Source organism: Martes martes (genome assembly GCF_963455335.1).
Source record: "Martes martes genome assembly, chromosome: 9".
Taxonomy (NCBI): Eukaryota; Metazoa; Chordata; class Mammalia; order Carnivora; family Mustelidae; genus Martes; species Martes martes.
The window spans coordinates 111,649,085-111,721,173 of NC_137896.1; the positions used below are offsets into that span (position 1 = coordinate 111,649,085).

At 37.5% G+C, this 72,089-nt stretch overlaps 1 pseudogene across 1 annotated transcript; it reads right to left on the bottom strand.

Annotated features, from left to right (window-relative positions):
- Window positions 1-31,314: 31,314 nt before the first annotated feature.
- LOC308349142 (ATP synthase F(0) complex subunit C2, mitochondrial-like) lies at window positions 31,315-31,726 on the bottom strand (annotated as a pseudogene). Its single transcript has one exon. The product of its transcript is annotated as an ATP synthase F(0) complex subunit C2, mitochondrial-like (transcript).
- Between the last annotated feature and the right edge of the window lie 40,363 nt (window positions 31,727-72,089).

Genomic DNA, 72,089 nt, shown 5'->3' on the forward strand with positions numbered 1-72,089 from the left:
TTGTCTGTGTGTGACTAACTCTGATACGGAGTATGTCATTCTCACAGGCAGTCAACTAAATTTTGATCCAGAAAACTTGACACACTTCCTGAGTGAGAGAGTGACATTATTTTTGATACTCACCTTTCACATATAACTTACTCTGTTTGGTATTTTTACAAAGTGGTGTTTCAGGGGAGGGAAAAAAAAAAAAAGCAGTCTTTATGTAGCCTGAATAACGTCAGACTTTTCACATTAGTATGCAGGCTCTGGGTTAGGGAACAAGGTTGCCAGCCAACTTGAAGATGTGTTTAGAATACATGCAGTGGTAAGAGCCCTGTCTGTGATTCACGGCAGTTACAATTTTTGCTTTTATTAAGCTAGAGCAATTGAAGAGGAAAGATGCCTGGCTTTTTCTTCAGGGAGGAGTGGGTGAGGGGATGCCTAATATCTTAACCCCAAACCAAAATACTGAGTATATGCAAATTTGCCCTTTTAAAATATGAACCAGAATTGTTCATCTCCACACAAAGAGAAGAGAAAAGGACTCCCAAGGTCATGTTTCCTGAATGCTTTATTGTACAATGACAATTCAATGACCTTTTTGAAATACAGGTGTATTAAGATCAACCTGATTTCTTTAGTCACTGGTAATGTTATGGTGACACATACAAATCAATGAAATAAAAAGAAAAAAAATTAGATACCAGTTCAGCTACTTAAAATAAACTATCCTCTCCATTTTAGTAAACTTCACATAAATGTCTGAATAATAGGGTTTTCCTTCAATCGTTCCTTAGAAGTTAATGATTAAAATCTGATTATCTTCTGAAAATAAAATCATAAGATGAGGAAAACAGAAGTTTTCATGTCTACTTTAGAAAGTTAGTAATTTGGGAGGCACTCTAAGGATAAAGGGAAAAGGAATATGATATATAGAAATGTGAATAAATATTGCTGTGAATATTTTGAGAAAATTGGAAATAAATAAAATATGTATAATAGACTAAGACTACTTAAGTTTCATGCTTAGATACGGTTGAACTATAATTCTGAGAAAATGTCAAAAATATTTTTTTAATTACCTTAATAAAGCTTTCAGAAACAAGAGTATTTATGCTACAAACATAGCCTTTAAATATTAAAATCTAGCATTTACATATCGTGAGGTTTCAGGAGTGTTTCCCTTTTGAGAGGGTATCTGGGAATCCCTTTGCTTCAGAAATCACTCAAAACTCAAGAGTCTGTAGCAAGGAGAGAGCAACTCCTGAAAATGTGTGATATCAGAATTTTTTCCTTGATTATAAGAACAAAAATAACCACTTTGGAACATTTATGTATAGATATAGTTAAATATATTTCCTTCAACTAAAGATCGCCACTATTAATAGTTTGATTTTACCTTTTAAGATCTTAGAACACAGTTAAAATATAGAAAATATTAACGTATTTTTATCTAAATGTAAACAATAGGTATTTCTTTATAAATGAAGGTTGTAATACAAAGAGATCTCAAATTGTATTTTCTGTAAAGAACTCAAGAACAAAAACTCCCTCTCCATTTTGGTTTAGACTCAAGTAGTATCTTTGATCCTGGTCAGCTTATGCTTAGAGGAAACCATTACCATGTCTAAATTTTGTTTAATACGTAGAAATGAAAGATTTGAGGAAACTAAGAAAGAAAGGGGGATAAATCCAAAAGTATGGCATATTAATATAAATCCTTGTAGTAAAGGGGATATTTTGGTCTATAGTTCAGCTCTCAGAAACAGTTTAAAAACTATTCAACACAATAAAATAAAAATAAATCTCACACTGTGCTTATAAATGGAAGGCCATTTCAGTGGATGCATCTGCCATGGACTGTGACAGAAAATTTCTCAAATATAACTTAATTGAATCCTCAACCCATGTAAATAAAAATATCATTCCTGATACTAACACTGCCCCTCAATAACTAAGAAGAAGAAGAAGAAGAGGAGCAACCATTTTCGTACCTGCCTTTCAACGACTATATCAGGTACTTAACTATGTGTTTAAAATGTATTATCTAATTTAAATTTTAATCTCAAAACAGTATCATGGACATACTCCTATTTTATAGAGCACTGATTCTTTGAAAGATTAAATAATTTGTCTAAGGCCAAACAACCATTAGATGTAATTGTCAGAATTCAAACTTGGTCTGTCTGGTATCAACACCTGTACTTTTTCCTTCAAAGCATCATAGTGCATAAGTATCCTGAAATGTCAGTAGAGTAGGCAGGCTTTCGATGTGCTATGAGACTTCTGCCAGGAAAATAAAGATCAATATACCTCCCTGAAATCCCACTCTCCTAGCACAATCTCTTTTGTTGTTTCTTGGCATAGAAACCTCTAATTTTAATACAATTACTTTAGAACATGAAAAATCTTTTTTTCAAGATTTTATTTATTCATTTGACAGACAGCACAAGCAGGGGGAGAGGCAGAGGGAGAAGCAGACTCCACAATGGGCAGGGAGCCCAATGTGGGTCTCGATCCCAGGACTAGGATCATGACCTGAGCTGAAGGCAGGCGCTTAACTGACTGAGCCACCCAGGTGCCCCTAGAACATGAAAAATCTGAACAAGCAACACTTAAGGTTGTAGAGGAGCAGAGGATTGCAGCTAGCAACAGGACAAAACCCAGTCCCCCTGAAATGACACCAGCAAAAGGCATTAATAGTGCATATGAGATCGAAGAACATTTAGATACCACTATGCACCTCTTGGAATAGTCAAAATCCAGAACTCTGGCAACACCAAATGCTGGCAAGGATGTAGAGCAACAGGGTCTCTCGTTTGCTGCTGGTGGGAGTACAGAACGGTACAGCCACTTCAGAAAGGCAGTCTGGTGGTTTCTTACAGAAAACCAAAGGTACTCTTAACCATCTCATCTAGGAGCCTCACTCCTTGCTTATTCATCCAGAGGAGCTGGAAACACATCCACCCAAAAACCTGCACATGGATGTTTATAGCAGATTGATTCACAACTCCTTCAGTAAATGAATGGATAAACCATGGCATATCCAGATATTGAATATTATTCAGTTCTAAAAAGAAATGAGCTCTCAAGCCATAAAAAGACATGAAGGAAATTTAAACATGTATTCCTAAATGGAGGAAGCCAGTATGAAAAGGCTGCATACCATATGATTCCAACCATATAACATTCTTGTAAAGGTGAAAGTATGAAGACAGTGAAAAGATCAGGGTGGCCATAAGTTGGCATGGTGGAGGGTTGAAAAAAAAGGCATGTGGGTGCCAGAAAAGAGGAAGATGTCAGAAATGCACTCGTCCACTCTGTCTTGGCTTGGTCATATGGATGGTATGTACAGATAGATGAAGGAACATACAGACCATAAGCATTATTTAGCTATTCAAAATTTGCCCAGTACATAAAACATTTATTTTGACTTGAGAATTTTCCAAGAGGCCATTTGCATGACTCTCATTTATTGGTTAATCATTCAGTCACATCTTTCCTGTTTGCCTGAGTGAGCACAGTCTGCAGCACAGGGACTGATATGCCATCTGAAAACAGAGCCAGTAATAAGAAACCACTGCGTGAGATTCTTTTATAGCGCTGTTCATGCTACAGAGGCACCAGCAGAGGTTGATTTTTTTTTTTAATTTCTAAGTTAACATCTTTCTTTTCTTGCCATCACATTTTTGTCAGTCTTGCCTTACAATTCTCTGTATCTGCCAACATTTGGCTGCATGAAATTTATTGTTTTCCCTGTTACTTATTTTGTTGTCGACTTTCTTGATATTTCCAGGCCAAAAATGTTATTTTTCCCTCAAAAAAAAATTATACTAATGGGTTTCTCCTCTGTTGATTCTAAAGGTAGGTGCTGTACATGTACCCTCAAACTTACAGAACTGGATACATCAGTGATTTTGAAAGTTAGTCTCACATAAAAGCTTCCACACATTTCTTTTTCTCTGAGTAGAGTTGAGCATGTATATGTAGAACATGAAAAATCTGTCTGTCCATCTATCTGTGATGGTTAATTTTATGTGTCAACTTGACTGGACTAAGGAATGCCCACATAGCTCATAAAGCATTGTTCCTGGGTGTGTCTGTGAGAGTATTTCTAGAAGAGATAAGCACCAGTGGCTTTCCGGTCCTCAGGACTTCAGATTTGGGCTGAATTATATTCCTGGCTTTCTTTGTTCTCCAGCTTTCAGCAGAGCATAGGTCTTCTCTGCTTTCATAAGCACATGAGCCAGTGCCTGTGATAAATCTCTTCATATATCATATATATATATATATATATAAATAAATAAAATCTCCTATTGGTTCTGTTTCTCTGGAGAACTCTAACACACTGTCTACCTATTTATATCCACAAGTGTATTATTTCATATACATGTAAATATATGTATATATAGTATATATATGTCATAATAACTATGTTGGAAATTAAAAAGAAAAGTTCAGTGAGAGTTTGTATACAAAGCCCAAATAAGATATTAGGTAGTTATTTTTAATGAAGCACATAGTATAAAATAGTATGTCTATTTTAGTATAAAATAGTGTATCTATTCTAGAAAAGACAAATGAAGTTTGAAGGAAAGAAAGAAACAACATCAAAAATATTATTTGAAGCATAGAAGATTTGTTGTTATTGCTACTTTGGGTTGTTTCAAGCTCAATCTCCATTAAAATAGCCTAGGTGTATAGATTAGGGTTCTCCAAAAGGGAGATGATTATATAAGTAAACATAAATATAACTATAAATAATCGAAGGGGAGAGATTTATGCTAAGGAATTGGCTCATGTAGTCACAGAGGCAGAGCAGTCCCATGGTCTGTGTGTAGCAAGCGAGACGCTTGGTGGAGTGAATGGTGTGATTTCAGTTGTCTTCCAAAGTCTTGATAACCAGGAGACCCAGTGGTGTAAAGTTCAGTCTGAGTGCAGAAGAAGGTCAGTGTCCCAGCTCAAGAAGCTAAGCAGGAGGTGTTCCCTCTCAATCATCCTTTTTGTTCTTTTCAGGTCTTCACTTGATTGTGAAGTCCAACAGCATTTAGGAAGGCAATGTGCTCTGCCCAGTTTATTCAGATATTGATCTCATCCAAAAATACCTTCACTGAGACACACTGAGAATAAATAATGTTTGATCAAATATCTGGGCACTCCATGGCCCAGTCAAGTTGACACATAAAGTTAGCTATTATAGTGGGCAAAGTTTTTCCGGAGTTAACGAAATTTTATGAAGAAAGGAAATAATCTAAACTATATTGTCTTGATAGCGTGACAGTCACTATTAAATATATTTTAATTCATTCTTGTCAAACAAATCAATGGCTAATTTTTTATCCCTCAAAAACATTTATTGTGTACTTACTACATTCTTGGTATTTATGCGTGTGTTAGAGGGATAATGGTAGGAGAAAAATAAATATGGTGTAGCTCTAACTTTCAGGGAGTTCAAAACCTAATGTAACTGGGAAAACGTGGTTCCTGAAGCCACCTGTGTCAAAGTTCCTGAGTCCTGGTTAAAATACAGATTTCTGGCCATCAGTATAGAAAGTGGGAAGTGTGCATGGAAAAGGAATTTGAACAATTTGGTTTTAGGAATCCCTGGTGTGAGTAAAGAAATCATATAGACAAATAACTACCATATCACATGTTAGTTATGTGCTGTAGTGACCCAGAAGAACAGGTGACTGACTGTTTAAAACAAGCAGAAGATACCCCAAATTAGGATGTACCCTGTATGTGGGAAAAAAAAAAAAGACAGCTAATATCTGTTGTACTGATGAACTCACTATGATTAAATCTCTCTCAAAGACTAAATGTCCCCCATATTATGCAGATTATGTGTTCAGAAGAGTCAAGCCTTACTGTATACTCAGATTAAGACAAATTCAATCCCATTTTTTTCTAGTACTCATATACTCTCATTTTTTTAAATTAAATCTCTAAACCATTTGGACTTGAACTTTATCTTGGTATATGGTGTGAGGGACGAACATTTTTCTTTCAGTACTATTTGATATTTTGAAATACTGATAACCTTCTAATGTTCAAACTAGGAGATTAGTTGAACCAATTCTTACACATAGACACAATAAAGCATGCTGAAGCCATAAAAATAATGAAGTTCTCACCTGGGTGGCTCAGTGGGTTAAAGCCTCTGCCTTCGGCTCGGGTCATGATCCCAGGGTCCTGGGATCGAGCCCCACATCTGGCTCTCTGCTCAGCAGGGAGCCTGCTTCCTCCTCTCTCTCTGCCTGCCTCTCTGCCTACTTGTGATCTCTGTCAAATAAATAAATAAAATCTTTAAAAAAAAATAAGGATGTTCTCTATGAACTGATATGAAGTGGTATTTTAAAGATACAAAGTAAAAAAAAAAGCAAACTTCAGAAAAATATATGTATATATGCATATTTATTTATATACACATACATCTACATACATACATATACATATAATGACTGGAGTAAAACGCAGAGAATGGTTCACCTTAGAGGTAAAATACATCAAGCATTTATTTTACTGTTGAAGTAACTGAGACTCAGAGATAGTGGACTGACTCCAAGGACACAGATCAAGTCAGAAGCAATACCTTCTACAACCCAACATAGACAGGCTCGGAATGAACTGGGAGAATGCTAGCATGAATCCTCCTGGAGTAAGTATTAACTAGGATCTTTATTATGCTAATTTTCTAGGTGAAGGTGCTCTGCCATACAATGCCTGGTGGCGGCTGCCTTACCAAGAGAGTGACTTACCCCATGAGTTACCTCATCACATCATGCTTCAGAGAATAGATCAGGTTAGTGACTCTCAAAAAGGTAAGTGGGAATGATGACTACGGGCCACTTCTCCTCCAAACCATGAAGAACCGAATCCTCAAGACAAGCGACGTTCCTCTCCAGCAGGTCATTTATTATTCTGTACACTGTGTCCACTTATGAGATTTTGCTTCTTATTTGAATTCAGAGATAAAATTGGAAATTACAGAACTGTGGGAGTTGCTGAACACAGCTTTCAATTTAAAAGGAAGGTATATTGATTACTCCCTTGGATGCACATAGAAAATTATTCAGAATACATCATAAGTTTTTAAAAAACCCTCAACAATACTCAACATAATGCAATTCACAAAACAAAGGTAGACCTTGTCTCATTTTTCACTGTGTAGTAAAGGAGGACAAATAGATGAAGCCTCACAAAAGATTAAGAGATAATATTAATTCACTCAACTGTGGATGTGATTATAGTAATTTTTCAGAATTTTTCATCCCAACATGTCTGCGGTGTCTTTCCTACTGACACTATATTTCCAAATCCAAAACTAATTTCCCATTAAGTAAAAACACAAAGTCGATGTATTGATTTTAAGGCATCCAGGTGGATAAAACTCATTTAATATATGGAGCGTGAAGTTAGGTCAGTAACACATTGTGTTTTTGTGCATGTGCACACATTTTGTGTGTGTGTGTGTGTGTGTGTGTGCATGCGCGTGTGTGTGTGTGTAAGAGAGAGTGAGAGACAGAGGGACATACTTCCTGTGTTCTTTCCTCTTCTACCCTCACGATATCCCACATAGGGAAGAATGAGGGCCTAAGTATAATTAGGGAAGTATTTGTGTCTCCATTACTCCACATATTTCTATGAATACATAGTTCATTAGTGGGATTCCAGCTTCTACTCTGTCCAACCAGGTTTATAGACCTCAGTTCTCCAGTCTGTGGAGCTGAGCCTTTTTCACCATTTCTTCCTCTGGATTCAGGGTAGGTCACATGGTTTCAGCCATTCCTGCCCTACTTCTGCCCTTCAGAAGACAGGATCTTGCAACTCATTACTTGTTAAAAAAAAAAATATGTAGTTATCTTGCCATCACCTCAAGATTTAAGAATCCTGTAAGTGAACCTACCTGAGTGTTCTGATCTCCAAGTGAGAACATATAGTATAAGTAGAAGGAGTCCTTGCTTTTTAAGCATGGTAGTGCAGGACTCTAAAATGACCATGCAGGCTGAAACTGTAGGAACTGATCTCAATAATCAATGAGCAAAATTTAAAATGTCTTGTGACCTTTATAGATACTTTTCTCCAAACATCAAAACTCATACTTTGGTTATAAATGTACGGGAATTTTAAAAAATAGTAAAATTCATATTTATTTAGTACATTGTATTTTTAAAAATTAGTAACATTGAGAACTGAATATCTCATCTCTTTTTTTTTTTTTTAAGAGTTATTTGTTACAGAGTGAGGGGAAGGGGCAAAGCGAGATGGAGTGAGAATCTAGCACAGAGCCTGAGGTGGGGCTCGATCCCATGGAGACACCTGGGTGGCTCAGTAGGTTGAGCGTCTGACTCTTGGTTTTGCTCAGGTCATGATCTCAGGGTTGTGGGATTGAACCCCATAGGGCTCTGTGCTCAGTGGGGAGCCTGCTAGAGATTGTTTTCCTCTCCTTCTGCCCCCCCTCCACTAAAATAAATAAATGAATCTTTTAAAAAATAAAGAAATGAGCCATCAGGGATGCTTTGAATAGTGTTTGCCTTCTTGTTACACAGTTACAGTACAAAGCAAGCATCTTTTCTAAGACTTGGTAAATTATCATGTTCTTTTCTAAGTTGGGATCAACTTCTAACACTTTATCTCTTTGTGTATTCAACATTGTAAGAGATCTCTGAGAGGTCTTCTACTGTAAAGTATTTTTCTAGTGTTTCTTACACTAGGATATTTTCATCCTTATCACAACTATATTCCTCATTTGTGTGGGTAAGTCTGTCTTCAGTAATTTCTACCAGCTACCTCTAGAATCAGAGCAGTAGAAACATTCCCACAGCCAGCATTTCTTCTCCAAATCCATTTATGTTCTGTTTGAGTTTCACTTTTGGTATTATGTTTCATTTCTTGGTTGCACTTCCATTGTTGTTGGCTGGTACCCTTTTCTAGTTACCTGTTTTTGTAAAAACTATATGTGGGTTTATCACTGGAAGACACAGAGGCAACCCAACGATGCATTTTGTTGGGTGTGTAAACAGAATAACAAGAAAATGGGCAGTAAATAATTATTGACAGATCTGGAAGGAAGTGGTGTGATTAGTCACTGATCATCATATATGTCTGTCATTCACGTAATGATTTGTGCACTTTAAGAGCCAGCCGTGAAGTTTGAGCTTTATGTAATGACTCACAGTTAATATATGTTGGTAACTGAAATTTGGACCGTACTGTTAAGAGAGTGGTATTATTTCACTAAACTGTGGTAACTGAAATGCATGCATATTAAAACATGCAAAGCAAGGATTTTCTATATATTTTTATATATCAATATGCATGTATTTATGTATGCAAGTTTCTTTAAATATGACAAAACTCGTTTTAAAATAATTTAAGGCAGATGGTCCTAAAAATTAGTTTTGATCTTTCAGAGTCCTTATCCATTCCCCCTTGAAAACTGCCATAACAGGTGTGGTGAGACAGCAATCTGGAACTTCGGAGCATATGACAGGAACCACCTTTCCTGGCCAACTGCTCCTTGGCCACTATCAACATCAAATAAAGATGTTCTGCATGAGCTAAGGCTAAGGTATCTTTTTTTTTTCCTTCTGTAAATAAATAGATGTCAGTGGCCTATAAATCTGCAAAATTCCATTTGACTTGCTAAATTTACTTCACATAAAAATGGTGTTAAGGACCATCAATGCACGTACCACAGCTGTCATTAAAATAATTAAATGTTAACTATATCGCGCTGAACCTCATGTTCTTACCACAGCAACATATAATAAGATGATTGCTTGCTATTCAGTAACATCCTCACAGGTCTCTGTAATTAATCATCAGAGCAACTACAGAGTATTGGGGAAAACTCAGAGATATGCTCTGAGATACCCCTTGTTCAGAGGTAAGGGGGTCATCAATGTACAATTTTTCAACAGCGCTGAAAAGTGTTGCTACTTGTTCATTGTCCTTTCATTCTTGTCCTCTTCCCCTCTGATGTCACTAAAGTGTCCCTGAATCACGAAGCAATTATCTCTTAGCTGAGCTCTATCAACAATAGGTGCTGATGAAAAGATCATCTGTGTCAGAGAGTGGCACTGTTGGCCACTCTAGGAAAGGTGAGCCTCAGCTAGGAGTTTGGGAGGAAACAGAAGGTTACCAACAGGTCTGATTCGGCTGGGAATCTGTGTAAGAGAATAACAGAAGGACATTGCCACTACAAGTTCAGTTCTTAGAGTCTGAGGCTGGAGGTGACAGAGCTTCTAAGGTCAGTAAAGGTGACCTAACAGAGAATGAATGCCAGTTTCTACAGATTAGTTAATAATGGTCAATAACTTGACCGATGGCAGACTTGAAATGGGAGATGAGTTTAGCGCTGGTAATAGCCAGCACTGGGATCCAGAGACAACCCTCAAAGAACACAATGGAAAACGACCGGAGGACTGGCAAGTGCAGCGAGGTCACCTGAGAGCCAGCCACAAAAATAGGATGTGCTTGAGAACAACTGACACATAGTTCCCCACTTCCTAATGTTGTGGATTAAGTCTTAGATTTGAAGGTGGAGAGAAATCCACCAAGGAAAATAGACTACATCTGGAGCGCACATTGGGAGCAAATGGTCGTAGTTGTTAGTTGTCTATTTGCTGTAATGAAAATGGTTAAGTGGCTGTGCGCCCTCTTGAGTAGAAAATTGAACTGTGATAGATTTAGACAGAAATTGCACTCTGATGGGGAATACCCATTGTAGGCATGAGAAGCATGAGTTGCCCCACATATAGGCTATACTTCCTAATCCTGGGCTCACCTTGTAGTGGGGCATGGTGGGAAGGCTTCACTTTCAAGGTCAGACAGTTAGGGGGTAGAAATCAGGGAAGCTTTTATAATTAATTTTAATCAAAGATCTCACTCTCTGCCAATTCTTCCTTTGGCCTTTCTTTCCCAGTGGGGCATTATAACAACTTTAGTTATAAGTGGAGGACTTTAGAAATACTATGTCTGGGGTGAATTGGAAGCTATTCCTAGGGTATACCAAAATTACCCCAAAAAGTAGCATTTGCATATAAGAAAATCCTATTTGCTTTTCTCTCTAGACTTAGAATAACAGGGTGCCAGTGCCCTGGGTGGGTTTAATTATTTATATCATGGTTATTAGTGTGGTTAGTGAGTCCTTATTGAAAGTTACACATGCCAGCAACCTGCAGTGAAGCTTTGTAAGGCAGTGTTCTTGCTAAATTATTAAGATACAAAATGAATAATGAAGGGCATTTTAGTGGAAACGTACCTGAAAAAATAGCTGCTCAAGGTAGGAAAGGAAAGTGAGAGAGGAGGGATGATGAGTCATTCTGTCCCTTATGGGAAAGGAAAGCAATCTTTCTCATAAATTACTGGATGATGGATATATCCATAGCTGATGGCATGAAAAACAGCAATATTGGGGCTTTGCGCACCTCCCAAACTCCTAGCTCAGGCTCTTGCTTGTCTTCCATACTCACACACCTTACTTTATTCCAGCATATCTAGTGCCTTCCCCCTGTCTTATCAATGGGAAGGGAAGATATAGGCAGTTCTTGCCACAAATAAGAGGACAGATCATTTTTTATTGACTTCTCACTGACCTGCTGTCCAGGCCGTACTTGTACCTAGATTCCTATATTATTATCTCTTTGCAAATAAGTGATTTCCAACCTTTATTACCTGTGTCTCCCTGCCTGGGTCTCTGATTCATGTCACACCATTCCTGTTGTATGAGTTTCTAATTGTTGCAGTAATAAATCACCACAAAAAGCTGTGAAGCAACACAGTGTTTGATTTTTCTGTTCTAGAGATTGGAAGTCTAAAATGGTTTGGCAGAGCTACATTCCTTCTGGAGTTGCTGGAAGCAATATGCTTATTTGCCCTTTTTAGCTTCCAGAAGCTCCCCATATTCCTTGGCTTATGACCCTTCATCATTCTGACTCTTGCCTCTATGTATATCTTTCCCTCCCTCTCCTCCCATGGTCACATCATCTCCTCTGCCATTGATCCTCCACTGCCTTCTTATTAAGACTCCTGATTACCCAGAACAATCCAGGATAATCTCCCCTCTCAAAATCCTTAATTTAAGTCACATCTTCAATGTACCTTTTACCAGAAAATTTACTGACAGATTCTAGGAATTAGGATTTGGATAGCTTTGAATATCATTTTCAGACTCCCACGCCTATGAACCTATAGATACTGTCGTTTGATATATCCTGGCCCATGTCTGGGATCTTGTTATTTCAAGTAACCGTTATACCTGAATTTCTCTCACTTGGTATCTCATGTTTCCCACAGTTGAGTTTGGTTCACCAGTTTGATCTTCTTTGCCTTCATTGTTTAGCTTGAGGTCCTTAAAATCTTTAGGCTGGAAACATTTTTAAAAAAATTTTTTGGGTTGAACTTTGAGCCTTAGAACCAGCCAGTCTACTTAAAACCAAGCATCCTCCTCAGAATAAAATGTAGAAATTCTTTATCAACTCACAGCTTCTGAGTCCTTGGTCTTCCCCTCCCCCATGCTCCCCATCTGTAATCTTCCACATTCCTATGGGAAAAACATATCCCTGTACTGTAACCATAACTTAATCTAAGCCTTGAGCCCATAAATGTTCTATGGTGGTCCCAGCATTTACAGCCTGGACCTGGCCCATGGCTGAAAGCCTGTCAGAGATGCTTTGAGTTGACACTGTGGACAAGTGGAATTTCTCAGATGCTTCTGGTGCAATGTAAACCAATCAGGCTACCAAAAAAAGTAGAATAGGGAAGGGAAGGAAAAAGAGAAAAGAAAAACCTCTGCCTTATTTGATCTGGATGCTTTGTTTAGTTCTTCTCCATTTTTGTTCTTCCTATTTTGTACTTGTGCCTGTAGTACCTGAGGTAGCACCTAGAGGTGCTCTGTAAATGTTTCATTTGCTCTTTGTCCCTGTTGATTTCATATGATTTCATATAAGCTAGTGACTATTAGCTGACTGCTTGACTACTGATATGAAGAAAGTCTTAGATAGGTATAAAATATGCATTCAACAGTAAAAATTAGATTTATAGGGGCACCTGGGTGGCTCACTCAGTTAAGTGTCTGCCTTTGGCTCATGTCATGACCCCAGGTCCTGGGATGGAGCCCTACATTGGGTTCCCTGCTCAGCGGGGAGTCTGCTGCTTCTCTCTGCCCTTTCCCCAACTTGTGCTCTCTCTCACACACACACACTTTCTCTCTCTTTCTAATAAATAAATAAAATCTTTAAAAAAGTAAAAATAGGGGCACCTGGGTGGCTCAGTCAGTTAAGTGTCTGCCTATGGCTCAAGTCATGATCTCAGGGTCCTGAAATCGAGCCCCACATCGGGCTCCCTGCTCAGCTGGGAGCCTACTTCTCCCTCTCCCTCTGTCACTCCCCCTGCTTGTGTGCTCTCTCTCCCAAATAAATAAAAACGTTAAAAATAAATACATAAATAAATAAAATATGAAGGGGCAGGGGGTGGGAGGTTGGGGGAACCAGGTGGTGGGTATTAGGGAGGGCACAGATTGCATGGAGCACTGGGTGTGGTGAAAAAACACTGAATACTGTTACGCTGAAAAGAAATAAAAAATTAAAAATTTAAAAATAAAAATTTAGGTTTATAATACTTGTTTTAATTATACCACATAAAATGTATCCTGAAATACTAACATTAAAGAAAGATAACTCTGGAAAACAGTATAGACTTTCCTCAAGATGTTAAGAATAGAGCTACCCTATTACCCAGCAATTGCACTACTGGGTATTTGCCCCAAAGATACAGATGTAGTGAAAAGAAGGGGCATATGCACACCAATGTTCATAGCAGCCATATCTACAATAAACAAATGGTGGAAGGAGCAAGATTCCCTTCAACAGATGAATGGATAAAGAAGAGGCAATAGATATACACAATGGAATATTATTCAGCCATCAAAAATGATGAATACCCACCCTTTGCATCGACATAGATGGAACTGGAGGGGACTATGCTAAGTGAAATAAGCCAAGCAGAGAAAGAAAATTATCATATGGTTTCACTCATACGTGAAACATAAGCAGTAGCACAGAGGACCATAGGGGAAGGGAGGTAATCCAAAGGGGGAGAAATCAGAAAGGGCAATGAACCTTGAGAAACTGTAGATCCCAAGAAATAATCTGGGGGTTTCAGAGGGAGGAGGGTGGCAGGAGTGGGTAACAGGGTGATGGGTATTGAGGAGGGCATGTGCTGTGAGGAGCACTGGGTGTTATTCTTAACTGATGAATCATTGAACACTGCCTTAAGGACTAATTATGTACTATTATACAGTGGCTAACTGAACATAATGAAGAAAGTAAAAAAAAAATAGGCTTATAGTCTTACACTTATTTAATGGGTATGTGAACTAGAGAGGTTGAGATACACTTTTGCATCTAGAATTTTGCCTCTATGTAAAATCAAATGCAACTTTTCTCTCTTTTTTTTAAAGAAGGATTTCTTAATAATGTTTTTCTATTTAGTCTCAGTCTTTTGTGGCTTCTGTGCTAGGGGGTATAGATAGAGAAAGGAAGCAATGAAAAAGGGAGAAAGTGAAAATTATAGAGAACATATGGAAACAAAGTGGAAATCTGGGATAGATAATAGATGTGAGGAACTTGTAACAACCATTGGGGGAAGAAGGGCATTTGGGTATACTCAAAGGAGAGAACTGTTTGAAAAGTGTAGAAAACTTTAAGAGTGAGTAGTTTCCTGGGTATTAAATCTAATATTCCTCAAATCCCTATGCTTCTGCTCTCCTCTACTACAGACTTCCCAGACTTTATGTAATTCAAAATATTCAGGTGGAATTTAAACAATGGAGACCTTTGAAATACCATTTGTGTAAAATGTGTTAAAGACAAAAAAACTCAGTGATTTAATTTTAATTCCTAAATTGCTATCTATTTTTTTTGACAAATGCAGCAAATGAAAATTTGAAGAGATAAAAATTGGTTGGTTAGTGCTTTATTTTGTTCTGTTTTTCTACTGAAATGGACATCTAACAGTTCATGTTCCTGGGATTGGTCCACTTTTTTTAGGGCTCAGGTGTTAAGTATTATTTAAACAATGACGTTCTGGGTATTAATTAAGATACTCATTTTGAAAAATCTTTCCGTGAGTAGTCAGAACACCTCTGACATTCTTAAATAGTATATTAATAAGAAAATCATGAACAACGACTTTCTCCCCTGGACTTTCCAGTATGTTAGAGATTAAATTGTTCTGGTTTTTCTGTCTCAGCAGTGGGGTACCTCTGTTATCCTCCAGGACAGGCAGTCATCTAGAGCCCAGTCATCTTGTCCATGGCAGCCAGCACGTCCCACTCATCCACAGGTCTTTCCAATTCTCTTCTGCAAGTTACACCTCCTGACAAGAGATTATGAACCTGCAACTCTGCAGAGGAGGGATCTGAAATAATTAGCCTTTTCCTTAGAAGAACCCTCTTGGAAATTGTCCGCACATGTTAACAGAAGTTACAGGCATTTTAGATTACTAACCCCTTTGGCATTTGTCTCTTTATCACTATAATTTCATTAATTCTCCACATGCTCTTAGGGTTTGATACCGTATCAGTCAGTAGCTTTTCATCACAGTATGTATTTAAATATTTGCTTATTAAATTGCTTTCTGCAATTAAAGAGAACTGTCGTTATGAAACAGGACACAGTGAAACCACAGCTGAAGATTATTCCAAGAGTGGGTTTAGTTTAAGGTGAGATTTAAAAACTGTCAGATTTAAATAAAGAATGCTTAATCGACTATAATTCACTGATCGAAGGCATCAGTCAACGAGTAATTCTGTAGGACCTGTTTTTAGGTCAGGCATCTGATGTTCACTTGTATTTGGTTTTCTGCAGCCAGTATTCTCTCTTTCTTTAAAAATACATAGTGTTTGATCCAAATTTAGGTATTATTTCTTTCTGATCAACTCCTTACTTAATGGATGTCACACCACTAACCAATTATAATGATTCCGGTGCCCTTGGTGTTTACCATTGAGCTATTGCTTGTCAAAAGTTGTGCTAACACCTTGAAACAGTCACTAATTAACAAAATAATGAGCCTTAGATAATGACATCTGCCTATCTGAGTTGGTTTGGATATTCATACTGTATTCTTTCATTTGTTGATTCAGCAAATATATAACAAGTACCAAATATTTGCCAGATATACTAGGTTTTAACACATGTGAGTATGGGGGATTAGGATGAATTTTAGGATCTCCTTTTCAGCCCCATGAATGATTTATTTTGCATATAGAATCTCATTTGATGAAACATCATTAGTTACTTAGATTTTCCCCATAATTAACAAAACAAGGGCCTGTACACTGTAGTTGCTCTAAGTCCTGTGGTCAAAGTTTAAATCCCACCATTATCCCTTGTGATTTGGGAGACCTTGGGCCAATTACTTAATACTTAATACTTCTCTGCCTCGGTTTTCTTACTGATAAAATATTTAAAAATTAGGTTGTTATTGAAGGTAACATTTCCAAAACATTGATCATAAGTATCGGCACATGGTATACATGTTGAATATATAAAAAGGTAGTGATATCATGAAATAAATCCTTGATTGGGGTGCTTGCTTAGTTGGTTTCCTTAAACAAGTGATAAATTAAGAATGTTACTCTTTTGTTATCTTGCCCTTATACGTTAATGCCTTTTGAAGTTGGAATCCTAATAAGAAAAGGTTGTTTGCTGAGACGGGGGTCTGCACGCTCATTAAGTGCAGGAAATCTTAATGTACCACATTCTGCCTTAGCCATGACTTGAAAGAGGTCAGAACAATCTGTCCACCAGTACAGCACAAACAAGCTGTTGTAACCATTTAGTTGGAACGAGTTTATTATGTTTCTTAGTACCCCATTCAGTTTACCATATCCATCCATGATCTAGTAGAGATTGCAGCACCAGTAGACATCAAGAGAGTACACGAAATTCTCAACAAACATATAAGGAATTATAGCCTCTCCTTGGAAGTTAGTTTCCTCCTAATAAGAATAAAAACGTCTGCTTCCTTTGGAATCACCAATGTTGATTCCATCTGGTATCTCTTAATAAAGTAGAGGGCATGAAACTGATTGTTGCTTATATGTTTTATACCTAGGTGCTATTTTTATTATTACAGACAGCTGGGAATATTTGAGTTTGTTGAATTGCTCCTTTGCTGTCAATCATGGTTATTTGTGTTTCCTGCTTGGCCTTGTTTGTTTTGCTCTTGTTATAGACAAAATAGCAAAGAAGTAAAATTTGAATTAATTGTATCTATATGTTTCCTGGTTACCAAATATAATTGCCTACATACTATATTTGCAGGTGTTTGCTTTGCAGTGTGTGTGTGTGTGTGTGTGTGTGTGTGTGTGTGTGTGTGTAATTTACAACTCTGTGGATATTGTTACATTGTTATTTTTTGTAATTCAAGATTGAGTTGGACAGTGATACTACTCACAGTTTCTAGTTCACTTAGCCTTTACTGGTATTGTTCTCAGATATTACAGAATATATATAACTGGTAACTCAAGTATCTTTACTGGAAAAACTTAGATTGTGGGTTTCTTTGTTCCATAACTTTGATATAAATAAAGGACTATATATGTTTCTATTTTTCTTAATTATAATGTATTTTTAGGGATATGTCAGTTTATCTGTCAGTCCACACTCCTGCAACAGCACTATTCTGACCTTTAGAATAGTTGCTTCCTTTAGCATAGTTGGCTCCTCATAGGTTAAAATGTGCCCCTGCATTACTTACCTCTTGTTGATTCTATACTTGTTTTTCCAAGTGATGTATTATTGAGCGAATAATCCAACAAAAGGGAGAAACTGCTTACGCCTGTTGCGTTTAAACTAGAATGAATGTGGCTAGAAGTCATTATCCTCTGGCCTAAAATGAGTCTATATCTTCTGGCCTGCGGAGAAATATTCGTATTGTCTCTGAAATGTGGTTTACCCATGCTTCATTCTTTTGAAGCCACTACCAATAGCCTATAGAATGACTAAAAAAATGTCAAAATACAAATCACCATTACCTCTTGTATCATTTTCTTATTTTTCCTATGCCAGTTTTATTTACATGACTTTGGCTTCCTATTTTAATGTGCAACCAAAAACACAGAGTAAAATTTGTGGGTAGCAACAATCATTGATATCAGATTAAACAGTCTAAATGTTCAAAACGATGAAATGTTCAGATTTGCTGAGGTCTGTTGTGAATGCATTACTGAAGCTTTCTTATTTTTAAGTGACCTCCATTCCAAATGGCTCACATTATTCCCCACATAGTAGATAGGCAATTATCTCTCTTCTAATTTTATTTCCTTCAAGAGTCCTTTTTGCCACCATTTCACCTTCTTGTCTTTCCTCGCCTTATATTGATGGGATAGTATATTTCCATTACCTTTGCAGTCTTTTTCTACTCCTCTTAAAATTGAATTACATTTGGTCTGCTGTTCTAGACATGAAGTGTTGGCCTGAGTTACTTAAGCTCAGTGAAGTACAGGATTTTTATTACTCCAGTTCAAGCTTTATATGTGACAAGTTTGTCAAAGATGGAAACCCAAGATTTTTTCAAAAAAGGAAATGGTCCTTTTGTGTTTGTGACTTTGGATAACACATATGGTCAAACTGATAATCACCTTTACCACCGACTCCTATGGTCTCCCAGACCATCTAGCAGCTGTTGATCAATTAATCTTGGTATATCAGCTATATAAGAAATTTACCGTTTATATTTCCTTTCCTCTTAACCTTACATGAAATGTTTTCTACAGTGTAAATATTGGAGCTATTTAAAAAAAATAGTCTTTTTTTAAAAAAAGATTTTATTTATTTATTTGAGAGAGAGAGCATGAGAGGGGAGAAGGTCGGAGGGAGAAGCAGATTCCGCATGGAGCTGGGAGCCCGATGCGGGTCTTGATCCCGGGAGTCCAGGATCATTACCTGAGCCAAAGGCAGTCGCTCAACCAACTGAGCCACCCAGGTGCCCCAAAACAAATAGTCTATTAAAAAATTATATGGTATATAAGTTATTTTAGCACAGACAGTACAGTTTTTACCTCCATGTCTGTCACTAAGATGATTCATTATTTTGAAGCTTGGCAAGCAGAATGGTTAGTAGTTTATACTTTGGGTGGATGTTTATAACCTTCTTAGGTTTAGCTTTGGTATCCAGGAAAATCGGAGAAGAACCAGCAGCAGCTGAAAATTTGATTTGCATTGTTTATAAATGCACTAAAGCTGGAATATATTGACGTATATATCTGTCAAAAAAGAAAAGTCAGTGGTTATTACATGTGAATAGCATTTTAGATATCATTTTATATAATATTTTATGAGTTTTAGTTGTTCTTGTTTTTATTTTTAATAAATTGTACTCAGTTAAGACACAAAGCAAATGAGCAGTTTCCATTCCAGAAGATAGGAACTGTTGGTCGATTTGCAGAACGTAACAATTCCATTTATTGTTATATGATTTATTTAAATTTTAAGTAAAATTTATTTTCAGAGTTTAACTGTAATACATGTCCATAATTTTAAAAATATAAAATATTTAAAAGTAGAATAAAAAGAAGCAAAAACATGAGAACTCAGATAAGGCCACCTAAATATTTACTATGTTTAACACTAGCCTCCTTTTACATATTTTGCTTAATTTAACACACCATAAATATAATTCAGGTTCCTGAATGTTTTACTTCTTTTTTTTTTAAGATTTTTTATTTATTTATTTGACAGACAGAGATCACAAGTAGGCAGAGAAGCAGGCAGAGAGAAAGGGGGGGAGGCAGGCTCCCCACTGAGCAGAGAGCCCCATGCGGGGCTCGATCCCAGGACCCTGGGATCTGCCACTCAGGCGCCCCTGAATGTTTTACTTCTTATAGCAAAAGAATTCCTCACAATATAAGCTTAGAGAAAAGGTTATTTTATTGGCTGTATAAATGCCTTGGTCATTGCCTACTACTTCCTGTATTGTTTTATGATCATTCAGTATGCTTGCCCTCATAACATAAATTTAACATCATTTGCATAAACCTATTTCTTTTAATATGCTTTAGGTATTTTCCTTAAGAGACCCCCTAGAAGTGGAATTACCCTTTCAATGAGTAGGTCCAGTCCTTGTTGCCAGCAATTATTCCGAATTTAAAGTATATTTATTTGCAATGAATATTTTAGATTATTCCATCACATTTATTTATCATTGTAAGACACTTTATGTTAATGTTGCTTTACCAGTACACTATTTTGCATTATAAATTGGCTACTTGTTATACATACTCCTTAGTCTAAGAAATCCTTGAGGGCCGCAATTCAGAATATTCACATTCTTCCTAAAAATCCACTTTTCTTGAGAGAGAGGGAATATAAGGAAAATATAAGGGAAATATAAGGGAAAATCATGTTTGATTTCCCTTAGGAGAAAAATATACTTAAAGACCAAACACTTGGACTTTTAACTTATTTCATATTACGTCTGCATATCTTTTTTCCCTGTGCCCCACACTCAATGAAAGTGTAAAATTTCCTTAGTACAACATTCATGCCTTTTACCTTTGGTGCTTTGTCTGATTCTCAACACATAATAATCATGATAAATATGAATTAAGTTAAATTGAGTAAACCAAAGCAGTAGCCACACACATACTTTGACATCAGTGCTTGTTTCCAGGTACTTAACACTGGATTTTTAAATTACTAAAATAATGTTAGTGAATTAATGCAACATACACAAATGCACTTTGCTATTTCCAAAGGGAATTTGTAAAAAAAACAGTAGTGATCATAAATCCACATTGTATTACTGCTCCTTACCAAAAAAGTAATATGAGATGGAATTATAGCTGTATTTGTAAGCTGTAAAATGTAAAATGCTGCAAAAAATAAAGAAGATGCTCAGAGCATCTCTTAGAAGAGTGAGAACTGGCTTTTTATCTTCCTAATGATGCTATATGCAGCTTATTTTTTTAACTCCTTTGTTGGAGAAGCAGGCAGCATATTCCCTCCTGAAGAATATTATCCCTGTGTATGTTCATAACTACATTCCCTTGGGAGCTAAGGACCATCTTGCGGCATTTGAATGAATGCCTTCTACCAGTGCATAACTCAACACAGGTTTTCCAAGAAATCATATCATTTTAAATATCTAGCTATTCAGAGAATCCAAATACTATCTATTCTTAAAGAATATTATTATTCCTAGGAGGGCTAGTTCTCATTTTTTAGACCACTTGGAAATAGGCAATAACAGAAATGTGAAGGGGGTAATAAAAAGCAATTACCTTTTCCAAATAAAATCAAATAGAAGTTGTTTCTCTATAATTTTTTTCAATTTATGTCTTTATTCAGCAGATACAGATTTACCACCTAATATTTACTGGACTGAATAATAAATGCAAAATTAAATAAACTTTAATTTATTTAAAAATCATAGATTCTGAGAACTGTTGTATAAGAATAGTGTGCATGGGGCGCTTGGGTGCTCAGTAGGTTAAGCACCAGACTCCTAGTTTCAGCTCAGGTCATGATCTCAGGGTCGTGGGATGGAGCCCCACAGTGGGGGCTCCGTGCTCAGCGTAGAGTCTGCGTGTCCCTCTTCCACTGCTCCTTCCCCCAGCTCTCATGCTCTCTCTCACTCTCTCTCTGAAATAAATAAAAATCTTAAAAAAAGAAAAATAGTGTGCATGGGTTGCTCAGAACAAGGGCTCATGACCCGACTGAGGCTTAATATTTTTGAAGGCTGGGTTCAGCTCAATTTTTCATCCAAGAGGAAACAAGAAAAAGATGGGGAAGAGAGTAGCACATTTCAGGCAGAAGATGCCTCCCATGCAGAGTACACTAACATAAAACGTGAGAAAGAAGGTGGAGTTGCGGGCAGGTCCAGACCTTGGGGGACTCGTGTTGAAGGAAATCCTGAAGATATTTTGGGAAGCTTTAATAAGAATGACATGCTCCAGTATCAGCGGTGTGGAGAATGGGCAAGGTGTCTACATGTAGGGCAGGACTATGAGGATAAAATTAGAACTGGGCAGTACAGGAGGCTCGCTCTTTATGTCTGTAGGAGAAATTTCAGCAGTCCGGACTAAGTGAGTGACAGAGGAAATGTGTAAAACACACACAATTAGAGGGATTGAGGCTGATTATGGATTGTAGAATCAACAATATTTGATGGCATATTAGCAGGGAGAGAGTAGGGTACAGTGCTTTTAAGGAAGGAAAGATGAATTTGCCTTAAGTGACTATAGCTAGTTAGGATTTCATTTAAAAAAAAAAAAACTAAACATGTGAAAAGGTTAGACTTGTTGTTTTACTTTGATTTGTATCCATTTTGAACATGAGACTTGAAGGTGGACATATCTAGCAGGCTGCTGGAATATAGATCTGGGTGACAAAAGAGCCAGATCTACTGTTCAATAGCAAACACATACTTGAAGTGAGAATAGGATTGTTTGGAGGAATTGTGGATTCAGAAGCACAGGACTGAGGAGAAAAGTAAAAAAGGGGGGAAATAAGGCAGAGAAACTTAAGAATATCTAGAAAAAAAAAAGGAAGAAAGGACAGTAGTGCCACAAAACCCAGGGGAGGAAGAAATACTATGTCTGGTGAAATGAACGGGTTAAAGATTTAGGTCACAGAACTGCTAAGCTGACAGAAGTGTGATGACTTAACCTTTCTGAGGGAGTAGGCATGGACTGGGGGTCCCTTAGAAGGGCCACTTGTCACTTATACCTGGATAGTGGTTTCAGTCATTCTAGATGGCAACTGAATGTATTATATAACACTGTTTTAGGTATATATTCATTCAAGCCTATATCAAATAAGCCTATACATATATAGGCTAGCAGAAACTCCAGAATTTTTGTATAGAGGAAACATATAGATATCTTCCCATTTGAAACACAAGGAAAAGAATCATTTCTTGAGGTTGTATTTCCACAATACATAGTTGGTTTTTTTATAAGCCTTTTTAAAAAAAATATTTATTTATTTGACAGAAAGAGATCACAAGTAGGCAGAGAGGCAGGCAGAGAGAGAGAGGGAGAAGCAGGCTCCCTGCTGAGCAGAGAGCCCAATGCGAGGCTCGATCCCAGAACCCTGGGATCATGACCTGGGCCGAAGGCAGAGGCTTAACCCACTGAGCCACCCAGGTGCTCCTGCATAGTTGGTTTTTACTTGGAGATTGTTTTTTAGGGGTGACTGTGCAGAGGGTTGGCTGATAGTGTTGTGGTGGTAGGTTTATACTGCCTGATTGCCATGAGCCAGCTCTTGCCACCACATTAAATATGTAGACTCGTGAATAAATAAATAAATAAATAAATAAATAAATAAATAAATATGTAGACTCGTATGTAGGTAACCCTTCAGGTTCTCTCTTGGTAATCTGATGTGAGCTTTTTTTTTTTTTTTTAAAGATTTTATTTATTTATTTGGAAGACAGAGATCACAAGTAGACAGAGAGGCAGGCAGAGAGAGAGAGAGGGAAGCAGGCTCCCTGCTGAGCAGAGAGCCCGATGCGGGCCGCGATCCCAGGACCCTGAGATCATGACCTGAGCTGAAGGCAGAGGCTTAACCCACTGAGCCACCCAGGCGCCCCTGATGTGAGCTTTAATGAGGACGGCATGATTTTCCCTTCTAGGTATGTTTGTCCATTCTAGGTACGATAACCCATTTAGATGAAGTCCTCCCTAGAAAGCAAGTGGGAGATGTGATATTCTTCTGGAATATTCTCCAGTGCCATTAATCAGTACTTGCTTTAATCAAAGCTCCCATGTAATTATGGTTTTATTTTAAAAAGTAAAACAGTGGAGAAAGATGAAGAAATGTGTTACAAAGTTTTTGAAACCATACATTTGGATCTCTGGAGATATAGAGCACCTTGCATCTGCTGACAGAGAAGTATTGCTCAAGCTTAAGATGAAATTCGAACTGAAGCCAAGCACGTGCATTTAAAAAGTTTATTCTAGTCCTACTCTAGACTCTTTCAATAAAATAATGGTATTTCTTTACTCAACTCTCATATCTTAACATAGCTGACAATGTGGAGGTATTTCAAAGCTGACATTGCTAGTATAATTTTTGTGAAAGTTTCAATGTCTAATAGAAACATGAGGAACATTAAAAACAGAAAAGCCATTCCTCCCCATCTTTAAAAAAAAAAAAAGTATTTATATCTCCAAATGACCTCTCAAAGGGAAGCCTTCTCAAATGTTACCTTTTTTTATGAGTAAAGAGAGTAAAATCACTTCATCCAAGTGTAAGTAATATGAATAAGAAAATTCTCATTATAACAATTTGCTAGGACCCTTTTATTTAGCTCAATAGCACTCAAAGGGCTATAGTGATAAACTTCAAAGTGGAGTATTCTTCCATTTAACATCAAGCCAATGCTAAAGAAAATTGCTGCCATATTTTCTAAGTTATTAACCTTTACAATGAGATATATTTTTTGTGCGTGGAGAAAAACTTTCTCCTCTATGTTAATGTGAACTCAAGTTAGAGGGATTAATCAAATAAATAAATTGAAATTAAGCCACACAGCACTGCTTTATGTTGTCCTTTCTACATTTGCCTCTAAGTTACTTATTGGAAAAATAATTGTGGAAAACGTTAGAAACTCTTTTATTGATCACAAGAATGGTATTTTAGTACATCAATAAAAGTGAAGATATGAGTTAAAATATATGCCTTTTTCTTAAAAGTATGCTAAAGGATCCTGTCTTTATCTATGCCTGAATTTCCTCATCCAAACTCTCCATTCCTTCACCGTGGTTCCAGCCAATTTCCTGACAAAAGTAATCAAAAACGCCTTTATCCATTCATTTTCCTTCCGCCTTACAGCACTTGCTGTAGTACTGCCTGTCTAAATTGCCCAAATTCCCTCTTTTAATCTTCTCACGGCTTAGTCTTCCATAAATGGTTCCATAATTTAACTTCGCCCAAAAAGCATTGCTCAGAGTTAAGGTGTGCTTGAGTACTTCTTACCCTGTCTAGATACAGCACTTTTTCAGCCACGCTCCGACCGAGCTCATTCTGTGTATATGCTTGTCCTGCCTAAAACCTGTCTTGGCAAATAATTTGATCCAGACTTCATTTTGATAGCTCTTTATGCTATTCACAGTCACTGCAATAGTTGAACACAGAAATTTAGAGGAAGACATCCAGGAAATAAAAGTTAGTTTTGCAATTACCTTTTTGTGAGCATATGACTTGTTTCTCTGCCCCTCAGTCTTTGCATCTGTATTTTAGGAACAATAAATTGTAAATTGCTATAAATATTAATTACATAAATATAAAACACTTAGCTAAATGCGTAACACTTTGGAAGAGCTGAAGAGGTATTAACCACTATCATTCTCGATAATCCTGTTTCTTTGCTTTTTTAATACATCTTTGGGTAATGTACAATAAAGTGAGACTTGGTGAAATAAGCATGGAATTTGAAGTTAAACAGAGCTGTGTTAATAATGGTGTCACTTATACCGTACTAACTGTGTGCATTTAAGTGTCTGACCCTTAAGTCTTATAGCAATGATTCCGTAGTATCTGCATATAGCAGCAGACTAAAGTTTGTTCTATTCAATGCCTTTTGAATAAGTAAATGAGTGATGTACATTTGTGTATGTACATTGCAATGTTGGTCTTAATAGTTTAAAAAATATCTTCATTAAATCGCTCTACACAAAGATTTATTTATCACATACAGAAAGTATATTGTGCTAGGCACTGGAAATAATTACAAAAAGACCTGGTAAGGATCATTATTGATTTGTGTGGTACATAATATAATGCTAGTTAACATTAACCTGGTTAAATAATTCTTGGGAAACAGTAGCAGGTATTTCTGCTCAAGATTAAACTATAATTTATATACATCTGGTCTGTCTGGAAAGCTGATGAAGCTGGCCTTCCCAAAGCAATTTCCACAACTCTTTCTTTTCCCTCAAAATCCTACCAAGTCACCTGAGACAGTGATAGGGTATAGCCTTAAGAACAATGCAGTCTAGAGTAAGCCATCAGGAGAAGGCATTCTGGGTCAGCAGTGAGAATGCATGCCAGCAGGACTTTGAAATAAGGCCCAGGGGAACAGTGGCTTTGGAGGGAAGTGGGCTGCCTGGAAGACATGCATGGCCCCAGACTGAACACTGGGTAACAGGCACTGGACAAAGCTTTCTAGCCTTAGCTGGGAAATAGCAAATCTGGATTACATAAGAGATGATGATTGAGGAAAACCCAGTATGTAATCTAGAAGTTCCCCCCTCCATGGGAAATGTTAGTAAAAAGAAAACATTATTTAGGGTTTACATATTAGTCACTCAACCAGAACAGTGAAAACAGTAATAGTTTATTTTTAATGTTTACCAAGTCAAGTGTGCATTTCTAAAATCAAGTTCCTATTACTTATTGATTCCTCATGGGGTGGTATTTAAATGAATTTTATAAAGTCAATAGAATATGTATTATAACCATATAAACACTAATTGCGTGAATTAGTTTTCTGTGTGTCTTTAGGTATATGATCCCTTCAATAGTTTTTGCTATTTTTCCAAAGCCGTGTAGTGATAAAGGGACCCATAAACAGAAGGTGAGGCAACACATTTGATTGTATAAGGTGCTACCTTGAAACTGGCTTATAAAAGTTAATGATCAATAAAACTTTTTTTCAGTTCATAAAATGTGTTTATTTAACTTGCTCTTGAAGTATCTGACAATTAGAAGCATGCTATTATCATATTGGAGTAAAATCCAATTAAATTACAAAGCCATCCCTTCTTCCAGAAACCCTCAGAGAAGCAAGAAACAGCTCTTGAATAGAGGTCATATCCAGATTTTAAAGAACATACTTGCAGTAGAATCATAGTGAGAATATAATGATGGAGAAGAATTAATTAGAAAAACAAATTGAAACACTGTAGTGTTATTTCCAAAAACAGATACAATGATTGACACGTGCCCATGAACTTTCTGAACTAAAGTAGATGGAAATCTCTTGCCACTTGACATTAAAATTCCAGTAGCAAATGTTTCTGGCTGTATCCCAAGCTGAGTAATTATATTTGGGTTCAAAGCATAAGCATTTGATGATTTTATGCTTCTCAGTATGTCCTGCTTTTACAATTTCACCAAAGATTGCATTTTTAAAAACACTAATATTAAATGGTAAAATCAGTGAAAGTCAGAAAAAGAAAAGGCAACCAAATACAATTGAGATAAGACTCAATATGGCTAAGAAAGAATGAGGGAGATATAGAGATATTGTAATACCTAAACACCTAAACCTTGGCCTTGGATGATCTTTAAATTCTATATATAGGTCTATACCTATTTAAGAGGAAAAAAAAAAATTGAGGGTGGGCCTTGAGCTCAGTGAATTCTGTGGTTGGTATGCTCCTGTGTAGTGAAAAGGGGAGGGGGAGGATATCTGCTGTAATGGTAAGTGATGGATGGACCAATGGCCAGTGTTATCTTCTGTCTTTTCCCAAAATCCTCGTCTAACCTGATGGGACAGACTATCCCCATCCAGGTTCTCTTGGATCTCTTTGGTTCCATGAGTTTGGTACTGACTGCTAGTCAACGAAGCTTAATGATTCCCAACGTCTGTTTAGATATCTTACTAAGTCAGCATCAAAAAGAACGTGTGGCCACGTTGTTTTTACTCATGTCATCAGTTTTGGCATGCCAGTTTGTTTGAATGTACCATGCTGAGAAAATGGCGAGTAGAACATAATCCAGTAAAAGGAAACTCAAAATGAGTACACCAGAAAAACTGAAGAAGTAACCTATGAGCTTCAAGCCTCGGAACACAGCATTAAGAGGAAGTGGCCGGAAGTTGCTAGTTAGCACAGCCTGCTACTGACGGTACAGCTTGCTCTGCCAGAGAGACCAGTGCTGTGATCCGAGCTACATTTGGTTGTGTCGTAGGCGGGGGTATAAACTGAAAGTCACAGTCTGCAATTTGGACACAGACTGCTAAAGAGAAAATTCTTCCTGATAGCCACACAGAGTGACTGCCCATTAATACTCTCTTCTGGAACGCTCAGTGAGCGAGGAAAGTAGGCCACTGGGTCTCATCGTATTATTCTTAGTGTGTTACATGTTCTGGAGTAACTGGGGTGAGAGAATGATGTAATTTGTGATATAACTCCCCTTTGCCCTCCTTCTTGTGGGTCCTTGCAGTAAACCACCATTGAAAAAGATAATCTTTGTAACCCTAGAAACAGTGAATCATTTGATCTCTTATAGGAGACAGGGACAGAAATGTAAGCACCCAGATTCCAAAACCGTTGGAGTGTGAAAGGTTGTGGCGTAAAAATGGTTAGTAGAATTTGGGTCTGAATTTAAAGCGGTTTTAAAAAAATAAAAATGAGGTTTCTGTAACACTGTATTTTGGTTTTGAAAAGAAGTTTATTTTACAGAACACTATATACAGTTGTTACTTCATTTGATCCTCAAAATAGGCCCAGTGAAGGAATAGGTATTATGTTTAATTGACAGATAAAGAAATTTAACCACATGGAGATGAAAAGATCTTTGAATATGTTTTATTAGAAGCGACCAGCAGAGTTAGGACTGGTACACAGGCATTCTGGATCTAATCCCAGTTCTGTGTATGCAGGGGTGCACACCCTTGGGCATACTATACCCTCTGCCCTGAAATGCATATCAAGTGCTGCCATCCGCTTAAATGTCTAATTGATTCACCATGACAATGGACATTACCATATAATTGGTAGGAGTTAGAAGCCCTGGTAAATGCATGCACAGCTAAAGGGATTTTTCATTTTAATTTTTAAATCAAATCTTGTAAGGCTATTACAGGATGACTGAAATTCCATTTGACTTGCAGACTTCTGATTTAAAACAAGAACTAGACTATTTTGTCATGCAACGTGAACAGAGATGTATTTGATGTAATCGAACCACTTCTGTACACCAGTTGATTTTAATCCCATGGCTCTTCTTTTGATGTAAGAGCGACAAAAACAATAGCAGTGGGTAACACCAAAGGAGTGCTAACTGGACCAGGCTTTGTCCTAAGTGCTTTACGTATACTCACTTGAAACCTCACGCCAACCTGATAGAGAAGGAGCAGTTACTATCCCCCTTCATAGACTATGAAACTAGACTAGAATATTGCATAGTGAGTGAGCAACAGAGCTGGGTTTTGCCTCTGCAGGCTGATTCCAGAATGCAGGCTTTTAAAGAAGAAAGTGGACTGCCTCTCATAGAAGTAGGATTACTTAATGGAGGGGAACCAACAGAGCACTTTGCAGTCACACAGAATGGGCTGGGTTTCTGGCTTCACCAGGGCCCAGCTAGCTGTATTACTCTAAACAAGATGTTTCCTTATGTCCACTATAACTGATTCATCTGTAAAGTGGAGATACCTGAAAAACCCTTTGCCTAGGATCGTTAGGAGGTTCAAGCCAGATGGTACAGGTATGGCCTACTTTATTGCCTATTAGGTAGCCACTAAATGGTAATTGTAGAAGACAAGCAGAAATTAGACTTTTAAATTAACTTAAAGCCATTGCTGCAAAGAAGAAGAAGAGGAGGAGGAGGGGAGGAGAGGGAGAGGAGGAAGAGGGAGAAGAAGAGGAAGAGGAAGAAGGAGAAAAGGAAGGAAAGAAGGAAGGAAGGAAGGAAGGAAGAATAAGAAAAATCTGTGAGGCGCCTGGGTGACTCAGTCAGTTAAGCGTCTGCCTTCAGCTCAGGTCATGATCTCAGGGTCCTGGGATTGAGCCCCCATGTCTGGCTCGCTGCTCAGCAGAGAATCTGCTTCTCCCTCTCCATCTGCTCCCCCCCCCGCCATTCATTCTCTCACACCTCTCTCTATAGCTCTCTCCTCTCTCAAATGAATACATAATATCTTTAAAAAAAAAAAAAAAGAATCTGAAGCCCAAAAGGGGTAGATGGCTAGTTTTCTGTAATGCAGGATCAAGAGTAGACGCTACGCCTTTCAACTCTGCTCAGGGTTCTTTGAATCCCAAAAGAGTAGATAAAGGATTTTATCTAACTTTTTTTTTTTCAATTTAAGAAGTTAACTATTGAACTATTTTCAATTCTTTTCATCTGTTTAAAGATGAGTCTACTGCAAGTCTACTGCAAGTGGCTATTACCAGGCTATCCTCTCAAAGTCGGGTATATGTCACAATTAAATACACATACACTCTCTCTCAAATACTGACAATAAGTGAATCATCTTGGGAAATGAAAAAAAAAAAGTAGCAAGCATGGTCCTATCTGTGTCCTCAAACCAATTGAATCAGAGGAGTCATTTGTCTTGCTTCTTAGAGCGAGGATGTCTGCTTATTTATGTATTTGACAGGAGCTATAGATTGAAGTAAAGGGTCAGAAGAACCGCAAAATATTATGAAAAGTAAAATCAAACCAGGCAAATGCAAAGCAAACTTTGAAAGCAAGGGAACCTTCAACCTTGGTTCAGTTGTCCATCAGCAAAATCCCTGAGCCAATCGCTTGCTACGTTTTATCAAGACAATGAGAACACAAGCTGTCAAGCCCATCATGCTGGTCTTAATGAAGGGTTTTCAAAGAAAGCAGTCCTTGCTACCTATCCTGGCACTGGTAGGGCATGGACTGGAAATGAACCCCACCATATTTTACTGTTTTTTGTAGGTACCGTAGCCTCTCATGGAGAATGCAAGTTATTTAAAGGCAAGAGGTCTTAAAAATCTTTTCAGGGTACCTAGCATATGACTAAACACAGAATTATAGAAGGAGAAAAAGAATAAAGACTCCTCGCTGAAAAGAATTGAAATACAGCTCCTAGGGCTATTAAGAACAAACAAGAGTAAAGGGATTTGTTCATTTGATATTGTAGAGTCACTGCCTTAGAGTAGTGAAATCTGCAGATAGATTAAAGAAATGTACAGAACTGTAAGGATTGAAAGTAGTGATGATAATGAAATGATGATGAAAAATGGTAGCATAATTCTCCCAACATGGGGCATATGATAAAAGCATTGTTACCATTCTTTCATTTTGTATTTAAATAATAGATGTCACCTGAAAACAAGCCTTGACCATATAATCCATTTATTACTTGATTAATAATTCTCCCAACATGGGGCATATGATAAAAGCATTGTTACCATTCTTTCATTTTGTATTTAAATAATAGATGTCACCTGAAAACAAGCCTTGACCATATAATCCATTTATTACTTGATTACTGCAGTATTTGTCTTCCCTCTGTCAAATCCTGAGCCAACCACTTCCAGACTGTCTGGGGAGATACAGGAAAAGGAATATCCAGGGCAGTTGAGACACCAGAGAAAGACCTATGAGAGTGGAGATGCCTCCTTCACCTGGGGAAGAGAATGAGAAGGGCCACCATCAGGAAGAAGAGCCCCATGGCCCCTGAGAGGGCAGAACTCAGAATGGCATAGGAGAAGAGCTCTTGGTTCAGAAAAGGGTTCCTGGCGTAACCAGGGATGAGGCTCTCGAACATTGTCCCAGTTCCAGCCCCAGAGCCGGCCACTCCTACCATGGCAGCCGTAGCCCCCATGAACTTGGCTACGGTGTCTATGTCCCTTGAAAAGGCGCTGGTTCAGAAGGTGCGGCTGGGCATAAGTGAGGTCAGGGGATATGGGGCTTCCAAACTGCTGTTTTGTCTCCCGCGATTTTAGTACCACTGCGGACAGTGCTCAGCTCAACAGCTGAGAGGTGCTCCTGACCAAGAAGGGGGTGGAGATGAATCTTGCACAGGCGGACATTTTCAGGGGATGAGGGGCTGTGGCAGGAAACCCGCTCCCAGTGCAGAGAAGACAGACTACACGCAATCTTTTCAAACTGACCCAACTCTGAAGTTATAACAGCAGAAACTCTGGACATTTGCCTGGAAAGAAAAGAATTAATGTTTAGCAGTCTGAGATACCAGCACTGTTTTGATGGGGTTTTCTTTAAATAGTAGAGTATATGAGACTCACGATAGTATAAAACATTGGCAAATGGCAGACATCTAGACCTTTTTTTTTTTTTTTTTAAAGGTAACAAGACCGTGTTTAATGAATACCAAAAGTGGCAGTCAAGGCAGGGGCTGTGGGAGGTCAGAAGAAGGAGGGCAGAAAGGGCTGCTCCCATGTAAGAGACGACACCCCTTCTCAGAACCTCTCTCCTTGCTAGGGACTCACACTGTCCCACTGTCCCCCTCAGAGCCTCTCAGAGGAGATTCTTTGGATTTTACTTGGATAAATATAAAATAGGTACAATTCTGACAGTGAGCGGATTATGGCTCTTCCCTTTACTTTCCTTATTACCTCTCTCTACACCAAGCTGAATAAGAAAACATAGTTAATGAGACATGCAAAAGAAATCAAATACAGATGAAAGAAATGCAAATAACTTATAAATACACATAATTGTGGTCCTAGGCTTTTACTTTCTACCTCTACCTTTCTTCTTTTCACCTGTGTCTTGCTCTACTTCCATTTATCCTCTTAAACCCAGCTTCGATCATTTTTAGAATGTGGCATAATATAAGTGTAAAATAAGAAAATCACATATAATCAGAGACGACCCTACTGAAAAATACACCGTTACATGTGTTGGTGTTTCTCAAGCTTAATTGAACTCACAGAGCTTCTTTAATGTACATCTGTTGACATCCATCGGTAGTGCCTTTATTGATGCAAGTGCATATGCAGATCAGTGCACTTGTTGTAAGTGCATGGCTCAATGAATTTTTATAAGATAAACACTCTGTAACAGCACCAACATCAAGAAAAAAGAAATTACCAGCACCCTATAAGCTCTCCTGATCCACCTTTCTGTTTCTGCTCCAACAAACATACCCACTGTCCTGATATTTATCACCACAGTGCAAGGTGGGTTTTTTCCTATAGTATAAAAATGGAATCATACTGAGGTGCCTGGGTGGCTCAGTGGGTTAAAGCCTCTGCCTTTGGCTCAGGTCATGATCCCAGGGTCCTGGGATCAAGCTCCAAGTCTGGCTCTCTGCTGAGCAGGGAGCCTGCTTCCCTTCCTCTCTCTGCCTGCTTCTCTGCCTACTTGTGATCTCTGTCTGTCATATAAATAAATAAAATCTTTTTTAAAAAAATGGAATCATACCATATTTGCCGGTGGCTTCTTTTGTCCAAATGTATGTTTATATAATTATATTTACATTATTCATCATATAAACATAAATTCATAAATTCCTTGAATAAATGACCATTTAGATCATTTGCCATTTTTTGAAATTGGGTTATTTGCCTTTTTGTTGTTGAAGTGGAACAATTCTTTATATATTATAGATACAAGTCCCTCATTACTCAATCTGTGGCCTTTTAACTTTCTTTTTTTTTTATTCCAATATAATTAAAATACAGTTTTATGTTAGTTTCAGGTGTACAGTATAGTGATTCAACCATTCCACGCTTTACCCAGTACTCATCACAGTTAAGTGTACTCTCAATTCCCTTCACCTAGTTCACCCATCCCCCACCCACCTCCCATCTGGTAATGACCAGTTTATGTCTTAACTCTCTTGATGATGTCCTTTGTAGCACAAATTTTTTTAATTTCGTTGCTCAATTTATGTATTTTTAAGTTATTTTTTTCTTTTGTTACTGAACCTTTAGTATCATATCTAAGGACTCTTTGCTAATCCTCTACAAGTTTTATTGTTTTAGTTTTTACATTTAGGACTTTTACCCATTTTGAGTTAGTTTTTGCATATGGTGTGAGATAAATGTCCAATTTCATTCCTTTGCATGTGGCTATCTGGTTATCTCAGTAGCATTTGTAGAAAATACTATTCTTTGGGGCAACTGGGTGGCTCAGTCAGTTGGCTTCTGATTGTTGATTTTGGCTTAGGTCATGATCTCAGGGTCCTTGGGATGAAGCTCTGCATCCCACTCTGCACTCAGCCGACTTCTTCTCTGCCTCTCCCTCCCTCTTCCCCTCCCCTGCTCATACACACACGCGCTCTCTCTCTCTCTCTCTCTATATATATATATATACACACACACATATATATATAATGAATAAATAAATCTTTCTTTAAAAAAGAAAATACTGTTCTTTTCCTATTAATAGTTTTGTCACTGTTGTCAAAAATCAGTTGACTATAGATATATGGATTTATATACAGAATGTCAATTTTATTCCATTGATCTACATGTCTGTTCCTGTGCAAGTACTGTAATGTCGTCATTGCTGTAGCTGTAAAGTAAGTTTTGAAATCAGGAAGTTTGATTCATCCTGGTTTGTTCGTTTTCAGGATCATTTTGCTATTACTGGGTCCCTTGTATTCCATACAAATTTTACAATAATCTGTTAATTATACAAAGAAGTCAGCTGAAATTCTGATGGAGATCCCAGTGAATCTGTAGATCAGTTTGCAGAGTTTTGCCACTTAATGAACACAGCATTTTCCCCATTTATTTAGATCTTTCTAAATGTATTTAGCAATGTCTTGTAGTTTTCCAGAGTATAAGCTCTGCACTTCTTTTGTTAAATTTATACATGAGTATTTCATTCTTTTTAATGCTATCACAAGTGTTACTGTTTTCTAAATTTAATTTTTAGATTATAATGCAAGTTTATAAAATACAGTTGTTGTTTTTTAATTTTTTATTAACATATAATGTATTATTAGCCCCAGGGGTACAGGTCTGTGAATCGCCAGGTTTACACACTTCACAGCACTCACCATAGCACATACCCTCCCCAATGTCCATAACCCCACCACCCTCTCCCGACCCCCCGACCCCCAGCAACCCTCAGTTTGTTTTGTGAGATTAAGAATCTCTTAGGGTTGTCTCCCTCCCAATCCCATCTTGTTTCATTTATTCTTTTCCTACCCCCAAACCTCCCACGTTGCATCTCCACTTCCTCATATCAGGAAGATCATATGATAGTTGTCTTTCTCCGATTGACTTATTTTGCTAAGCATAATACCCTCTAGTTCCATCCATGTCATCGCAATACAGTTGGTTTTTATATAATGATCTTATACCCTGAAACTTGGCCCAAATCATTTATTAGTGTTAACAGTTACTTGTTGGATTCCTTTCTATATATAAAATCATGTCATCTGGAAATAGAGATATTTTTATTTCTTCCATTCTAATCTGGAGACCTTTTATTTCTTTTTCTTGCCTAATTGCCCTGGCTAGAATCTCATGTACAATGTTGACTAGAAGTGGCAAAAGTGCACACTCTTGTCTTGTTCTTAATCTTAGTCTCTCACCATTAAGTATAAGGTTAACTGTGGAGTTTTAGTAGGTACCCTTTATAAGGTTGGCAAGTACCTTGTATTCTTTTTTAAACTTTTTTAGTGTGTTTTATCATGAAAGAATTTCGGATTTTTATCAAATGTTTCTTCTTTGTCTATTGAGGTGATCATGTGAGGGTTTTGGGTTTTTTTTTCTTTTCCTATAGGTGTGATGTATTACATCAATTGATTTTTGGATATTAAAATAACCTTGCATTGGGGCGCCTGGGTGGCTCAGTCAGTTAAGTATCTGCCTTCAGTTCAGGTCATGATCTCAGCGTCCTGAGATCAAGCCCTTCGTGGGGCTCTGCACTCAGCAGGGAGTTTACCTTGCCCCTCCTCTACCTCCGAGTCGGCTCTCTATCTTTCTTTCTTTCTCTCTCTCTCTCAAATAAACAAAATCTTTAAAAAAATAACTTTGCCCTCAGTTCCTGGGATTGAGCCCTGCACTGGGCTCCTTTCTCAGTGGGGAGCCTGCTTCTCCTTCTCCCTCTACCTGCTGCTCTGCCAAATTGTGCTCTCTCTCTGTCAAATAAATAAATAAAATCTTTAAAAAATTCATTAAAAAATAATAACCTTGCATTTCTAGCATATGTACCACTTGGTCATGGTTTAGAATTATTTTTGTGTTTCTGGATTTGGTTTTCCAGTATTTTCTTGAGGATTTTTATATCCATAAGAGATAGTAGTAAGCAATTTTGTTATCTCATGGTATCCGTGTGTAATTTTGATATCAAGGTGATACTAGCACCATGAAAATTAGTTGGGAAGTGTTCCTCCCCTTATCTATTTTTGAAGAGTTTGTGAAGAACCAGTATTTTTTGGTAATTAATAGGGAATCATTTACAAGATAGAGGTTAGGAAGTACTGTTTTTGATAAGCTAGTTTCTAGGCAGATAAAATACCAACAATCTTTTTTCGTTTTATCTTTAAACTCCTTTTGATTTTCTTAAACAGTTTTAGAAAATTGGTTTTGCACACAGTAGCCAGAATTTTTTGTTTTCAGTTGTAATTTCCTGATGCCTAGTGAGATGGAATGTTGAAGTATGCTAGGAAAAATTTGCTCAACACTGATTGGGACTTAACAGTGAGGTATTAGTTCTAAAGTTAATTACGGGGGCACCTGTATTGTTAAGCATCTGCCTTTGGCTCAGGCCATGATCCCAGGGTCCTGGGATTGAGCCCTGTATTGGGCTCCTGCGCTGTGGGATCTGTGCGAAGCCTGCTTCTCCTTCTCCCACTACCCCTGCTTGTGTTCCTCTCTTGCTGTCTTTCTCTCCATCAAATAAGTAAATAAAATCTAAAAAAATAAAATAAAATAAAAACAATAACATTAATTGCATACTTTGGTAGGTTTTAATTGTTGTTATTTGGTTGTTGTTTCTCTGTTTTGGGGCTTGGGGTTTTGCTTTTTTTAAGGGTATAAGGCGAGGTTACAATGAACTGGTTGACAGTATCCTCCAGAAAAATATATGCAGGAAGACAGTACTAAAACAGCTTGGGTTTATTATGCAGTGCAGGGAGGTAGAATGTACACCACGCAGAAACATGGAGTGTCTCATTAAGATGCTAGGAAGAACTTACTACAAGATTTGGGTCGTGAGTAGGTGTCTTAGAAAAGGGTTCAAACAAGCAAGGCTTTGGTCTGAAATGGATGCTCTCAGGAACTGTGGGTAGCTCTATGATTGAGTAAAAGCAAGTCTTACTGAGAAAGAAAGACTAAAGAGTAAAGCTAAAGCTGGGATAGGTGGATGTCTGATAATTTAGGGTTTGCACAGTGATGTTTTCTCTTGGCCCACATTATGAATTGTTCTTGTTTTTGTCTCACTTCACTATAGTCACAGAGTCACCTTGTCTGAAATTGATATTCTGTAAAATGATTTACATCCAGCAAGAGAACATAGTGGCCTAGCTGTAGGTCACTTCTGCTCCTAACAGTATCAAGGCCTAGCTGCCACAGTCAAGCAAGTCCTAAATATTTAGGGGTTGATTTTCCTTTTTTCACAGATGAAATATATCATAAACAGTGTATATGTCATAAAACTTTATGGGTCATTAAAATAAAATCAAAGGACCATGGTGATATAATTAAATTTGCAACATTACATCTTGTACATTAAAACAAAGGAACTCTTCTATGCTACTGTTTCTTTTCCTTGAGGTTGTCCACGATAAAAGGGCTGTGTAATCTAGCAGGGAAGGCTGGGGGGAGCAATGTATATAGTAAGATTGTAACTAGATCTTATGTTTGAACAAACAATCAGTATAATCCAAAATGTGGTCTGATGATTACAGCCCCTCATGAAAAACAATTTGTCACTGAAAAGCAAACAGCTTTCTAATAATGTGACAAATATTATTTCTAAATCTCAAAGTCAGCAATAAAGTTTGAGGTCCTCTATTTATATTCTAATCTTTCACTAGGTTCTACACTATCAATTTACTAAGTTTCATGTTAACCTTGGAGATTTAAAGGACACTCTTTGGAGTAAATCAGCTGTTTGTCCTTCAGAACAGTGAATTCAACTTAAATACAGACTCATGGGAAGATCTGCTTTTAAAACAGAAACAGTGTATTATAATTTGCATATTCCTTTGTTTCTTTTTTAAAGAAATTTGCTTATTTCTATTCATACTATATTATGAAAGTAACCTGGCATCAGCATTACTGATGAATTTGTATCACTGGTGAGAAAAATATATATGTATCTGTCAATGTAAGCTTAGAGTTCAGATTCACTTCAAAAAGGAATTCTACATGCAAGTTACAGATCGATGTGTGTAACGAAGCAGATCCATGTTTTTGAAATGGTGCCAGAATAGTCTGGGCATTTTTTTTCTGGTTCAAGTTGCATTAGATAACACATATTTTTGTACACCAAATAATTCTGAAACACTACTTGGTAGTACTGGTTTACGTTGTCAAAATCATTCTAAAAATACATAAAATTAATTTAAAAATTCACTTACATTTTTTACAAGTTTAAGTACATGCATTTGAGCGAATGTTATTGAGCCAATATTCCATCATATGTGTAATTACATTTTATAATATTCTTTTAGGACAGATACCTCTGCTTTGCTCTTACTTGTGTAAGGTTGACTTGGCTATTCATAAACCATTCTATATAAGTTGCAGATAAAGTTTGTTAAGTTTATCTACATTTCAAATTGGAAATGTCATTGGAGGACAATGAGTCATTCAGGATAATTGACTCATTTCTAATAGTAAACTGTTTCTTCTAAAAACAGGTCATGTCTTTGAAAAATTAAGATTTTTATATTCTTAATTATTTCTGTAGGGTTGTTTTTTTTTTTTCACATTATACTCAAGATAAAGTAAATGAGGGAACCTGGGTGGCTCAGTGGGTTAAAGCCTCTGCTTTCGGCTCAGGTCATGATCCCAGAGTCCTGGGATCGAGTCCCGCATCGGGCTCTCTGCTCAACAGGGAGCCTGCTTCCTCCTCTCTCTCTGCCTGCCTCTCTGCCTACTTGTGATCTCTCTCTGTCAAATAAATAAATAAAAAATCTTTAAAAAAAAAAAAGATAAAGTAAATGACTATATAAATCAAAGTTCTCATTGTTAGTGTGATGGTGTCCTATTTTAAATTTTCCCGTTGGTGTCAAGAACTGTGAAGGGCCTCAGATTTTTACTCAGTTTGCAAGCTAACAAATTAGCCTATCAAACATTTTTTTAGATTTTATTTATTTATTTATTTGAGACAGTAAGATAGAGTAAGGTGAAGGGCAGAGGGAGAAGCAGACTCCCCACTGAGCACAGAGCCTGATGTGGGGCTCCATCCTGGGACTCCAGCATCATGACCTGACCCAAAGGCAGATGCTTAACCGACTGAGCCACCCAGGTACCCCCTATCACACTGCCATGAACACTGGCAGGAGAAACATGACTCTAGCTTCAGAGACAAAGGGTAATTTATTACTTACAACAATAACAGCAGCCAGAATATTGGGTTTTTTTGCACTCTCTGAGCTCCAGTTACCATGGGGAAATGAGAAGACAGCCAGAGGATGACTATACATGCAGTGAGGGGGGTGTTACAAGGGAGGAACTGTGAAGAAAGGAAACCCACACCTTTTATAATGGTAGATAAATAATTCTGTCCTATTCTAAATACAGACATCATTTAAAAGATAGCCTGGAACAAAGGCAGTCAATGCCTTTGTCTACAAGACATACGAAGACATACAAAAAAGCCATAGAGAATTGCTTGTCTTTATTTGGTTATTTCTGGTGTACACAAATGTTACTGCCTCTCATAGGCTTATTGTGTGTCCAGACAACTTACAAGACTCTTATTTTTTCTTAAAATTTGTACCCTGATTCTGTTGTTTGCTTTCCCTTAGGTGGATGATTAAACATCTGCATATAATGGCAACTGTGTATTTTCTTTTCTGATCCTTACAACTCCTAATTCTCTTTCCTTTTAACATGAAACTGAACTTCCAGTGGTATGTGACATATGGCTTTGTTTCTGATCTTAAAAAATCTACATATATCTAAAATTTCTGTCAAGTATAATAATGCTTGCTATTGGTGTTCATGTACAATTTTTATCAAAAAAGTTTTCTTCTAGTTTTTATTTATTGATTTTTTTAATTAATAGAGATAACCAAAAGATTGTTTCTTTTAATAGGCTGAATATTATTGATAGATTTTTCTGATACTGAACCATCATTATGTTCATACTCAATCATGTAATTAAATAAAACTGTAGGATTCAGTAGGCGTATGCATTATTTTAAGATACATATTCCTAAGTGAAACAGGGCTGCCCTTACTTTATCTTTACCTTTATGGTAATCAAGAGTACACTAGCGTCATATAATGAACTGGGCATCTTTACTGCTTACTCTATTTTGTGAAACAACTTGTGTAACATAGGAATTTAATATTATTTCAAAGTTTGTATGAACTCATTTCAAAACCTATTTTTTGGTCGTGGCTTTTTCGTTTGTTTATGTCTAAAGGGGAAATCTTGGCTACTGTTTCAGTTTGTTTAAAATTTATGTTGAGTTTTGGAACAGAACATTTTAATACTATGTATTTTTTCTAGAATTTATCCTTTTTTTAAGTTTTTAAATTTGTTAGTGCAGTTGGGAACTTACATATGACAATGGAACTGTCAAAAGTAGTAAGAATAGGACAAATTATTTAGTAGAACGGGTTAAATAAACTACTTCAAGGAGAAAAATGAAAGTGGATGCCTACTTAGCAGTACATTCAAAAGTGGCTAAATGGAGGTAGGTGAGGGGGTGGGGTAACTGGGTGATGGGCAGTAAGGAGGGCATGTAGTGTGAGGAGTACAGGGTGTTATACACAACTAATGAATCATTGAACGTTATATCAAAAACTGATGATGTACTATATGTTGGCTAATTGAATTTGAATTAAACACACACACACCCAAAATGGCTAAATGGATTAATTATCTAAATGTGAAAGGTAAGCTATACTATAGTAGAAGAAAAAATTGGATATCTTTATGATCTATAGGAGAAGAGTACTTTAAAAACAATTTTAAAGGCAGAAATCATAGGACAAAAAATTGATGAATGTCATTACATCAGAAGTAAGGATAGCTCTTCAATGAAGGACACAGTGGGATAAGGTGTGTACAGGAAAGAAGGATTTAATATATTAAAAAAGAAGACATGAAATCTTGCTGTTGGCAATGAGATGGATGGAGCTAGAGTGTATTATGCTAAACGAAATAAATCTGTCAGAGAAAGACAAATACCATATGATCTCCCTTTTATGTGGAATTTAAGAAACAAAACAGATGAACATATGGGAAGTGGGGAGGGGAAAAGGAGAGAGGGAGGCAAATCCTAAGAGACTATTAAGGATAGAGAACAAACTGAGGGTTAATGGAGGGGGAGTGTGGGGGATGGACTAGATGGGTGATGGGTATTACAGAGGGCACTTGTAATGAGCACTGGGTTGTATATTAAATGATGAATCACTCTATTCTACTCCAGAAACCAATACTGCACTGTACATTAACTAACTAAAATTTAAATTAAAAAAATGATAACTAAAGGATATTTATCAATAAAAAAATAATAAAAAAAGAAGACATGTATGTTATAAAGAGAAGCTTCCCCAGACCCACAGCAAATGGGAAATGTTAGAAGCATTCTCTTTTTTAAATGTTAGAAGCATTCTCTTTTTTAAAAGAGAGTTGAGCAATGATGCTGGGAGTTTTGTTTGGGATTATAGACACACAACATGGAATGCAACAAACTAAAATCCCAATCTTCATGGGGTTTTTGTCAGGTTGGGTCTTTTGATAATAGATATTAGCTCTTGAACCTGTACATAATGGGGAGATGTTAATCAAAGGGTACAAACTTTCAGTTATAAGATGAGTAAGTTCTGGGGATCTAATTTATAGCATGGTGATTAGAGTTAATAATACTACATTGTATGCTTGAAATTTGCTAAGAGAGTAGGTCTTATGTTGTCACCACAGGAAAAAAGGCAACTACAAGAGGTGATGAATGTATCAGTTAACTTGATTATGGCAATCATGACACCTATTATTTATATATATGTAAATATATATATATATATATATATATATATAAAACCATAACATTGTATACCTTTAAAAAAAATCATCACATGCAGAACCTAAATATAATTTTTATTTGTCCATTAATCCTCAATAAAGCTGAGGGGAAAAATGAAAAATATGTATTTTTTTAAAAGTTAGTTTAGTTCTGGAAAACTTGAGTTTTATTATTTATATCTAGCAAGATTCAGAGAGATGTTTTTTAAAGATTAACCATTATTTTAATAAACTGGTATACAAAGTAATAATTAAATAACCACACATGATGGAAGAATGGGTAAAGAATCCACTGATTTCAGTTGAACATTAAGTACCTATTGACTTAAAGCAGTATTCTGTTACAGAGTCTATTGTAATTTAGGTTAATTTTTTTCCTTGAACGTTCATTCTGCCTTTTCTGACCATAGCCTGATTTTTAGTGTCCCCATATGATTCTGAGTAACAAGCTGATTTCCAGAAGCATTATAAATCAAGGAAGCAATTTCTTTAATAAATTAGTTAATTTAAATTCCATAAGAGTCAGTGAGTCAGAAAACATTAATGGATCTTTTTGTTAAATACAGCTCTGCTATACATTGGGTCATCGAGTAACAAAACCTGTATTGAAGTGGTTTTTATGAGTAATAAACATTCAGATTCTTCTGTCTGAAACTTTATCTCCTCTAGAAAGAGGGCTAACACTTTGTTCTTTTAAATAATGAGCAAATGAACAGAGGAGCTAAAACAATTATATTTTTATCTTTACCATTGAATTAACTTTATCTTGTTAATTTTGACTTTTAGGCATAAAAGAGTAGAAAATGAAGGCAAAGTTTTAAAAATAATAAGATAAATGAGTCACAAAAATTAGATTTCATTGACTAATGTGGCTTATCAGCTTCAGTATGTTTATAGTAAGCTAAGGAAAAATTGTTCTGCTATTAGTGAAATTTTTTGTTTTTTGTTTTTTGGGTATTGTTTGTTTCTATTTATTTTGAACCTCAAAAAGCATCACTGACTGTATTAGCTGAATTAATTGAATAATTGCTACCAGGTGAAGTTTGTGTTATCTATGATTGGAAAGAAAAGAATGTAACTGATTTTTTTTAAATCCAATAGATTTCTGTTTTAATCACCTGATATTTTAGGAGAGGTGCACTGAAGGTATTTAAAACCTATACTGAATTGTGTAAAAATCTCAAGTCTAGTGAGTGATAAATCGCAATATCTTAAAATAACTGAACAGCTTTAATTTAGTGTTTCCAATGTACATGCTAGGTTTTTTTTTTATATGGTACAGAGCTCATCTGCCTATATTTTAGTGAGAGCTTTCTGGTGTATTTCGCACATATGTATTTTTTTATAGTTCATTGGAATGGTTGACTATGATTTCTCCTACCATGGTTACAAAAGAATGGGAAAAGTTAGATGAACAGAGTTTATATGTAGACAAACAAAAAGCTACAATATATCACATTGTCAGTTAAAGATCAATTATAAAATGAGAGCCAGAGAAACAGTGTGTAGAGAATCAATACCAGAAAGTCATTTTATCAGTATTTAAGAACTGGCTGGATGCCTTATAGGATCTGTTATTTAATATACAGCAAAGAAATCTGAATGATTAAGGACTCAGATATCACTCTCTTGACTCAACAAGGGGCTTTAACAAAAAAATGGTCATGTTCAACTGACAGAATGGGAGAAGATATTTGCAAATGACATATCAGATAAGGGGCTAATATCCAAAATCTATAAAGAGCTTATCAAACTCAATACCCAAAGAACAAATAATCCAGTCAAGAAATGGGCAGAGGACATGAACAGACATTTCTGCAAAGAAGACATCCAGATGGCCAACAGACACATGAAAAAATGCTCCACATCCCTCGGCATCAGGGAAATACAAATCCAAACCACAATGAGATACCACCTCACACCAGTCAGAATGGCTAAAATTAACAAGTCAAGAAATGACAGATGCTGGCGAGGATGCGGAGAGAGGGGAACCCTCCTACACTGCTGGTGGGAATGCAAGCTGGTGCAACCACTCTGGAAAACAGTGTGGAGGTTCCTCAAAAAACTGAAAATAGAGCTACCCTATGACCCAGCAATTGCACTACTGGGCATATATCCTAAAGATACAAACGTGGTGCTCCAAAGGGGCACGTGCACCCGAATGTTTATAGCAGCAATGTCCACAATAGCCAAACTGTGGAAAGAGCCTAGATGTCCATCAACAGATGAATGGATAAAGAAGAGTGGTATATATACACAATGGAATACTATGCAGCCATCAAAAGAAATGAAATCTTGCCATTTGCGACGACATGGATGGAACTAGAGGGTATTATGCTTAGCGAAATAAGTCAATCAGAGAAAGACAACTATCATATGATCTCTTTGATATGAGGAAGTGGAGATGCAATGCAGGGGGGTTGGGGGGAGGTAGGAAAAGAAAAAATGAAAAGATGGGATTGGGAGGGAGACAAACCATAAAAGACTCAATCTCAAAAAACAGACTGAGGGTTGCTGGGGGGAGGGGGGGACGGGAGAGGGTGGTGGGGAAATGGACATTGGGGAGGGTATGTGCTATGAGGAGTGCTGTGAAATGTGTAAACCTGGCGATTCACAGACCTGTACCCCTGGGGATAAAAATACATTATATGTTTATTAAAATATTAAAAAAAAAAGGTCATGTTGAGGTGCCATAAAAACAGATAGTACTTTCCTGGCAGTTCAAAGTTCACTGGTTTACCATTACATAGGGATATGGAAAATTCTAATTTGGAGTAGTGGGTATGAAAGTAAGAAAATATATGAGACATGACAAACTGCAAAAAGCCATTTGCTTATCTCCTCCATTGTTCTAGCATCTTCTTCTTCCTCCCTTCATCCATGTTATTACTATGAGAGGTGTCACATTTTTATATAACCAGGTAACTTTAGCCAAAATTGATGGTTCCAATGGAGAACATCTGATCCAGCCTTTCTCTTTGAATAATAATTCTTTTCTCTAGGATTTGTGGACTCAGAATTTTAGAAGATTAAAGGCAGTCTGTTAGGTAACTGAAGCAAGAAAGATAGAAGATCTGTTAAGTCCAAAGCCTTTAGAGTCCATGTGGAGAAGGTAGGTAGGTAAGCATTGACAGCAAAAGGAATAATGCCAACATACAGAGTGGAAAAAGAATTTACTCTTTAGGAGCAGTTCTCTTGGTCAAGGATGCTTATCTAAACTTCTGCTTCCAGAGAATAGAAGCCACACCATTCCTCTCCTGGTATCCAAAATTATCAGTGAAAGGAAGTTTTAATGATTGTATCCCTTTCTAGTACACCAGCAGGGGTACCTCTGAATGTATTTCTAGTTTAATAAAAGTAAAAACTCTATCTCTTGCTTTCGCCTCCACCAAAGCCCTGTGAACCAATTCAGAATGATCTAATGTATAAGAATAAGTGCAGAAGGTCTCAGGTGGTCCTTTTTTTTCTTTAAAGCAATATTGCTATCATTGAAATTAGAGTCGGCAGGGAGCTCGTGTTGATATGGGGTTAAAAGCATCATCCCATACTGGGTAATCAATGGGTATTAGGTCAGGTTATGGTCTTGCAGTGTTTTTGCTGGCTGAAATTACTGTAGGTGAAAGAAACACAGGACAGCTTACTTAGAAAGTGCACTTTATATAATACATAAAGAAAATCCTCACAAGGAGACTTGAGAGTTGCCTGGCTTTTCCTAATTTACTACACAAAGACACTTGGAGGCCATATTGACAATTGGAAAGACGGACTAGGAAGGAATCCAGTGCTGAGTTGTAGTTTCCTATTAAATTTTATTAAATCTAGTGAGTATTTCAGTTTAAATGAGAATGAAAATATGATGAAGAATTGGCAGTTCAGATGACCTTCTGTGGATGGACATCTGGGGGTGGGAAACAAACAATGGGCTGATAGGAAGAGAAACAACATCTTACCAGGCAATTTCGCCACCGTATATGGAACTGCTTTTAGCATTTCCTTCTTAAAATCCTACAGTCTTTGAGGACGAAAGAGTCAGGAAAATGAAACAGAGGTATTTCCTGGTATAAAATTTCTTCCTCTCTTAATGTACATTTTCATCAATCAATACAGATTAGAACTGTTCCAGATTGATTTAACCTGTAAAAATGCTCACCTAAAACTGTTATAGTTACCTAGTTATGAAAAAAAGTATTTATTTCCAAGGGATGTCAAAATAATTGACTCAAATTTGCATGTGAAGAAAATATACTCAGATGGTATGCATTCTTGGCAGACTTAACGTTTAAAGTAGGAATAGCTCTGTATGTGCCAAAAAGAAAACCAAAATCTTCTTGTGCAGTTGAATATTTTTAATACAGATAACCAGAGCTACTAGCGATAGAGGGAAGTTTACCATGTGTCAGGTGCTTTCCCTAGTTCATTTCATGGGATTGTCTAATTTAATTCCCACAAGCTAAAATAGTACCATTTTTCTGATTTTACAGAATGGGAAAGAAAATATGAAGTTGGGGAGGGGGGAACACTTGCTTTACAACCCATCTTTTCAGTAAGCATTCTTTTAGTACTTATTTTATAAACACTGTGTGCTGGGTGCTGTGGATTAAATAACAAAGTTAGTAACCGTCCTTTCCATTAAAGAGTATGTCCCCAAAGTTGCACAGCATGTTTCAGTGGCTAGAATCGAACCTGGTTCTCTGCAGCCCAACATCCTTGATCTCCGTGCAGTGTTATACCATCTCCCTCCCACTTTCTCCCCTCCCCATCCCACCAAAAAAATTAAAACACAAAATGTTAAATGAAATAATTGAAGTCAGACCTAATTCTAAAGAAGTTTCCCCATTTTGCTACATCAGTACGTGGGATTCTTTGGTTTTAAGAGAATAAAAGGTCAGCACTAAGGCCAATGAATCAAAAATCTTCTATCAGATTAGACAAGCGGTGTGCATTGGACCCTCCGATAGATGGGAACAGATAGAAGTCATTAGATCATTTGCTCTCTGAGCACTTGCCAAAATATCTTTCTCCTAAGTTCTTAACCTGATGTTTGCAATTCAAAAGGCATCATGATCTTGTAGACCTTTTCCAATTACAGATTTCATTTTTAGTCCCTGAATTTTATATAAAACCTCCCTTTTTATTTCCTGACCAATTCTCTTCCATAGCCAAACTCCCTGTAAGGTGCCCTGTCAACTAAAAGGCTATATTCTTTTTGAAGTAAATTTTCTTTGAGGTCTCTTGTTAATTTTCTTCCCTAGCCCAAATCCCATTTATTAAAAATGTTCCGACAGTGGAAAACCTTTTCTGAGAGATCCTGAAGAGGATAATTTTCATATAGATAAAATGGCTAAAGGAGAGAAAAATAGAGCCCTAGTTTAGTTGCCTCTGCAATTAGGTTGGCATGCTTTTCTTACTTGTAATCTGTGTAAGTGCTGACGAAGCTGTTAGAAACCCAAACACCATAACATGGAAACTAAAATTTACAGAATTTTGTGACTTAAACTGTGCTCTGCATCTAAAACGTCTTCAGCCTGGGTTATATACCATGAGTGTCTAAGCAAAAGTAATTTTTAAAAAGGCTTAGTATGTGTCTGACAGTGTTCTGTTTTGTATATTAATTTAACCTTTGAAAAATCCTACGAAATAGGTCTTATTATTATTCTTGTTTTATTTTTATTTACTTTTTCATTATCCCTATTTTAAAGTAAGGAAAATAAGGTGAAAGGAGGTAACTTGCCAGATTCTCATAATTAGAAAGTTACACAATTAATATTTAGTCTACAGAAATATTCATCATGTGATGATAATGCTTCAAAAAAAGATAACGTGGTAATTTTTGTGACCCAGTATAAGGCTATTAAAAACGAAAATCTGTTGAGGTCATGTCCAGATGCCCATCTGCTTTCACTCTTTTGGCTGAAATAACTACCAACTTCTGATATATTAGCCCACCAAGCTATCTGGTTTGCCAGTTTAGAAAATGCACTAATTTTAATTAACCTACTATTTCAGCCACTTATTTCTTAATTTATTCAGGCTATAAATATGATTTATTCTACAAGTTTAGTATTTAGAAAGCATTGCCTTGAATTATTAAATTAAATTTAATACTACTTAATCTGTCTCCTGCATTTTATGACTTTTAATTAACTGCCCATTATTTTTTAAAATTTCATTTCATCAAAAATAAAATCTTTCCTTTTGAACATACAAAATCAGCCCAGTGCCTGTTACCTCTGCATGCAAGTACTTTTGATTTATAACCTTAGTCACCTAAATGGATCAAGATCACTTAATAAATTCCATTTTTTAAATTAATTATGCTTTTAGATGATACTCTAACATATAGGAATTTCTAGCAAATTTAAATTTTCTTTAAATTTAGAAAATGTTGTGACAGCTCTCTTCAAAATGATACCCTTACGAAGAGAGATAAGATTCTTAAGCTCTTTCTTATGGCTTTCTCTATTCTTATGGCTTTTCTCTTTTAGAAACTGTAGCTTTTAAAATAATGTGCAAGTTTACACTGGTGATTGTCTTGGTCAAAAGGTAAATTATTGACATGGTATATTTTTCAGGGGAGCCATTCAGTTCATTTTTGGTTTAAAATAAATTAGCAGGGGGTGCCTGGGTGGTTCAGTGGGTTAAACCTCTGCCTTCAGCTCAGGTCATGATCTCAGGGTCCTGGGATCGAGCCCTCAGTGGGTTAAACCTCTGCCTTCAGCTCAGGTCATGATCTCAGGGTCCTGGGATCGAGCCCCGCATAGGGCTCTCTGCTCAGCAGGGAGCCTGCTTCCCCCTCTGTCTCTGCCTGCCTCTCTGCCTACTTGTGATCTCTCTCTCTCTGTCAAATAAATAAATAAAATCCTTTTAAAAATTAAAAAAAATGTAAAATAAATTAAAGGAAATCCTTAATGACTGTGCCAATCCACTCTATTTTTAAATAGCTGCATTGTAATTTGGGACAGTTCTGTGTGCTGATAGTGAAAAGTTCCATCCCTTTCTCTCTATACCCACATGCCAACCCCCACACACATGCATACATAAACATAGGTGTGTACAGACCCATACAAATGCAACTTATATATACACATATTCAGGGATAGCTCTTTCCCACTGTATTTATGCATGTGTATATATCTAAACAAAACTAAATCATTGTATTATTTGTAAAAGATTTTATTTATTGAAAGAGAGAAAGTGTATGAGTGAGAGGAGGGGCAAAGGGAGAGGAAGAGAGAGAATCTCTAGCAGACTGTGGGCAGAGCCCCACGTGGGGCTCAATCCCGTGACCCTGAGGTCATAGGACCTGAGCTGAAATCAAGAGTTGAAGGTTTAACCTACTAAGTTACCCAGGTGCCCCAGAAAACATTGAATAGAGCCATAAACAGACATTAAATGGCATTCAATAGGTTAAAGAATGCTACATCTTAAATATCATAAATCACATCCAATCATATATTTAAAAGCAGATAAAGTCCAATGGCCTCACCTCTTCCCTTTCTCCTGCTCCATGGAGCCTTTGGTGCTAGTCTTACACTTCCTCTGAAGCCCTTGTTTAGAAAGCCACATTTCAACTCTACCAGCACATGGAATGAGAGAAAACGTAGGGCCTGCAAAACTGCAGTGATTACAATTTTATAATGTTGGCTTCCCTGAGCCTGTCTCCAACAACCATAATTAATGCAATACATCCGTTCACTTCTCTCAGGAGTAAAAAGAAGGATCTAATTGAAACCTTGTAAAGCAGTTTCACAAGTGAAATGGAAAGAATATTGGCATTTATCTTCCAGCCCCACCTCTACACAGTCACAGATTATTAATGTTTCATAAAAATGCTGTAAACCTTCATGCTAATATCAGTACAACTTGCGAAGTTAGGTCAAGTAATGACAATTGAATCTTTAATTGGTAATGTTTAACAGAATTTCTTTTCTGGAATGAGAAACTATGGATTCTGAAAATGATTCTGAAATTAGTAATAGTCATTTTATGATTCTGAAGAACTTTTAGACCAGCATGTATAAACCTAATACAGAAGAAATACTCCATATTCTCATAAGTAACAAGTTGATTTATATAAAGATGGTACTGACAGCCTAGACGAGATGAGCTAACCCATTCTTTCCCCACACTTGGCTGTGTTTGGCATTACTCTGTGAACACTGTAAACAGTGGAGATAGGAGTCTCAGTTTTAATTATGAAAAATAGTACCAGTTTTTTCAACTGTCCTCCTCCAGTCCTCCTCCTCCTCCTGCTACTGCTGTCGCAAAATTCTGAGCTCTACTTAGAGTGTCTTTTTCAAGAATCTTTACCTGTTGTTGAGGGTTTATGTGTTTTTTTTGGTTTTGTTTTGTTTTGTTTTGTTTTGTTTTGCATGGGTGTACATCTCTCATACACAGTAGGTGCTATCATCAAAGGGATTACATTCAGTGACTGTAGGATTCATTTACTGTGGAAGTATTTGCTGAGCATCTAAGATATACTCAACAGTATATGCTCGATGGTCAGGCTTCATGTATAGACAGACCTTTCTCTTCATGGAGCTTATCTTCATAATCGTTCAGTTTATTGTCCAATATCCACATGACTTCTTCATTGACCTTATAACCTTAATATATTATCTTAGTAACCAAGGGTTATTTTGGAGTGTAGTTCCAAATTTTCAAATACATGGTGGTTTTCTAGTCATTTTTTATCATTGATTTCTAGCTTAATTTTATTGTGGTAGGAAGATCTACCTTCCCTGATTTTAATGTTTTGAAGACTGATGAGGTTGCTCAAAATACGGTCAACTTTGTTAAATAACCATGTGCACTTGAATGTTGATGTAATTGTATTGAGCAGTTTTTTATGTATTTCCATTAGGTCAAGTTTATTAATATTGTTTTTCAAATTTTCTATATTTCTTATTTTTATTTTTTCCTACTTGTTTGATCAGTTGCTGAGAGACGCATATTAACTCTCCTACCCGTTATTGTCCATTTCTTCTTATGATTCTGTCTTTTTTTTCTTTGAGACTCTGTTATTTGGTCTATACAAATTTAGAATTATAAACCCCCCCAGTGACCTTTAACCTTTTATTATTATAAAACATCTTTCCTTATTAATACTAATGTCTTTTGAATAAAGTCTACTTGATAGAAATATATTGACAGGGCTAAACCAGCTTTCTTTTCTTTTCTTTTTTTAAAGATTTTATTTATTTATTTGACAGACAGAGATCACAAGTAGGCAGAGAGGCAGGGGTGGGAGGGGGGCCGGGAAGCAGGCTCCCAGCCGAGCAGAGAGCCTGGTAAGGGGCTTGATCCCAGGACCCTGACCCTGAGATCATGACCTGAGCCGAAGGCAGAGGCCTAACCCACTGAGCCACCCAGGCGCCCCTAAACCAGCTTTCTTTTGGTTAGTGGTACATATTAACTTTTTGTGTTATGTAACTTTTCTGTAACTTTTTACTGTAAGTGTATCTCTTACATGCATAATATAGTTAGATTTCATTTAAATTTAAATCCCTCTTTAATTGATTAGCTCATTTGCATTTGGCACAACTACCATTATATTTGGTTTAAACCTACCATTTTATAACTTACTGTCTTGTCCAAACTACATTGTTTTTTCTTTCTTTTCTTCTTTTATGTTGATTAAATGTCTTTGCCCCATTTTTTCCTGTCTTTGCTTGAGAGTTACTTATTTTCTTATTGTTATTTTATGGTTCTCCTAGATATTACAAACTTTGATTTATTGAGTTCTTATGTAAATTTATATTTTAATTGGTGATTATGTGATTTTAAAAAGCACCTCACATCCTAATAGTTTTTTACTTATATATAGGCATTTTAGTATGTTTTAGCTATACTTATTATAAAATGAATGTGAGGAATGGGCTATTTAGTTTAAGCATAAAATATCTGATGTGAGAGTTAAATAACAGTACACAAATTAACGTGAAAGCCACGATTAGATCTACTTTCTTTGTCAAAGAGAGGGATGCTGTGAGCTATGACATGTCCAAACCATGACCTTAATTTTCATTTTTCGTATGAATGTTCTATATCCTGTCATGTTTAAAGGTAAATAAGACATAATCCCTTAATAAGACAAATCCATAAATAAGACAAACCCATAAATAAGACAAAATCCCATAATTTTATTTAAAATTAAATAAAATAATTATGAGTTTAAAGATTATAGTAGAAAATATTCTTACTGGTCATTAAGAACAATTTTTAGAAAGTTCTTGATTAAGGAGAAAAAAAAACCTTTGATAAGAACTTGGTTATTAATCCATAGTCTTCCAATAGGTTGATAACAGGAAACTCCCAGAAATATTACCATATATTCTAGTGTACAGTTGAGAGTATAGTTTTTAATTCTCCCTAAAGGATTATCATAATACAATATTATTTAAGGCAGTGGAATAGTGTAGAAGATGCTGCTGTCGCTCAGTCTGTGTCCTCTCTACCTCATCATTTTGGTGGATTACTGCACAATTTCAGTCCCTAGTGTCTAAATTTCTTTGCTTCAAGATGAGTCTCTGTGGAAGTTTAAATTGTTGCACCACAGCCTTGCTGCCACAGAGAAGTAATGGCTCACAAAAACAGTTCTCTACAAAACATTGATCTGAGTTGGTATATAAATACCCCAACTCCCTCACCCATTGGGGACAGTGACTTTGAGATTTCCTCATGTAGTTTAAACTCGAGTTGCCCAGGATGATAGCTTTTCAGTAGTGTATCCTTCATTGACTCATTCCCCTCCCTATCTCAGTGTCAACTTCATTACTTGTATTTCCTGAAATAATCTCACAAATAAACTACTGACCCTTGCATCATTTTCTAGGTATCAGCTTCTGGGGGAGCCCAGATTAAGACAGTTGCTACTAGAAATGGTTGAAGAAGCAGATCTTCAAGATAAAATTTTGAAAGTGCATCACTCTCTGGGTAGATGCTGCTAAGACCCCAATACTAGTAGTAAGTAGGGTAATGAAAACCCCAGAAACGCTGCAGCATTATAATAACCAAGACACGTACCTTTAGTGAATTAGGACACAAATGAAATAAAATGTACTGGCTTGGGTATCTCTAGAGATATGGGGCAATAATTATTACAGGAGTGGTGAAATTTTTTGGTCATTAAGTAATTAAAAAAAATTAAAAGTCATGTCATCTGATACGGTAAGGCAAGCCATAGGCAGTAGCAGCATTAAAGAGACTCTCCCATCCTGCAACTAGTGAGCACACTGAGCTGAAAATCAGGCCTCAAAATAAAGGTATAAAGAAAGATAAATTCACATCCTGGCAAGTCTTCTTACACTTAAGTCAGAGCCTTGATAAGGGAAGGAGGGGACTTTAAGACCTTAGAGGCTACATCCTCTTGAGGAATACTCTATAAAACAAAGCAGGTATATATAATACCAAATTTCATAATCTTTCCTCAAAGGGACCTCAAGAAATTTACCAGGGCCCACTTTCATAATTTGAAGCCTGTTACAGACTCTGGGCTAACGATATACTAGGGAATATATATACAATATACATACAATATACATACAATATACTGGGGAACCCACAATGTCATCATAGACCCTAGTTAGGATGCATGATAGAGGGACACTGGCCTTTAGTCATCTCACTGTGAGTCCAGTGATGCTACAGAGCCCTCACCTCTGACATTTCTCAGTCCATAAATGCATAATCAGGATGCATATACTTGGCTGACAGGGTTCCTATACTTGCAACCTGGCCTGTAAAGGACTACAATAATGGTAGGAAAGTTTTCAGGTAAAAGCCTCTGAACCTGCTCGCTTCCAAGCAGGTTAGCAAATTAAAAGCAATTCTGTATCCCAGGTAGAAGAGCAGAATGGTAGTGGCAGAGGCCTAAAGCCTAAATGATATAATAGCGGGGGTTTTGATTTTCACCCTATTTAATTGACAGGTCTACATGCCTCCCCCCTTCAAAAAAAAAAAAAAAAGATGAAGCCTTGCAGATGATAGCAAGTAGCATACACTTAACCAGGTGTTGTTTCCAACTGCAGCTGCTGTGCCAGATGTGTAACTTTACTGGAACAGATCAATAAAGACTTGAGCATTTGATATACAGTTATTGATCTGGCAAATGTGCTTTTTACCTCCAATACTAATCAGGAAAGAGGATTAGAAGCAGTTTACGTTCAGCTGGAATAGATAGTACTATACACACATAGTCTTGCCCCCAAAACAGCATTAACTCTACTAATGTTAACGAAATATCATCAGAAGGAGTCCAGGTCATTTAACCACTATGTAGAAATTATAGCTGGCTCTCTATATTAATATCATGTTAAAGAAATTACAATTATAAGTTTTCTAAAGTAATTAAGAAGGGATGTCGGGGCCCAGAGTCAAGAAGAATCCTGCCACGTCTAGTCAGACTGAGGGGAATGTTAAACAAAGCTGTCTTGGTCAGGGCTCACAGAGTGAGTGATTTATTGTCATTCCATCCCGTATAATATCACCTTGGACCGAGGAACCCATTTTATGGCAAATGACGTAAACACTGAACACATGGGCATGCAATTCTCTAGCCCCAGGTATACCTCATCACTTAGAAGCCACCAGCTCTAAGAGAATGTTCACATGGCTTCTTCTTTTTTTTTTTTTTTAAGATTTTATTTATTTATTTGACAGAGATCACAAGTAGGCAGAGAGGCAGGCAGAGAGAGAGGAAGGGAAGCAGGCTCCCTGCTGAGCAGAGAACCTGATATGGGGCTCGATCCCAGGACCCTGAGATCATGACCTGAGCCAAAGGCAGAGGCTTTAACCCACTGAGCCACCCAGGCGCCCCCACATGGCTTCTTTAAATGCAGAGCTGAGACCTCCAGCTTGCAGATGATGCCATTCAGAATTGAGCGCTGCCCTCCAGGGTGTGGGATATTGTTGAACCAAAGACATTATATGGTGATAAAGCTCTGACAGAATAAATAAACCTAAGAAACAAGATAGAAATGGTGGTTCTTCTTGCCGCACTTCCAGGTACCCACATAAGGAATTTGTACTTCCTGTGCCTGTAACTTTAAGCTCTGCTGGACCAGAGGTTCTGGTTCCCAGGGAGGACTCTTAAAATAGGTAGCATGGCAAAAGTTCCGGAAAACCTAAATGCGGGACTGGGACCTGATCATTGTGGGCTTCCCCTGACTGAAGACCAGAAAGCAAAACAAACAAAATGTTACCTTGCCAACAGGAATAATAGAATCTGATTATTATGAGGAGATAGAATTGCTGCTACGTGGTGGAGGTAGGGAGAATTATGACTAGAATTCAAGATATTCCCTGAGCAGTCATCTGGTGCTTTTATGATGAGTGATACTCAATAATGCGTAATTACAAAAAGTATGCCTTACAAGGGCATGTTCTCCAGGGACACAGATCCCTAAAGGATGAGGGTCGATGTTTACTTTTTGGATAAGACCAGTGAAAAGGCTGGCTGAGAGTAAAGGGAATATAGAATCAGAGTTGGTGAGGGAGAGGAAGTGTGTTAGTTTGTCCCACTTCTCCTTCCATTTTTTCAGTGAAATGTGACTGGCCACCACATGAAAAACAGTGTTGATATTGACATAGTAAGTGGATTTAACACGGTACATGGGAGGGTCTCTCCAAGGCAGGTAAATTGTTACAGATGCTCTTGGTGTTCTACCCGTGTCCCTTCCAGCCCTATCATTTAAGTGCATACTAATTGATTTTCAACTGCCGTCATTCTCTCTCTGCCTGAAGGTTTATCTGGCAGCTTTTGTATCCCTGTTCACAGCAGGCCAAAAGTGACAGAAAAATATTTCTATGATCAGTCCTGTACCATTAACTCCAAGAGTTTATTTAAAATACCCCAGCTCAGGGCGCCTGGGTGGCTCAGTGGGTTAAAGCCTCTGCCTTCGGCTCAGGTCATGATCTCAGGATCCTGGGATCGAGCCCCACATTGGGCTCTCTGCCCAGCAGGGAGCCTGCTTACTCCTCTCTCTCTGCCCGCCTTTCTGCCTACTTGTGATCTCTGTCAAATAAATAAATAAAATCTTTTTAAAAAAATAAAATAAAATAAAATACCCCAGCTCCCATGGTATGAAAAGGAAACCTCTTTGAGCCCTATAATCTACAATGGTTCCCAGACTTCTAATTGTCTACAGTGGCAACTTGCTTGATTGAATCTTTATCTCAAGGTGTACCCTTCAGAAAACCTAAATTAAAATGGACAGACTTTGAGATCAAACTGACTGGGGTTCTGAATTTCATTTGGAAACATCTCTTTGTAACATTGTTCCCTTCTTCTCTTTTCTTCTTCCCATTTTTCCCCTCCATTTTGTGAACAAAATTTATGTTAGGACATAATTTATTTTTGCAGCTTAATATTGCTAACTTCTTAACATTAGCTTGCAAAATTGTATAGTGATATTCATTTTATAGAATATTTATTAGGGTAACTTGATAAGGCATCTAGTTTTATATCTGGCATACACTACACTCTCTTTAAAGAGTCTGCTTTTATTTAATAATAAGTATCTTTAATAAATAGAAGCTTAAAAGTACTTTATACTTACACCTGAATAATATATTTAACATTGATTATGTAATTTTACATGATAATTCACATAGCACCTGTTAAGAGTAGTTGGTGTTATTATACATACTCACTAAAAGACGTGAATTTTTGTTCACAGCCATGTTATTTATAATAGCACCAAACTAAAACTACCCAAATTGTCATTAGGACTAGAGTGGTTAAATAAATTGTAGAATAGTCATCTAATGGAATACTGTGCAGCAATAAAAATTGATAATATATAACTATTAGCAACCCTATGGATTATTCGCACAAACATAAGGTTGAAACCTCATATAATGTGGAGTCAGGAAACTAGACAGAAGAGCTCTCATGTCCTACCACTCATTGTTTGTTGCAGACCCCAACCCCAAAAGACATACTTTGCATTACCAACAGGAGAATCCTACTTTACTACTCCAATAGGAGGCAGGAAGAATTTCCCCTTGCCCAGCAACAAGCTTAGCCAATAGGAAACCATCAACTACTGTGAACGCTCACTTTTCCCCAAGGGACCTTCATTCAAAGCAGCCCCTCCCAATTTATTTCTTTTCTCCATAAAGAAACAGTCTTCTCTTTTGATCTCCAGACCTGCCCGTGGTTTACCATAGCTCGCATGCCTCAAACTGCAATCGTTTTGCTATTTCTGAATAAATCCATTTTGCTGGTAAAGTAACTGGCTATTTTACTTTTCAGGCCAAAAGTGTTGACTGAAAGAAGCCAGTCACACACACAAGAATACATATCTTTTTTGTTCCAAATAATCTACGCTGTCAGCAGTCAGGGTAGTTATTACTTTGGGAGGCAGAGATAGGAAGAGGACATAAGAAGGGCTTTGATGAGGTGATAATATTCTGGTTTTTTGTTTTGTTTTTTGATATGGTTGTTGTTGGTACAGGGGTGGTCAGTTTGTGAAAATTTAGTGAACTTTATACTTATGGTATGTGTGGGGTGTGTGTGTGCATATACTAATAAGTTAAAAAACCTAGAGTTAAAATCAAAGATACTGTTCTAAAGGTTATCTGGCACAACCAGGTTTTACAAACAGTAGAGTTCATTATTTAAATACATCAAAATATTTCCTTTGACATTCATCATGATTTCAACTGAAGTACTTTATTACTGCCAGGTAATTGATTTCTATTGTATCACCATCTCTTGGGTAGCTTTGTGATATTTGAAACTCCAACATCCATACAATATGAATCAGAGTACTTCTTTTACTCAGTTAAAATTCATGACAGGCTTGACAGATTCTGATTCAAAACATTAAATGTATCCTTCAAATTAATTTCTTTGATATTACTTTGAAATGCTTTAAAATTGGCTTTCAACTTTTTAATTTCATTACATAAATCATAACAGACAGACAGTATTTCGTGGATACTTACAATCTCATTATATTCTCTTTCCCCCTCATTCTTCTTTTGACTTTTTTCTTATAGTTCAAGAAAAATTTTCTTATCATCATGCCTTAACATCAGATGATAAACTTTATTATATTTAATATTCTACCTTGATAGAGATTTTAGTGGCTGCAACAATCGGAGAAAGGTGACAGTAGTAGACAAGGAAAGATGACTTTCTCCGCATTAATAATTAAAGTCATGTAAACTTGGTTTACCACAGTTTACTTTATGTTTACCAAGAACATAAAATATATTTATATTTAATCAAAAATCCATCTTGATTAATCGATCTACTCATTTGACATTTATAAAGAAACCATTACAACCAAGTAATTTGATACTGCTCTGAAAAAGAGCTCATTGTCTAGGGGTATATATAGCAAAAATGTCTCAGCTATGTCTCAACTTTCTTACTAGAGGTGCTGACTGGAGTTTTGAGGAGTTTCTAGGCAAGTACTGTTAAGCCTTTCAAGATTAGTAAGTGAAATATTTTGTCAGGATTTATTTAGATATTATAGTCAAATTAGTCATTGGGGTCATCTTCTGTTTATTCATTCATTCATTCATTCATTCATTCATTCTTTTTTAGCCCCAGGTTTTCTTTTCCACCCAAGGTCATCTCCTAAAGCATTTTGCTTCCATCTGTAGGAGGCCACAGGCAAATTTATGCTGCTTTCTTTGCCTGATAAAGACTGTCATCACAAGATCCAAAATTTATTTCCTCTATTAGTTTAACAAAGACTTGATCTCTGAAATTTTAAGTGACATGCCAGGCTCTGAACAAAGATCATGGAGAGGGACGCCTGGGTGGCTCAGTTGGTTAAGCCGCTGCCTTCGGCTCAGGTCATGATCCCAGGGTCCTGGGATCGAGTCCCACACCGGGCTCCTTGCTCAGCAGGGAGCCTGCTTCTCTCGCTGCCTCTGCCTGCCTCTCTGCCTGCTTGTGTGTACTCTCTCTCTGACAAATAAATAAATAAAATCTTTAAAAAAAAAAAAAAAAAAGATCATGGAGAAGCAAACAATAGAACCCTTTCTAAACAAAATGATAAGAGTTAAAACTTAGCTATATACAGAAGCTCTTGAAGAGATGAACAGGTGATGAATGGCAGAGTAGAGAGGAGGGTTGCTTTGGAGAAAGAGATCTGGGAAATTCTAGCTGCAATGATAAACTCCTTGGAACCGGGCTTCCTCCCTAAATGATAGTGACCTCTCTGAGAAGAGCCAGTGTTACACAGAGATACAGAAGGTGAGCTTTTGATGCCACCTGACCCTTTATGCCCAAAGGAATGCACTTGGCTTTGCATCAGAGCCTGCCTATAATCCTTTATATCCCATTGCATCAATTTGTCACTCTGGGAACCCAGCCACCATCTTGTTAGGAAGCACAGACCACATAGAGAGGCCGCTCATAGATATTCTGGTCAACAGTTTCAGCAAAGGGCTCAGCTAACAGCTACTGTCACCCATGAGATAAGTGAGTGGGCAAGTCTTCGGGTGGGTTCAGAGCCCAAACTTATAGTTGCTCCAGCTGACATCCAGTAGAACAAGAATCAGCTGTCTGTGTTGAGCCCTACCGAAACTACAGATTGGTGAGTACAATAAATGTTTCCGGTGATTTTTTTTTAAAGATTTTATTTATTTATCAGATAGAGATCACAGATAGGCAGAGAGAGAGGGGGAAGCAGGCTCCCTGCTGAGCAGAGAGTCTGATGCGGGGCTCGATCCCAGCACCCTGGGATCATGACCCGAGCCAAAGGCAGAGGCTTTAACCCACTGAGCCACCCAGGCGCCCCCGGTGATTTTTTTTTTTTAATCTGGCTGTAGTAACCAGAATGATCAGTATGACTATGTGAGACAAAGTAACTCTGAAATGAAATTCTGAAATTCTTCTGATAGAGCTTGTAGAGTAATAAAGCAGTATAAGGTAAGTGCATGAATTTCTATAGTATAAAACAGAATATTATTTTATAAATGTGCAACCATAAAGATACAATGGTCATGACAGTTATTACTTGAGAAAGAAAATGCACTGATTTTGGAGTCGGGAAATTCATGGAAGAGGCGGCATTTGAGATGTGTTGTGTACCATTTACTTCCAGGAAAAAAAATGTTCTTTCATTCATACACAAAATTTGTACTTTCATGGTGATTTAAATTTTTTGGCACTGTAGCATAAGTCTGACAAATGTATTTACAAAAATTTTTCCCCATTCTCTGTACTCTGCTCATATATGCAGACTAGAAAGTGTGGGATGAGAGTCCTTCCATATGGGTTCTGTGATAAAATCTGGAGAGCATATGCAAAGAGATAAATAAGGAATATTGCTTCACATCTTTACTTCGGAGACATTTGGCCTCAGCAGACACTTGGGGCACCTGATAGTGCATAGGCGGTTGAACTGGAGTCATATTAGAATGATAAGCTGCCCAACTGTGTGTTTATTGCTTGAATAACGTTGCAAGGATAACTTGGGAATTTAACCCACGTGTACGAGATATCCCTGTTACAGCAATTTGTGAGCTGAGTGGTTAAGGAAGGGTAGAAGGCAAAGTTGCTCACAATTAGAAACACAGATGTTATTCATCTCTTTTCAATCTTCCAGTTAAGTTCTTCTCAATTGCTGGTGAATGTCCCACTGTGAATGCCTCTTGGAGAATTACCTTCTGACTATTAACCCAGAGTCATTACTAGGAATATACTCACATTGCTAAAATTTTTTTTTTTAAGATTTTATTTATTTGACAGACAAAGATCTCAAGTAGGCGGAGAGGCAGGCAGAGAGAGAGAGGAGGAAGCAGGCTCCCCACTGAGCAGAGAGCCCGATGCGGGGCTGGATCCCAGGACCCTGAGGTCATGATCTGAGCCGAAGGCAGAGGCTTTAACCCACTGAGCCACCCAGGTGCCCCTCCCATTGCTAAGATGTTTTATTTCACATCTAGAATTCTCCAAGTAGTGAAGTGGCCTCCCAGGCTAGCTGGAACACAAACTATAGGAGTTTCAGAATCTAGGTATTTCTGAGAAACATCATAAACCTAAATCTGAGATCTATACAGACTGTGTAATGCTTTTCTTTTTTTAATGAATACATACCTTTATAAAATGTGTAATGCTCTTTTAAAGATTTTATTTTATTTTATTTTTTAAAGATTTTATTTATTTATTTGACAGACGGAGATCACAAGTAGGCAGAGAGGCAGGCAGAGAGAGAGGGGAAGCAGGCTCCCCACCAAGCAGAGAGCCCAATGCGGGGCTCAATTCCAGGACCTGAGATCATGACCTGAGCCGAAGGCAGAGGCTTTAACCCACTGAGCCACCCAGGCGCCCCGTGTAATGCTCTTTTAAGGCAAAATTTATCCTATAGAATTTTTGCATGACTGACTTTCATCAGATAATTGTTCATTTTTCAATATTGGATAAAAACAAAATTGAAGTATCTGAAGAATAATCTTGAATACTCTAATATTCAGATATAGCTAAGGTATATGACTCTCAAGTTTCTTATTTGGAGTGTTTGTCCCCCTCCCACCCATTCTACTAGCAAAACACTAAGACCCAATCTGTACTATCATAAGTTGATACTTAAGTACTTAAAAAGGCTAAGCCACACTAAAAATCTGTTCATTTCTCCTTCATTATGAAAGCTAAAACCAATGAATTAGCCCACAGAGTCTCATTCACTATAGATTTGCCTAAAGTCCCATATCGATTAACAGCTGTATAAACATATAAACAGCTCTGCCCTCTGCATGGCGAATCGCAGCAAGGAGGGTTGTGATATTTCATGGAGAGCTAAGGGCATACATGTGAATATCTGCAATTCAAATAAAGTTAACTATAGTGCCCAGTGGTTTTTAACTGAAGCAGTTTGTCTTCCCCCAGGATACATTTTACAGTATGTAGAGACAACAGAGGTTGTCCCAACTTGGTGGCATCTACTAGGTAGAGGCCAAGAATCCTGCTAAATATCCTACAGTATAGAACAGCCTTCTCCCCCCACAACACAGAATTATCTGTCCAGAATGTCAATGCCAAGGTTAAAAAACTCTTCTATACCTCTTGTTTAAAAAAAAAAAAAAAAAAAGGTGGTCGCTTTGGCAGCTAAAAAAAAAAAAAAAAAAATGAGGATGCCTGGGTGACTCAGTTGGTTAAGTGTCTGCCTTCAGCTCAGGTCATGATCCCAGCGTCCTGGGATCCAGTCCCACATCAGGCTCCTTGCTCAGCAGGGTGCTTGCCTCTGCCTGCTGTTCTCCCTGCCTGTGCTTGCTCTCTTGCTCTCTCTCTTCCATAAGTAAATAAAATCTTTAAAAAAATTAAAAAATTGTTTTTAATTTAGATTGTAAACATTCAGATAATATATTCTCATACTTTCCATTTTTAGATGACATTCATTTTTAAGAAAATTTAGAATCTTAATGAGTTTGAATAATGTTTCTTAAAACAAAAATTATTGATCCACTGAAGCTCAAAAAGGTTCTTGAAAAAAAGCAGAAGTTTAGGTGAATAGAGATGAGTGCTGTCTAGGGAAAGATGAATCTCGAGGCATAAAACTAACTGGAGGGATATTGGGTAGATTAATGTGATAGGCTTGTAAAGTGGTTTGAGCTTAACTCCTCTTGGGTGTCTGGGGGAATTTACCCCAAAAGAGGAGGAATGAAGGTGATGGTTTTTGCAGCTTTGTGGAGGCATGACTAGTCCCTGGAGGCATAGACTCTTACTTAGGTGAAAGCCTGTTCTTGGCTTTCATTCCCATCATTTCAGCCAGTATATTGACATGGGGAGATGGAGAGGAGAAGGGAGTTGAGGGCAATTGGAAGGGGAGGTGAGCCATGAGAGACTATGGACTCTGAAAAACAACCTGAGGGTTTTGAAGGGGCGGTGGGTGGGAGGTTGGGGGAACCAGGTGGTGGGTATTAGGGAGGGCACGGATTGCATGGAGCACTGGGTGTGGTGCAAAAACAATGAATACTGTTACGCTGAAAATTTAAAAAAATAAAAAGAATAAAAAATAAACTTAGGAGATTTCAAAAAAAATAGAATTTACAGGAAGGAGCAATCTAGAGATGATAAAATCAGGGAAAAAAGAAGAAAGAGGAGCGAGAAATAAGCTTATACTTGTTAATACTTAAAATAGTCTCTATCTGGAGATATGCCTTTCTAAGTAATGGTATTTGAGAAATCTGCATAATGGCCATGGTATTCTTTTGTTTTCTGCCCTTGGCGTTTCTCTCCTCTGACTTAGGTGAGCCAACCCTGAAGACAGATAGATGACTCTTGTATAAAAGACTGGAAACTCAGTAGAAAGAGAGAGTTGTAAATAAATCCCTAATTTAAAAAAGACAGTTAGTTACCTTTCCATGATAATGCAAAATGGCTCTTTTTGACTTCTGAAGATTTGAATTCTGAGAAAGCCCATTTTATAATTTAAGGTGTACAGTATAGCTTTATATTTTAAATGTAGTTTTAATAGAATTGATAAATCCTGCATAATTATTCCATTAACCTCTGTAAACATTCTCACTTTCTCCTGCAACTCAGTAGCTGAATGAAAACAGACCCCCAGGACCTCATTTACTTGTTATACCTGTCTCATTTACAAGGCAATTAATTTACATTTTCAGCATTTCAATTACACAGCTCCATTAATGCCCCCAAATAATCTATGGTGAGTAGCTTTCTAAATTCAAACTCTCCTGAAACTATAAAATTCTAAGTTTTCTGTCATTTGATATAAACCAAAAAGTATATGTTAAAAAGACATATGACATAAGCCCAAATATGTACTATTACAGATTTTATCATCCAGATGGAGCAGTTTATTATTCCCAAAAGCCATGCAATTAATATTCTGTTCTGGAATCCTCGAAAAACAGAATATTCAAATGTATGTGTCAGAGTCTAAAATGATGCCTTACTTGTGTATATAGAAGCTGTTTGGGAAATGTATGGGTGTCTCTTACGTACACACACACACACACACACACACCCCAAAACATAGATATATGTATATTTTGGTAACTTTTAGCAAACATTCTTTTTATGGCATTTATTATTGTTCATTGTAAGAAGTTTAAAAATCCAAATTGAAGGAACTAAGGATTAAAGCCTTCTCACCTTGTTGCTCTTTTTTTCCACCATGAATTCTCAAATATCCTTATTCACATAAATCTTGGACTGACATGGGCAGCAAAGCTTCCTGTTTAGTTTTTCCTTCATTCCTAATGACTCAATTTCTAGCAATTCCACTTGGTTTCACTTTTCATTCCAAATTCATCTTTTCTGACCTTGACTTTTCTGCCATTACTATTCAGGAATCATAAAACTTTTACCTCAAAAGTACCAACCATTTGACTTATTCTAAATATTACATAAACCTGGACTATATTCATTTTGAATGGTCTCTTTTGATTAGATCGATAGGCAATATTTCAGAAACTACTCACCTGATACTTTTATAGAGAACCTTTTTTTTTTTTTCCCCATTTGGAGCAGTTGAGCTGAACAAAATGATTGTGTCTTTCTTTTATTGTCTCAGAACTGTTAACCCAAGGAGCGTCTATAAAAAAATATAGGTAAGAATTTCAAAATTATATGCATCTGGTGACATTTCGCTTCATGATGTGAACACTCTTGCATGTTCTTTTCCACCATGATAGCTTTTACAAGGTACACCATGTCATTGGCCTTTTATTTCACGGAGAGGCTTGCCATGCTCACAAAAGGCTGACAGCTCTACTCCAACTAGTGAGATTTTAGAGGAGATGGTGACAGTGTGGCTAAGCTGGGCTTCACAGTGGGCCGTCTTTGCAGTGTTAACATGAAAAGCGAGAGAGCAAAAGAAGATTGAATCGAGTCCCGGATAAAAAGGAAATAAAGACCTAAGGACCCGTCACATAACACTTATTTTCCCCGAGTATAAGTAACTGAGATGTAATAAAGAACAATGGTTTTGAAGTCAGGAAGACCCCGATTCACATTTTTTAACCTCTCTTAGTTTCAGTGTCTTCATCTTTTAAAAAGGAGACAGAAGTAGCTATATAATAAGATGATTATGAAGATTAAGTGAAAATGTATAAAAAAAAAAGTCCAGCTTTGCATCTGCCACTTGGAAGTATGCTTATTGACTCCTCCAGTGTGCCAAGCTCTGGCCTAGGCATAGAGACAAAAATCCTTGCCCCATGGGGCATCTTTGTGTGGGAGAAACAGAATAAAGAAGACACAAGTGAGGAACGCCTGGGTGGCTCAGTGGGTTAAAGCCTCTGCCTTGAGCTCAGGTCATGATTCCAGGGTCCTGGGATCGAGGCCCGTATCGGGCTTTATGCTCAGCGGGGAGCCTGTTCCCCCCACCCCCACCCCCGCCTGCTTCTCTGCCTACTTGTGATCTGTGTCTGTCAAATAAATAAATAAAATATTAAAAAAAAAAAAAGACACGTGAAGGGTGTAGTACACTAGGAAGTGAAAAGGAAGGAGAAAAATAACGTAGAGAGGAGGGATGGGAAGGGGTACATTTGGAATAAAACTATGGCCTGATGAGTCGGGACAGCCTAATGAAACGGCAGTGCTGCAGGAAAGCCACAGCATGAGCCATGTGCTTCCTTGAAAACACTCATTCCAAGGAGAAGAAAGAACCGATACAAAAACACGAAAGCAAAAAACATGCCTGACCTATTTAGAACTGCAAGGAAGCAGAGGGAGCAAGGGTGGAAGTCGTGGGGGACAAGGGTCAGAGATACCACGCGTGGCTTGTGGGTCTTAGTTTGGGCTTTGGCTTTTACTCCAAAGGAGATGACGTGCCTGAGGAAGAGGAAGCAGAGAAGCGACATGCTCTGACCACCTTTTAGTAGGATCACTCTGGCTGCTCTTTTGAGAAAAGGTAGAAGGGAGGCAAGTAGAAAAGCAGGTAGACCAGTTTAAAAGCTTTTATTAATCCTGGTTTAAAAAAAAAAAAAGAGGCTCGCTTAGCCCAGAGTGGCAGCCACTGAGATGATAAGAAGGAGTTGGACTTTGTATATAATTTGCAGCCTGAATAGGCAGGATGGTCTGCGGGAGCAGATCTGGAGTGTGAGAGGCAGAAAGGGGTCCAGGATGACTCCGGGTTTTACATGAACAACTGGAAGAATGCCAGGTCTTTTCTCTTTCCTTTTTCTTTCTGTCTTACTCCGACTTGGGGGCTTGCTGGGCGACGGAACATAACTATATATCTTCTAGAAACTGGTTCCCTAACAATTTTATGAATGGGGTCTGCTAATCAGTGACTGACATAATCAGGCCAGATAAGACTCTGTGGAAAAATGGGGCACCTGGGTGGCTCAGTGGGTTAAGCCCCTGCTTTCGGCTCAGGTCATGATCTCAGGGTCCTGGGATCGAGCCCCGAATCGGGCTTTCTGCTCAGCAGGGAGCCTGCTTCCCCCTCTCTCTCTGCCTGCCTCTCTGCCTGTGGTCTCTCTCTCTGTCAAATGAATAAATAAAATCTTTTAAAAAAAAATGACTGTCTGGAAATTGGAGGGAAGATGACTTCAGTCGTGTTCTAAGAGCAATATTTAAGAAATATTCATAAATACACTGAGGTGTTAACAGAAGTTGAATAAAGCAGTGCTAAAGGGACCCTTCTTGGTCAGCTCAGAAATCCATTTTTGCAATCCTCTGTACAACACAAAGCACTATTTTTTTTTTTTTTTGTAGATTAAACTGATACCTCATTTGTGGAGGTATCTGTTCCCATATTGGGTTAAAATAGGTCCTGGTAATAAATAATAAAACCGTTTTAGTGCAACAAGTTCATTTCTTGCTTATGAAAAGTCAAGTGGGGGTCAAGCCATTCCCTTACCAGGCAGTAGCTCAGAGTTTAAGGTTCCAACCATCTCAGATACAACTTGCAAGGACACCAAGGAAGAAGAAGAGAGAGCTGCAAAGGGAGTGTATGGTTTTTTAAAATTATGGCCCTAGAAATAACACACTCCCATTCACATTTCTTTGGCTGCAGCAATGGAACCATCGTACTGTAAGGAGTCAAAGAAGTAAAGGGAAATACATGGAATGTTTGAAAAAACACTGGTTTGTCTGCCACTAATAACTTATCCAGAACTTTTATCTTCCCACCTTATATGTATACAGCGTATGGGAGGGTGATGCTTTTTCTCTCTTCTTCCAGTCTCTGCCTTTTTGTTGCAGTGTTTAGTCCGTTCACTTTATCCTTTCTGATAAGACAGTATTCACGTATCCCAAATCACTATTTGCTTTTTATATATTTTTGCCTTTTGTTTTGTCTTCTTATTCCTCCATTACTTCCTTCTTTTAAGTAGATCATTTTTAGTATATTTGTTTAACTTTCTATTTTTGGATTATCTCCTAGTGGTTTGTCTAGGAGTTGTATTTTGTGTCTTAAAACAAGCATGTTCATACTTAAACCAATTTAATTCCCATAACTGACAAGCTTTTGTTTTTCTTACTAGCTCTCTAACATTCCCGCTTTCATTTTACTTACTGCAGTACAAATTGCATCTTTATATATTTGAAGCCCATCCCTAATTAAAATCTGTGTGAGAAGTTATTTACAGTAAAGTGGATTGCAGGAAATATTTTGACCTCTAAGGCCATGAAGCATATGATGAAGTCTCAGAAACTAATTTGATTCTCTTCTAATCTGTCCCAGAACAGATTTTAGTTTGATTTAATACACATGAAGAGTCAACATTTAACCTAAAAGTAGAGTTTAGCATCAAGTTCATAAGTTATCATCAGGGACGCCTGGGTGGCTCAGTTGGTTAAGCGGCTGCCTTCGGCTCAGGTCATGATCCCAGCGTCCTGGGATCGAGTCCCACATCGGGCTCCTTGCTCCACAGGGAGCCTGCTTCTCCCTCTGCCACTCTGTCTGCCTGTGCTCTCTCTCTCTCTCTCTCTCTCTCTCTCTCTCTCTCTGACAAATAAATAAAATCTTTAAAAAAATAAAAAAAAAATAAGTTATCATCAAAGGTCCAGAAAATTCTATGGAAGGTCAGGGGAAGGGAATGTTAAACTGAAGCTTTGCTCTATAGATTCCAAACCTTTTCCTCCTCATGCAGAGGAAATAAGACACTTTAAGTTAGGATAATCAGAAATGACCAGAAGTTTCTCTATACCATTCTTCTGAGGCTCAGATTCTGCATTTGAATGTTCAGAAGATGGCACTCAGGTTCAGTGGTTTGCTAGAGGGACTCACGGCACTCCAGAAAGCTGTTCTCTCACAGAGAATGAAGTTTATTATAGCAAAAGGGAAAAGGTACAGGAGACGCAACCACACACACACTTCCAGTTTCTCTCTCATAGTGGAGTCACATGTATAACACTTCTTTCTCCCAGCAGCTCTATGTGGTGATAACAGAGCACTGCCAACCGGGAAAGTTCCCCCGAGCCTTGGTGCAGACCATCTTGTTGGCATGGCTGACCATCCATGTGGTTAACCTTTAGCCCCCCAAGGGCCACACCATAAATTACAATATTAACATAGACTGGTTTGGCCCAGGGTCCACATTTCAAAATGTTCTCAGGGAGGCTATCTCAAGGGCTTAGAAATTACCTCTGAGAAACACAACAAGAGCTAAATCTTCCTGTGGCATGCACAGAGTGTGAACAACCCAGCTGTGCTGAGTTAATCCTTTACTGCGTAGGATCTCAGCATGAGAAGCCACGGGCTAGATCTGAGCCTCATGTAAGTGACCCATACTTTTGGCAAAGCTTAGTTTTATAAGTAAGTCCAAAAGAAATACTCATCATCTCTCTAGAACAAAAATGTCCCACAAAGATTTCCTAGTCAAGAAAAAGATGTATTTCTCTGGGCATTTCTCTCCCTGCAACTAAATAGCTCTGTGGTAAACTCCATAAGCCCTTCTATACAATAAATGTTTACTATGTATCTACTCACTGAGTATCTGGAAATAAAAATCAACATAGTGTCTCCCTCCTCGGGGAAGTCACAGCCAAGTGTAGAGAAGTAAGCCAAGAAAAAGTGTTTAAATATCATAAAGTAGGGGCTGTGGACAGGATAAGCATAGGATATAAGGATACACAAGAAAGGGGCCCCTAACTCAACTAGGGCAGGCAGAGAGCGCTGCTACTAACAGGAAGTGACGCTGAATCGAAGTTCTAAGGACAAATGGAAGGAGAAGCAGAAAAGCAAATTATTGTCAGAAATCAGTCCCTCCGCATTCACAGAGTTATGAGATAAAACACAGTGTGGGAAAATTGGAGAGGGTTAGTTTGGATGAGCAGGAGTCCTGAGGCCACATAAAGCGTGAAGACCATGGAAACGTGTAGAAGAGTCAGGACCGCACAATAATATTCAAGGCTGATCCACTCTCTCTGACTTACTAATCTTTTTAGCTATTTTTACCCCCTCAACAAAAAGTGAAAATTTGAGTCAAGATCAACACTGAAGTTTTAACTGAATGATCATTGAATGTGCTAACATTATTTAAGCAGTCTTCTACTTTTCTCTTAATATAGTCCAGGATTTTTATTCTGGGATTTTACATTTTGTGTTTGTATACACATAAATATAACAAAGCCTCAGTAGGCATTAGTTGGATTTATTTAACTAGTGATATAATTTCAATGAAATATGGATGTTAAAGCTTAGGGAAGTAAAGCAATATTTCATAAAGCCATACCAGGGGCGCCTGGGTGGCTCAGTGGGTTCGGCCTCTGCCTTGGCTCAGGTCATTTTCTCAGGGTCCTGGGATCAAGCCCCACATCCGGCTCTCTGCTCAGCAAGGAGCCTGCTCTCCACACCCCCCCCCCCCCGCTTGCCTCTGCCTACTTGTGATCTCTCTCTGTCAAATAAATAAACAAAAATCTTAGAAAAAAAAGGCATACCAAATGATTAGAGGGATCTGTGAAAAACAATGTCAGATGGAAACTTTCATTTCATAGCCCTTTTCTGCTGTTACAACACCCTCATTATGAGTAAGATGAGTCTTTTTGTAGCACTTTGCAACCCCTGCATCCAAGAGGAGCACAGAAATACAGACATAATTGAACTTCATTCAGGTCTTAATACTTGTGAATGCATTCTCAGCCGTTTGCATCTTAGAAATGGCCAAATATGCCTCCTGGTGGCAAACTGCAGGTACATTTCAATTGTAGCTTCCACTTCACCGACATCATAGGGGTGAAGTCAATTTCGAAATTGCCCCTGAGGCATCAACTCTTCAAAGACTTTCCCATAACACTGTGAAAGGAAGGTTAGAACTCAGGGAAGACACTAGACTAGGCATGAGGTAAATCACGTGTCACTACCTTAAAGTGATGATCATTCTTGCAAATGAACCACAGAAGCATTAATAAGCATCTACTAATTAAAAAAAAACTCTAAAAATATGGGATTCTTAAGAGGACTTTCATGTAGATATTCAGTAGTTACAAAATTTGAAATGCTGTTCCTTTGGTTTAATATCCTTTTTTTTTTCTTTTAAGAGGCTCAAAAGTTATACTATAAAATAGATTCTTTTAAATCTGCACAATAATTGGAGAGATGCTGACAATATTCTTGGCATGATTAAAAAGGGACAGAGCAAGGGAAGCATTTCCCTTGGGCAACAAAACTGGAGAGGAGAGGACAAGCTTCCAGAATCACTCCTCCCTCATGTTCTCAAGTTCTACTTTTTGAAACCTGTTTCCCATTTCTGTTCTTACCTCATGTATTTGAGCCTGTTACAGTCAAAAATCCCAATTTAAACACTAAGTAAAGAGACATCTCCAAATCTGGTCCCACAAAAACACGGGAGGGTTTCAAATTTATTTCCTTGGCAAAAAAAAAAAAAAAAAAAAGTTAAATAACGTCTGTTGCAAGATTATGTTCTTCCCAAAATGAAGCTGAAATGATTTCCAGAATGTATTTTGAAAATTTTCTCAACGCCTCAACTTTAGGTAACAATTAAAACAAGTTCATCAGTCTTGCATACTCTAGTCCAACCCCAGCAATAGCTCTGGAAGGATTTAAACATGATGACGAATATGTTTTAACTAATATGGATAATTCTCCTTATTAGTCTTTAAATGAATATGTGCTGTCAGCTGGATTCAGCGGCTGTTTGCCGTTTGTGAAAGCCAGAGATTAATAATAGACTGTTTGAAAGAACAGATTTATGCTCTGGCCTCACTGGCAGAATAAAAAATGTTAAAGGCTGAATGTTGAATTCATTGCTAACAATTAATTCCCCTGGATAATGCATGTGTTACGGGCATGTTGTGAGTGCAAGCGGTCAACGCTCATAGTAGTCTGAAATATCAGCCCTGTAAGTGATGTTAGAGCTTGACTCAAAACATCCACAATGTATACAGCTGACTGAGTAGGAGACAGAGCTGGTTAATGGAGATGGGAGCAATTCTTTGATAACAGTCACCTGGCTGTAATTAACAGGGAAAGTGAATAGTTTGAATGAGTGCATTTGATCCCTTACCTGTCAAGAATTATTTCCTATCATTCCTATAAACTACCTCATCCTTAGAGTAAACAACAACAGATGATCTTTACAGGAAAGCAATGGAGAACATAAGATTTAATAGGAAAGATAACATAAAAACAATCAAGCTTCAATGAAAACTTCTCAAGGATGGTTTGCAGCAACATGAGCTAAATTATTTTGGATTTCTGTGACTCTCGGAAACAGTAGTTATCGTGAATAATATTGATAGAAGAGTCATCACTGCATTCCTCCCACACAAACAAATGTCCGCATTCTTTGTCCGTAATATAGCTGTGAGATGCTTTTATACCAGAGGACAGGAGATGAATGGAACAGCTATAACAGTTTGTAGACTCTGTCAGATCTTAAAACCTTAAGTGAAGAAATTACTGTCTAGAACAGGCTTTGGCAAACTGGGGCTCAGTCATCATAACTGTCCTGGTGCCGGTTTTTAAATAGCTTCATTAAAATGGAGCCACACTTGTTCATTTTGTGTTTTACCCATGGTGATTTTCATACTGCAAAGGCAACAGAGACTGAAAGGTCTCCAAAGCCTAAAATTTTTTGCTGTGGCCCTTTTTGGAGGAATTTTCTTGGCCCTGGGCTAGAACGTACAGATCACATTGATCACATTGATCACACGTCAACCCAGCGCCCACTGACAGTTACAGGCCCAGTGGAATTGAGGCCCTAAACTTGAGTGACACACTCTAGACTGGAAATCTCCATGGGGGCTCATCTCTCTAAGATGAGATCGTGCCATCTACAGCATTACTGATCGCCTAGGATGGTTCTAGCATCAGACAGGAGTGCCTGAGCTAGAGGAGACCCACGGTCCTTCCATCATGGGCTTACATG